General features: G+C 36.7%; 1 protein-coding gene and 2 long non-coding RNA genes across 3 annotated transcripts in view; all 3 read left to right on the top strand.

The window, feature by feature from the left end:
* LOC140169642 (tyrosine-protein kinase receptor Tie-1-like) overlaps positions 1-2223 on the top strand; it is a 4759-nt gene extending 2536 nt beyond the window's left edge. The window contains exons 4-5 of the mRNA XM_072192921.1: positions 934-1033; positions 2067-2223. Of these exons, the coding sequence (XP_072049022.1) occupies positions 934-1033; positions 2067-2219 (253 nt within the window). The 3' untranslated portion in view covers positions 2220-2223. The remainder of the gene's footprint in view (positions 1-933; positions 1034-2066) is intronic.
* Positions 2224-15422: 13199 nt separating this feature from the next.
* Positions 15423-48550, top strand: LOC140168910 (uncharacterized). The gene is made up of 3 exons (XR_011861282.1): positions 15423-15584; positions 48099-48131; positions 48457-48550. It is a non-coding gene; the product is annotated as an uncharacterized lncRNA (long non-coding RNA).
* On the top strand, positions 17635-25587 carry LOC140168909 (uncharacterized). Its single transcript, XR_011861281.1, has 3 exons — positions 17635-17796; positions 20879-21049; positions 25087-25587. It is a non-coding gene; the product is annotated as an uncharacterized lncRNA (long non-coding RNA).
* Positions 48551-72089: the final 23539 nt, after the last annotated feature.

Below are 72089 nucleotides of genomic sequence, written 5' to 3' on the forward strand. Positions count from 1 at the left end.
ATTTGATTGATATGCGCAAGTTGTTTTCACCGGCACTTAGTTGTTTTCACCGGCATAACGTAGCTTCGTCCCGGCCTATGGCAATTTGGCAAAAATATCAAGGTATCATTTACAAAATTATCCATATCTTGAAAAGTATCGATGCTATTTATATAATTTTGGTATCATTTTAAAGGTTATTGTCTGATGCTTACATTGTTTTCAAATCATGAAAAGGCCAAAATGCCACTTGTTTCTGGTGTTGTCAGAGCGGGTCACATACTCACATTACGTTGTGATTTGTACATAATGCCGAATAACAATTGACTATAAACTCGATCAACACTTGACATTACCAAACAGACCCGGTAACGTCCCCCTCTGTTGATACAATAACATAATACAGATGGCTTATACCTGGATTATATTCGACATTATGTCGTCATCACAACGATACACTGTTAGACATTCTATTGCCAACCTTTTTCCGTAAAAACGATGATTTAACAAGTATTTTATCGTAATTAGCATATTTACAATATATTGCCGTAAAAAATACGGTATGTACGGCAAAATGCCTGTAATGCGGCATTAAAAATACGGTAGAAAGCCCGTAATTTTTTCGGTAAAATACCTGGTAATTCTATTGCCAACGTTTTCCCGTTAAAATTACAGTAGCGCCGTAAATATACACGATAAATTTTATGAAGTAGTCTTTAAACACAATCTGTCAAGACAAATATGGCTATTTCGTATTTGAAAAATGTGGACGATGCAACACATTACAAAATATTCAAATCTAACGGTACTAACATGTCTATTTGTAGAGAATTCAGTTTTCCGGTAAATTACCGTAAAATTCTCGGTGGTTTCTAAGAGTGTACGCATGATATGAATTTCTAACAATATAACTATGAATGTTTTTGTTTTTAATACCTTTCATTTCTTTTGAAGGTACAACTTCATGTTGAAATGCTGGGATGATAATCCAAACAAGAGGCCAGATTTCCACGATATACACACGCAGCTTGATATCATGATGAGGGATGCTATGGTGAGATACAGGACAATTTTTAATACCCCTTGATTAGCGGTTATTTTTAAAGGAAGTGTACGGCAATCATGTTATAAAAATAAGTATCAATCACGAATCACATGGTTTTATTCTAAATTGTCTAGAGCAATGGCTTCCAAATAATACAAGGCTGACGACACATGAGCACAAATAACCATAACGTCATTCCTCTAGACAATTTCGGGCGGGAATTTTGAATACAGCGCGTTGAGAGACATCTGTTTTTATTCGTTTTTATGTCAATATGAGTTTGTTTAAAATAAAACCATGTGATTCGAGCTTGATAATAATTATTATAACTTTTCTAAAAATATTATAAGACATTATGTTGTGATTGCCGTACACTTCCTTTAATATCTCTCATGGAGTAAAAACAAGTTTTAATACTCCCGGGATGATATTTTTTCCACACCTCGGCGACCTCCAAAATAATTCAACTAAGCCGACGAAAAAAAGAAACCCTGTTCTACGGGCAGACAGATCTTTCAAGTAGGGTCGGCCGGTCGGCCTTTTTTTTCTTTTTTCTTTTTTTTTTTTGAAAATGACCCAAAAATCACTAAAATCGGTAAATAATTTGCAATTTTAGAAAATACAAAAAACAATTTTGTTCCTGAATTTTCCGAAATTTGGGTCGGCATTCATTTGTACAATTTGTTTAAAGTCTGCGTCGGTCGGGCCCGTAGAAGAGGGTTTTCTTTCTTCGTCGCCTAATGCATACATTTTGCTAGCATATCAACTAAGCATTATTATTGTCTCACGCTTTGTGCGCAATTTGATATATACATGTAAAGTAATTCTGTGAACAGGTCAGCTTGGAAGACATGTACACGTTCCAAAATGCCCATTGGCAAACCAAATTATGAATTGATTTTGGTCGTTTACTTGCAGTATACTATTCAGAAACAAATAAACGAGGAAATTTTGAAGAAATCAGTTATTATGATAACCCATACATTTATGTTTAAACTTCGTGTTATATATCTTTTATCTGTGTGTCCTTGTTTCTTTTTAGCAATATGTGAATATGGGTGATTTCAGACGGCTCAGCTACGTATACTTAGAGGAGCAAAAGTGGGATCAATGTACCAAAGAAATATTAGAAATCAGTACCGCACGGAAACCAGGACCAAAGCCTCTACCAAAGCCAAAAAAACAAATTCATTAAGAAACGAATACAAAGAAATTAGGAAATGTATCAGAACTGCCATTTTTCAACATATGTGCGCTGCCTGCTCTGGGTAAAGATAAACATTTGTCATGTTTGTTCGTCCAATCAACCCATAAGTACATGTATAATAATTTCATCCCTATGTAACTTTGTTGTGTCGGCGTCATACAGTTCTGATACTTTCCGCTAGGAATGTGACGAACATCATGCGAACCTAATACCTATAGCTGTTTATCTTTTCGAGGGTTGAGAGCCAGAAAGCCTCAACTCACAATCACCTGCTCCCACAATATGAGCATAAAGCCACCAGGGCACTATAGAAGATGCAGTCCATTAATCATGACAAAATTCAATAGAAAACAAAAGACATTGTGGAGGAAATATAGATTTTTGAAAACCAAAGCAAGGAGCTGACTTTATTCTCATTTTGTTTTGCTCTTTCCCCCTTTTGCTCAAACCAGATGCACAGTTTTTTTCCCAACGTTTATGTGCGTCGGCTGCTCTGAGTAAAGATTCAAATTTGTTCATCCTATCAACCCAGAGAACTAAGTACCGGTATATTAATTTTATGAATGGAAGAACTTACGGTAAAATGATGTTCAGATTCAGACTACTAACGATTCCAGCGTATTGTGAAACCTTTTTTTATTCCACTCACGTGAGATAAGAAACATGCACGTGTAAATTCTTTACCAATAGTCTAGTCAATGTAGGACTAACAATGAGTACACATATAGATTAAATGCAGTAGAAAGATTTGGGTTGCAAGTATACCTAAAACCCATCCTGAACATCACATCAAAAAAGGAGCAACCCAGCAAACACAAAACGTTTTAGAACGTTTTTAAGGATGTACTACACCCCTTATTAAATTTGTGACTATTTTTGCATTTTCCTCAAAAAACAATAATACACTGGTAACAAAAGTTATGTATATTATAGGGGCATATAATCCAGTCACTACACTGGAATTTAATTAACTAAAGACAAGCGGTACGTTATTTATGATAAGAAAAGAGGAACCGCTTGAATGTACCACATTTCTGAACATACATGTATGAACCACTTGTCTTGAATCACTGAAATTTCAGTGAAGTAATTGGATTCCTTGCCCTATAATATACATAACTTGTTATCATTGTGTAGTTATTTTTTCGGAAAAATGCAAAATTAGTCACAAAATTTATCAGGGGGTGTAGTACCAACTTAACATGTTATATTATGGACTTTTGGTTTTGGTACAATCATTTTAATAACATTAAATGTCAGGTTATATAAAAGTCATGTGAACGTTATGCTACAAAAATATTTGTAAAATATGTTTCGCAAACATGTTTTTGCCCCGGGTTTTTGCCATATATTTTGTCAACACTCAAAAAACGTTTTTAAATGTTATGGAAACGTTTTATAGCCTTTATATACCCTTTATATAACCCGAGATTTGAACGTTTTCTGGCAACCTTTTCTAACATTTTTGCAAATGTTCTCGTAAATATTTTGTGTTTGCTGGGAATAAGGATTTTCGGCCGTGGATGCTGCTTGAGTTGTTGTTAATGAACTATCAACTTTAAATTCTTCAGAATCTTTGGTCTTTTTTATTTTATCTTTACATGGAAAATTTCACATGTAGTCAAAAGTAATTGTAATTTCATTAAATATTTATAGTCGATCACAGTTGATCACATTAATTTTTGTGATGTATCCCAGGTTACAGGGAAATTTACCCTATTTACAGATTTATCAAGAAAATAATATAACATAATATTGTTTAAAGTATAAGATAAGCATGTTTTTCTGACCTAACATAAAAGTATGCATGAATCTAGATAAGCTAATACTTATATTCACAGATATATCATTCCATTACACAGAATTAATATATTCTTTGGATTAACATACAAAGTAACGTACGAAGTAAGTAATAATAAAAAGTATATGAATTTTAAAGAACATTGTGTGATGTAACATTCTCTTTTGAGCTCTTTTGACTGACACCGTCTGGTATCAATGGCTCAGAATAGCCCAATAGGGCCCCGGGATAGGGCCCCACGTGTCAGATATTGGGGTTGACGACGTCCAATAGTAAACTGGATGAAAGCTTCCTCTCTTGGGTTTGAACCGGAGACATCTGCTTTGCGAGACCAGCGTTCTACTATCTGAGCTATCCATTGACGGTGATCCCAATTAGCAACCCAGCAAACACAAAAACGTTTGTAAAACGTTTTGAATAGGTTATATTTGGGGTTTTAGTTTAGGTAAAAACGTTTTAATAACATTAAAATGTCGGGTTATATAAAGGTCATGAAATCGTTTCAAAACGTTTTGTATGAAAACACACTACAACAATATTTTTAAAATGTTTTCGAAATGTCATTGTAAACTATTTTTGCAAACATTTTTTGCCAAATATTTTGTCAACACTTTTATGCTAAAATAGTTGCACCCAGCAAACACAGATATGTTCTTAAAATGTTTTTTACAAAACGTTTTAATAACATTTAAATGTCGGGTTATATAAAGGTCGTGAAAACATTTTTAAAACGTTATTGTAAATATTTTCGGCAAACATTTTTTGCAAAATATTTTGTCAACCCCAAAATAACATTCTGTTTAGAATGATTTGTACCAAGTTTTCAAAATGTTTTTGGAATGTTATTAAAACGTTTTTATACCCTTTATACGACGTATAACCCAACATTTAAATGTTTTCTGTAAAATATTTGTGTTTGCTGTACAGTAAATTACCAACAAATGTTATTTAATGTTATGAAAACGTTTTATACCATTAATTTACCCTTTATATAACCCGACATTTAAACGTGTCATGTTCGTATCCAAAACTAACGATTGGTTTCCCTGCAATCGATCAGGAATTACCGAAATGGCCAATTTAGAATTTGACCATTGAAACTAGGAGTAACAAATTGCCCACAATAGAACATGGTATCCATGCCCGTACGCAGTACAGTGGGTTGGGTTGCTGATTTTGAAAAAGTGGATTTTTTCCAAGGGGGGGGGGGCGATTTTGTGAAAAGTGGACTTTCTTTCGAAAATTTTTGACCAAAACCCATAAAAACCTGATTTTCTATGTCAATACCGCACCCACCGGTATTCAGCTACTCGCTCGACATACATATCTCAAGATTTTCTACCAAACATGTACATTGCATTTAAGTGCAGACTAAGTATTGTTGGTCGAAGCAGCCACAAAAAAAATCGATATTCATTATCTAAATCAATATATTATTGAAAAACAACACTTTGATGCTTTGGTAAAGTTCATTCTACAAATCATATACTTTGAAAACTTCCGTGATTGATTGTTGTTAATGAGTTATATACGTTTTGCAAAAGTGTTGTTGTTTCAGCCCTCTTTACAACATAAATCAGGACCTACAAAAAGATGCTGTGAACTACCAAATCGCAACTGTTTCAAATAGTTGCTAACCTTAAAGCAAACAATTTAAAATACCCTATTGGTACTTTCTAAATGTGCAGATAAATGGTGATGGTTGAGATTAGGACTGCACGATTCCACATATTTACAGACGGCTGGGATTTTAGGGTAATTTTGTGCAATATACAGGTGGGTACCTGGGTACCAGAATCACCAGGGATCAAATTAAAGAGGAGTGCGAAATTGTACTTTTTAAAAGTGTTGCAGCCTAGGATAAACAGTTGTAATCAAGTAGCAATGATATTTGGAGCAAAAGTAAATACCAGCTTTTAGAGATATGGTTTGACATTGTTTTATCTTTGGTCTTTCTTTTTATGATTTATTTTCAAGATTGGAACTCTGGTCTGGCCCATTCCATGTCAACTCAGGGATGTGCACCGCAACCTCTTCAATTTTTGTTTTTCCAGAGTTGTACACATTTTGATTTTATGTATAATGATTTAATGTACAACTCTATGGAGAAGGCAAACCTAACTGATGTGTTGAAGCCATCGAGACCCAAAGCCAATATCTCTCAGAAATGTTGTCCAAGAATATATCTTCAACATATCTGAAGTTGATGGTTGGGGGTCAAATTGTCTGACATTGGTTTTCAGGGGGTCAAAATGTAAAAAAGTGGCTTTGTTGGTGTAATATCTCAGCTAAATGTATTCTAAAACTATGCTCAATATTGATAAGAGTAATGTCCTACTCAAAGGGCTCTGACTCGCCAAAAAATGGACAGTAAAATTATTTTTACTTTTGGAGTTCTGACTCCAAAGTTGGTCCTGGTTGGACGAAGTTGCATTTTGAGGGCCCTATATCTTTTAAAGTAAAGGAGTTACAAGTTTTCTGATAGCAGATGTGAATTCTACACCAAAAAGTACCCCAGGATACATACTTTTCAAAGTTTTAAAGGGTTCCCTTTATACATTTATGGACCTCCAAACATCGTCTTCGCGTTGCGACACATTTTTTGCTGACCCCTCAATTTCAAATTGATGCCACGGGAAAACGAAATGGAGTACTACGCTCAAATTTTCAGGATTTTACTTTCTCATCAATATCTACCACCACACAGAAAAAAAAAAATTGAAGAGGTGCTGCGGTGCACATCCCTGAGTTGACATGGAATGGGCCGTCTCCAGTGGTGCCGCCACGGGGTGGGGAAAAATGCCCCCTATCAGGTCTCCCCAATTTTCCCTATGTTTCCCCCAAATTCCTCCCATTTTTTGCAGCGATTTTGTTGATTTTGCCCCCATTCAATTTCCCCCAATGCCTCCCACACCCCGAAAAAAGCTGGTGTCTTGTATTTGTTTGGATTTTGTGGCTAGGGAGCAAGCTTGTTGAACAAATAGTTCCTGCCATGTCTGATTTAAGATTATTAAAAGTGGTGTATGTTCAGTGAACATTGTTCACGTTTAGTGAAATTGTTATGTGTGACATGGCCATATCTGATTATATACATGAGACATGACACATGCATTACATCCTCATTAAACATTTGCAGCAAAACATGTCATTCTTAATTTTATACATCAAGGTTTCAAAAATGATTAAGCACCCAGTGTCGGCACCAGACGTTTTTTTTCGAGGGGGGGGGGGGGTGAATTTCAAAGGTGGCAAAATTGACCAATTTTGCGCAAAATTGCCGCAAAAAGTGGAAATTTACGCAATTGTGGAGGTTTTGCTTCAAAAGTGTGGGAGGGGGCAAACGTCCCCCCTTGGCCCCCAGGCGCCGCCACTGTTAGCACCAAAGTAAACAAAATAGTTAATAAAAACCTGGTAGATATACGTTCCTGAGCCGTCTGATACGTTCCTGAGCGCGCTCTGAGTTTCACGGAAGATTAAGCGCCTTAAAAGAACCATTCATTATTATTTATTATTATCTGTCTCTCATATATATTACCCTGGTTGGCTTTAAGTCCAGAGGCTTCTTTATAACTTTATAATAATCTTTATAAAAGAACAAATAAAGTAAATCACCAAGTTTGTGGTCATGTAATTTTGTAGATTGGATGCATTTATGACCGCTAATATGACTTCCTATCGTAAAATGTCCCTAAAATTGACCCCATCATCCAAAATGTCAGCCTTTCATTATTTAAATCAATATGTATTATTATTAAAAATTAACACTTTGATGTTTTGCAGAAGTTCATTCTAGAAATCATATTCTTTGAAAACTTGCTTGATCTATTGTTGTTAATGAGTTATGCAAGTTTTACAAAAGTGTTGTTGTTTCAGCCCTCTTTACAACATAACTCAAGAACCACAGGACCTACAAAAGTATATCTGTGATATTTGAATTCTTCTACAAATGATCACTGCAATGTTTGCCAAAGCTCACTACCATTCGCAAGATGTTGTGAGCTACGAAATAGTTTAAAATAGCTGCTATCATATACAAACACAATTTGAAAACTAAAATAAATGTGACTATTTTATAATATCAATAGGAAGGGTTATTATATAATGTGGGAATTATTTGAGTGTAAATTTCAGAACGCTTGATACTGATGTGATATGTACCGATCAGCAAAGTTAGAGGTCTACTGCCCTCTAACCAATGCCGAAATAAAAGGAATGGATCTAGCCGAAGTTTGCTGACCTCTTCCTCATGACAGTAGAGAAACTGCATGAACAGAATTGACACCATATAAAAATTAAGGTTACTGCAGATAATGCAAGTTTGTGGTTTTGGTAAACCAGTGGCATATATTTATCACGTTTCCTGATGAACCAACCTTAACACCGTAGAATTAGTCTCTCTAGCCACAATTTCAGTTCCAATGACAACAGTTTGAAATTCAATTTTTGAAAAAAAAAAAAAAGACACACCTGCAGTGATTTTGTTTTCAATTTAAAAAGCATAATTTTTAGACACATTTTGAAAAATGGTCAAATCAAAAATTTAAAAGTCACCAAAAGAAAAAAACAAAAAGCAAAAATAAATAAATAAATAAATAAATAAATAAATAAATAAATAAATAAATAAATAAATAAATAAATAAATAAACAAAAAAAAAGGTAAACTGAAGAAGAGTTGTGTTTACTTATATAGTTATGTGCCGATAGACTCTAAACACGCCTGGGAAAATGTCTACTGCCCTCTAACCAATGCTGAAATAAGGAACAGAATTATACCCAACGTACGCTTAACATTGATCTCAAGTATGACACAATAGAGCAACTGCATAGTGTGGAGTCAATGAGCCCTTTAATCTATATAATAATACGCATCGTCTATCTGTGTGTCTGTGTGTCTGTCTGTCTGTCCGCCTATTTTCTCGGAGACTAGGGGTCGCACGTTCCTCAAACTTGGTGGGTGGGTGCAGCTTGACCCTAGACAGAACCAGTTTGTATTGGTTAGTGAGTCAAGGTCACTCAAGGTCATCTAGGGGGTCAACTGAGGTCAAATTAGTAAAAACTGTCGTATGGGCATGAAACTTGGTGGGTACAGTAAACATTTAGAGCCAAAATTTTGAAGGTCATTTTGGGGTCATCTGAGGTCAAATGACTAAAAAATGTCATATGGGCATGAAACTTGGTGGGTACAGTCAACATTTAGAATTAAATTTGTTGAAGGTCATTTTGGGGTCATCCCGGGTCACCCAGGGGTCATCTGAGGTCAAATGGCTAAAAACTGTCGTATGGGCATCATACTTGGTGGGTACAGTCAACATTTAGAGTCAAATTTTTGGAAGGTCATTTTGGGGTCATCCAAGGTCATCCAGGGGTCAGCTGAGGTCAAATGTGTAAATACTGTCGTATGGGCATGAAACTTGGTGGGTACAGTCAACATTTAGAGCCAAATTTTTGGAAGGTCATTTCAAGGTCACCAGGGGTCATCTGAGGTCAATTTAGTAAAAAGTGTCGAGCAGGCATGAAACTTGGTAGGTACAGTCACCATTTCGAGCCAAAAATTTGGGAAGGTCATTTAGGGGTCACCAGGGGTCATATGAGGTCAAATAAGTAAAAATAATCGCGCCCAGCCGAGAACCGCCAAATACGGGTAACCGCCTAGTTGATAATAATACAATAATAAAGATTTATTAAACTAATTGTCCACTAAAGTGTTGTCAGTGTTTGCAAATCTGCATTTTGGTAGCCCAATTAGGCCACTTTGAACTTAACATCCCGCGACTTAATAATGGCTCTCGCAATATAGTGACTTTTGGGCTACTTTTAAGCTTGAATGGGAAAACATTAATTATAGTCTATTTTCAGTAAATTTTGCTACAAAACTACAAATCATGATGCTTTTGAAGATGATGTTTGGAGGGAAACCACAAAAATAATACTACAATTTTGGCCGAAAGTTTGTCTCAAAATGCTCTCAAAATTAATTTCTGATTATTTATATTTTGGGCGCATTTTGTCAATTCCGGCAACATTTCAAGTGTCGCACCTGCGAAATTGGCTGTAATTTGTTGGCAACACTGTGAAAGTTGTATTGAAAGAAGTTTCCAGGTGTTTAAAAATAATTCTATTAATAGAATGGCACTGTGTTGTAATCAAGAGCCAGAGTTATCATAATTTGGGAGTGTAAATTGCAACAGTTGAGTGTGTGCAGCTAATGTACTAAAACTATTATTATATAACACAATTATAAGGTCATTGCACTTTACAGAAAGTCACTGACCACTTTGGCCCAAGACACGTCCCCGTGTAAATCAGTTAGCATCATTCAGGTTGAAGCTCTATTACAGACGCGAACCCTAATCACCCTACATATAAAATAACCATCATAGCCAGGATCAGCTTCTCTTGTTTCGTATAGAATTTTTCAGTAAATTCCTTGTCCAATATTGTATTTCAAGCTAGCTCATTTTTTCTACAAAAACAGAAAACTAAACACTATCATCAAACACTCATGCACCAGAGTATACCCCGGGAGTTCAGGGAATGTCATCGAATACAATAGACTCTGAAGTAGAAATTGGTAAAATGTTAGAGGGCAGTATATACCTCAACCAATACAAAATAAGGAGCAGAATTTGCCAAAGTTTGTTGATCCCGTGTTAATGTCACAATAGAATAGAGCAAATGCATCTAGTGTGGAGTTAATAAGCCCCTCGATAATATCACATGATTTCTCCAAATGAATTGAAAACAACTTTATAGACCTTTTTCCAATGACCAAATACTATACGGTCGTGTGTCATGAGCTCGCCACCAAAAAAGGTGGCGACGTTACATTTTGCCAAAGTCGACTCAAAACCAATCTTTATATCTCTGTCAAGCAAGAAGTTATTGTCATGCTTGTGGTATTATTTTATTGCTAAATAAAATGCACTTTCAACCCTGCAAAAAGAAATACTTGAACTTTTTTAATATTAACACTGTGCTTCATAGAATTCAGAATGGGCAGGGTGGCGGTGGTGGGGGATGTGGTGGTGGAGGATGTGGTACACACAAACTCTATGGGATTGGTATTTTTAGTGCGTAATCTGCTTCTGTAAAGGCTGTAAATTGGATTTGGACTCTATTTAGCATCTAAAAGACTCGTGGCCTTACAGCTAAACAATTCTACTAATTGTTTTTAATCAGTTATGATTGGTTTAGTCTAGAAAATACAAACTTTTCCATACAAAACTACCCGTTGTCATATTTTAAAAACACTGTAGTAAGTAATGCAGATGTCTTCAAAATCTGAAAGTTATTGTAAAATTTTAATTACTTATCCTATCATAGTCAAAGTATAGATTTTCTGAAGAGAAATTTGACGAGGAATCTAAATATGGACATATTTTTTCTGTATGGGTTAGAGGGAGAATGTTTAGGTTCAAAATATGTTGAATTGTAAAAAAATCTAACATACTTTGGGACACCCTATATTCCGAGATTACCAAACAGCTGTGATTTCGGTTTCTTCCAAAGTCAGTTGGCTCTCCATATCCTCTAACCAAATGAATGTTGTTTACTTCCAGTTTATTACTTTAAGTTGGTAATAAGCAATGCATTGAGTGACCCATTTGTTATCAAAATCTTTTTTATTCCACCCTGTATAACTTGCAGGTCGCCCTGTATAATGAGTTGAAATGTATATATTTGAATTGCTTATGCCTTCAGCTTTCCAAAAATGTATTCTTTTACTTGTTTAGGGTTGATGATTGTCGAGATAATCTAATTAGAAATCCGGTTGGTGTAAAAATTCATAATATTTGTCATGTAACGCTAAGGGTGGCGAGTTCAGGACACACGGCCACGTGCAGATTTTTACATTCATGCACTTTGCAGGTTGTCATGCAATGGTGATCGTTTATTGTACGTGTATAATTTTGTAGAGGACCGGGATACTGATACCAAATTATGTCTGAGGAAAAATGTCTATGCTCCATTTAGACTGCCCATTTATGGCACCGAATGTTTTATGTAGGCCCATATGTGTGTAGCAAACAGAAAAAAAATCTTGAGCTTGAATTAAAATATATTTTATGACCACAATATTTTCTTAGATCTGATCTGGTTCCCATTTAGGCAAAGAAAAAATGCTAATTATTGTAATGTTGCCCTCAAGTGAAACAAAAATCAGTAGGGTCAGCTTGACAACTTTAATTTTTGTAATTTTTATATGGTCAAAATTATATTATATTATTTCGATTAATGTTATCTTCCTTCAATTTTCAACTTTTGAATTATGGAAATGTGCATTTTTAAGTACATGTAGTTCATAACACCAACAATTCAGGAAGTAAATTAAATCACACATATTGGGATCAGTATTCTCTACTACAGTAAACAATCAATATTTGGGTTGGTTACAGAGGGGAACACGATATTGTTAAGCTGTATCAATGATATAACTTTTACAGGGTTCTCGCTATTTATTTCCATGAAAGTAATCACAAAATGTTAGACCAACAAGAGACAAAACACGGTATACCGAAAGAGAGCTTTTTCTATTCCTCCTGAAACATAATGTGATGACCTTTCCATGACTTTTAAAAATTGATAAATAATAACATTTAATTCTGAATATTAAATGACCATATTTTAAAACTTATCTGGAATTTCATGATCAAAATAAAAATGTCATGACTTCTCCATGTTTGTTTGTGACTTACAGAACTCTGTGGAAAGCTACAGGAATACCCTCCTTTACCTTATGCTGGTTTGGATTACTGGTTTATACCCTAATCCTAACCATAATTCTAATTCCTAGCCTACCCCTTACATGCATAACCCTAATCCTAACTCTGTTCCCATCCCACCCTATTCATTATTCTAACCCTAAGCATATAGCTTAACCTTAAGGGGGAACTGGCATATTCTGCATGGACAATGATTTCGAAATTCAAAACTATCTTTGCAACACTCTGTGTATTTTCTTTAACATTTTCTAGAAAGGTGGGCTTAATTTTGTCCAGAATGAAAGTACACAATATTTAGAGGCGGTGTAGAAGATGAAGGAAATGAAGATGAAGATAAATATGATGATGATTAGTTTGGGGATTGGGGCTATAAAGATGAGCTTCATTTAACTAATCGATTACAGGCCGCTATGTTGCAGATTCGTTACGCTGAAGGTTCGCTATGTCGAAGGTTTTCTATGTGTGGAAAAAGATTCGCTATCCCTAATAGTAGGCCTAACCCTAACCCTTACCGTAAAGCAAAAAAAAGTTGTTTGCTTGTCCTCGTCCGACCGACCGTCTCAGCAGTCCCGTTGTTGCAATTTTCCCAAAATGTCATGAACTTTTCGTCCGAAAACTGAAGAATAATATAAAACAAATGTTGTAAAATACATTTTCCTGCATGTTTCCCCTGTCCAGTCATACCTGGCTGACGGTTCCGATATTTCGTATTATCACCATCAGTGTCAACACACTAAAACATTGTTGAACTTTAAAAGGCAGTAATGCATTTTAAGTTTACCAGACATGCACATATCAAATAAAGTAGGGTTTACCTTGAATTTGTCATTGGTTGGAAGATCTGTGGTCAGTGAGTGTTTTACGTAAAAAAGTACTTCACATTATACTTTTGGTACTTGAAAAAAATAAGATATGAGAAAAAAAAGTTTTCCCGACCGACCCAACTTCTGAAAGTGATCTATGGACAAGCAAACAATATTTTAGCCTAATCTTAACCATAGCCCTAACCCTAACCCTAAACCAAGGCTTAACTCTAGCTAACTCTATTTCATATTATATTATATAATATGTGACTTTAAGGGCTGGGGTATGAGGGACCTTGAAGTACCGGTATCTGGAGAGGGGAAGCAATGAGTTACCCCAAATCACAGCGGCAGGTAGTGACTGGGCCGCCGAGTGCTAATATATATTTATTTTGGAAGGTTCGTGTTTGTTTTAAATTTTGGGGCGTTTTTCCAAAATTTGATATTTTGGTGATATTTTAAAAAAGCGACATGCCAAAGACAACTCTTTGGGCACATAGTTTGTTATTGTTATTGCAGTTCTTTTCCACATACCTACGTTAACATTCGATTGGATGATTTACTAATATTATATATTTTATGACTGCAATTGGCGTTTTCAATGCGTTTTACACGTATCATGAAATTAACGCAAATATCTAGTCACGCTGCTTTTAGAATTTTTACCTGATCGTCGGCTTTTGCAGGCAACAGAATGCAGATTGGCTCACAATAGATGTCGTATTCCTCTATGTGGTTCACGTATTGATAAAATGAGTTTGTATTCCTTGTAACAACACACACATTGCCGTCTGGAAACCGGGTCTGGTACTGATTTTGGGACAGCCATTATACTAGCCATAGACTTCAGCGCCGTATCAAATCTCATAAAACCCACACGACTGACGACTATGTGTTTATGTTTCCCGCACGAAAGCTTGTGTCTACATCTATTACTATACTTCTTTGGAAACGTTGACCTTTGACCATTCTTTGTATAACGCCCTGATATGACCTTGATATGTTCGCTTGATTGGGTACGTTATAGCAACATTGAGTTGTTAGGATTTGGTCAGTAGATAATACTGCAGGGATACAATAGTTTAACATGGTGTGTGAGCATGGTGAAAGACTCATTATTGATTAGGCGCGGACATATTAAAGGCACAGGTCCTTTGCGTGTATAGCAGAAAATTATAATAGAATGTGTGAATAGAATGTTTGGAATTTTGCAACTAAAATACTAACTGCATTCTGCATTATGTATTTGTTTAGGCCTATGCCTATTTATTTATTTACTGACTTATTTATTTATTTTATTTATTTGCTATATTAGTTAGTAGGCCTAGTTAGTAATATTCCATGATAGGCCTACGTCGGTTTATTATTGATTGTTGATAACTTGACAACTTGATTGATTGATCGATTGACAGTCATTTCACATTATATTCCTAGTTTATAGGCCAATTTGAATAGCATTGTACATTAGATAAATAGACCTATCAGTATTGATTTATTCTATTCAGCAATATCAAGGATTACTATCAAACTTCTCATAGCTAATTGATTCCCACCTCTGCCTATTTTTTGCAAGGCTGAGAAAAAATGAAATTTCTGGACTGTAAACTTATTTGGCGCGCGATCTGAGCTGGTCCTTTTCTGGTGGCTGTGTCTGTTACAGGCACACTCCCTCTGCATCCAAACCAGGTTCACGCTCATTACACCTCCCTTAATAGCGACCCTTATTTATATTGACATAGCGCACTCTCTGCTATAGGAAATACCAGTTCGACATATAGCGGGTGTAAACCGATTCACGAATCAGTGGGACAAAACAACATTCATATATATTAATATAGTGTATTGAACCGAAACGACAGTTGTGCACATTTATTTTTTTGTGCCTGATATTGTGCAAAGTAACAGATTAAAATAATTTCCATCAAGCTGTGCATGGACTAAGTTGGTCTGCCGAGAGACATTGTCGTATACTATACTAGTGCCTAAAAAGTCAAATTATTCGTAAATCACAGTCATTTCATATTAGGTAAGTTTTATATAACTTTTTTGTTCAGTTGCTATTTGAGATTGCTTGTTTTTTTTCTTCAAAATGTAGGCCTTATACCAAATGGTTAATAAAAAAATGCATACTCACCTTGGTAAGCCTAAATCGAAAGCGAATAGTCAAATGCATTGCCGTAGATATAGTGGATAGATTAATATGCAGTGGTGGTATTGCGACAGTGGGAAATTGTCACCCACGTTTCACCGTAACATTTATTTTATAATTTGTAAATTAATTGCAACCTGTTATAAAATGATTCAAATGGGATACGTTGTAAATAGATGAATGCAAGGGCGGCGCCAGGGTATTTTGATAGGGGCGATGGAATTTTAAATTTGTGAATAACTAACATGCGACGCAACAGCGATGCCAGTCGCGTCGCGCGACGCAAGGGGTGTCTGTACAGTGCAAGGGGTCATGTGCCGTGCTCAGGATTAAAAAAAGAAAGAAAAGAAAAAGAAAATGGAAACCCAAATGAAGCTATTTGATGCACATTTTTCTTTTTATTATTTGTAGTTATTTCCCGACCATTTAATATTATTAGTAAAATCACTGCTGTCCGTCCGTGTGTGTGTGAGAGATTATAGGCCTATTCTCAATCTTTTTTTTGTTGACCCTACGAGTGCCACATCAATCCAGTCTGCCCTCTCCACACTTATTCAGTGTATTAGTGAAATACGATCTTGGATGACGGGCAATAGGCTAAAACTGAACAATGACAAACTTAAGTTTTTGTAGTCATTTCTCCTCATAATAAACGCTGTATGCCTCCAGTCACACTCCTAGTTGTTCTGGACTTTATTCAACCTTCTGAGTCCATTCGCAATCTTGACATCATTGTCGACACACATATGTCCATGTCAGCTCATATCTCATCTCCCTGTGCTAGTGTAATTTGTAACTTATCATCTAAGAAACAACTCACGTATCCGCCGTAATCTGGACTGTTATCATGCCGTCCGCTCATTAGACTACGGAAACGCCCTTCTCATGGGAACAAATGTCACTGACATTGCCAGACTTCAACGTCTTCAGAATTGGTCAGCCAAGTTGATATTCGGCGCCAACAAGTATGATCACGCAACTCCCTTCATGAACGAACTTCACTGGTTGCCGGTTAAGGAGCGTATCACATTCAAGATCTTCCTTTACGTGTTCAACATATCTTTCATCTTTCATCTTGCCTAGCCTTATACTGCCCAGTCCGGAGGGACTGCTGGCTCACACTATGACGAATAGGAGGGAGGGGGGGAGGGGGGGGGGGGGGTACTGCAAGCGACGTCAGCTGCAAATTGCAATTTTGAATTTCCCGCCAATCATCGTGTGTTGCCGTCAATTGTCGCTGATGAATCCGCTAGCGACCGCAGACGGCCGAAATTATCAGTCGCGTCCGTCGGCAATTTTCAGCATGTTGAAAATTTTGTGGCGGCAGAAAAATTAGTTGTGATTCCGTTCATATTTCGTTAGAGACCACAACCCTCATTTCTTTGTCGTTTTGAGGTGGTCACAATTTCGTTGGTAGTCGTTGTCAACGACCATTGACGAAAAAACAACGGCAAGTGACGTCACATCTCGAACCCTGTAACGAAATTCCAACGATCTTGGTGCGATAATGGCTTGCGAATTGTGTCCGGAGGGTGACGGATGTTGACTGTTGATAGCGGGTCGTTTGCGAGTACCTGCGGCAATGCAACGGTGGTCTGCGATGGGTTACGATTTTGAAACAATGGTCCAATGATCAGTGGTCCAATGATCCTGTTCGTCATAATGTGAGCCCGCCTTAAGGGAGGTGGAATGGGCGTGGTCCAAGACCCTCAAAAAAATTTTCCCAAAATTTTTTTGCCATATTTTGTTTAAGAAAATCATAAGCTATCAGGTCAGCCAGATAAAGTTAAAATTTCCTTTTCAAAATGCGAATTTGAGGGAATTTCATCTCTTTCAATTTAAAACGATTTATGGCAGCGTTGTCTTGCTATACATGCCGTAACCAGTTTTGGTTTACGACTGGTGGGAGACTAATCAACGAATCAGCTGATCAGCTGGATTGGTATATATATGTACACACATGCGAAGAAGAATTCCAGTCATCTTATTCTTTCTAGTGAATAATTCATCCACTAATATTACTTTTACTGATATCCTGGCATGCCTGGAGAAAGAAAGAGGCGTCGTTAGCAGCTATCACCTATATTAAGTAAGTACTTCAGTCTAAAAATATGTGTGACGTGTGTTTAGTAACTTAGCCCGGGTAACAACATGGGTAAGCTTAAAGTAAACATGATAAAGATATTTAGCATTCTCTCGGTAGGGGCTGTTCCCGGGCATGCCGGGGACTGTTCTATCTATTGCACTATACCTACTTCTGACGTAGGGGCCGTGCAATAATTATGAGCCCGGGGGGTTGGGGGGCGGGCGTGGGTGCGATGTAAAATTGCCACCCCCACCTGGAAAAAAGCCCACTTGTACAAAATAAGCACCCCCTAATGCCCTATAAAAATTCCTGGCGGTAAAATGGGGGTGCCAAGAAATTTTATCGAGCCGAAAGGGGTGGGGCAAGCAATTTTGGGCAAGCCGAGCCGGGGGGGGGGGGAGCAAGTGATTTTTGGCACACATGGGTGCCTTGCTCCAAGTTGCTCGAGAAGAGATAGCCAAGAATTTGTTCACCGATAGCTTCACATTCTATAGGTATGCCAGGCAAACACATTTGCTAGTCAGCCAAATTCGCCGACAATGTCAATGCATTTTTACATAGAAATTTAAAACTTGTGCCCGAAGAAAGAAACCTACATAAATATGTTTTCTATACTTCACTTGACCCAAATATATGATTTTTATGGTGATAAGTCACTCGCACATGGAATTTTAGAGGATTTTGATAGCAGTTCCATTAAAAAAGCTGCTATCATAATGAGACTAAGATCTAGAAACACCCTGAAATGCCGTTTTGGGGAATTTTGCTAGCTGAATCTTTTGACATTGTTTGATGAAAGTCAATCTTTGATAAGATGTAACTTTGCTACGGAAAGTGCTATGAAAAAAAAGGTTTTCAGTTTTGGCTTTGTTTACTCAAGGGCTTTAATTTGATATATAAAATGATGCAGTTTGATGGCAAATTTGAATTCACCTAGCATACCTACATTCTAGAGACCATTGCATTCAAAATCTAGTCGGATTCGCTGAAGCATGACACGTACCGTGTAAAGCAATGGAAGTTCAGAAGTAAAATAGTAAATTACACAGCTGATCACGACAGACAATCGCATCAAAAATGTTGCTAAAATTAAACTTTAGCAAAATTTTAGACTGTTCAAAATAGGCAAATCTTTGATTTGATTTGTTCGGGTTTTGACAACCCTGGATAACCCAAGAAAGCCTCTATTGAAGCTTATTTCCATTGGGGTCCATTTGAACACTGGGACGGGTTAGGAACAGTCAGGGGTTAACACCCTACTCTTTTCGAAACTGGCTGCGAGATACATGTACAGGTATGGCTCTCTGTACACGGGACCGACGGCTTAACGTCCCCTCCGAAGGACGGAGTACTTTCATGATTCATTTACCCAATTCTAAATGAACCATGGGGAGAGCGGAAGTCTGAATTTAATCTACAGAAGTTGCCAATTAATTTCAGACTTTCTTTTTTCCAAGTCAATATCCCAGCAAATCGCCACCGCCGGGAATCGAACCCGGACCTCATGCACTGAAGGCAAGTACCCTAACCATTGCGCCACGCTCTCCCTTGCTCAAAAGATACCGTACTGTAGTTGACTCATCAAAATAACTTTCATCCAAATTTCAACATTTAAACAGAATAAATATAACAAAAGATTGCACCGCTGTCCCACCGAAAAATATTTTAGCAATGCACTCTAGCATCGAATGCGTAACTATCGTGTGCAAAAAAAATTTGAAATTCGAAGCTAGAGTTATCAAGTAAGGGGCGCCTTTTAAATAAAACACTCTAAAATGGCTTTATAAAGGAAAACAGTTACGGAAACACTTTGCCAATTTCCTGCTCGCTGCGTTCACAACAAGTATCATGTAGATTAGGCTTCCTCAAATATGTTGAAGTGCCACATGAAATAAAAGAAAACAGCAAAGTGCCACTCAATGGCTGCTTTAGCACCTGGGGTGGGCGAGCCAGAGGGGTGTCCCCCCTGTGAAGCTATCGATTTAAAAAAATTTGAGGTGCAAATGACGCCATTTGGTGCAATATTTTGTACTATTTTAGCCGTTGGTAGAGGACATAAAAAAGGGCAGAATGGCAGTCAGGAAGGGCATATTTTACCTGTATCAAATTTTGTGTCAATAAAATACATCATATAAAAAATTCGATATATACATCATGCATTATCTATTGTATATTCCTTTGCTAAATTGTAAATAAAAAATTGAAATGTAGAATATTGGAGATATTCCTGCTGGATGAAGTTTGATCAAGGCATTTTATTTTATTTTTATTTTATCCATTCTGAGGGATAAATCACAAATAGTACCACAAATAGTCTTGGAAGCTACAATCAAGGAATTTAATAGTTGGTACACCTTGACAATATGTTGGAACTCTTCATTGCTGCTCTGAGAGTTAAGTGAAATTAGTATAACTATGTTTGATGAGAAGTACATACCTTCTCCTTTCCTCTTCCCTCCCCCATTCCCCCTCAATCAATGTTGGGGAGACTGGAGAGCCCAATGGAAAAAGTGCTTTCATCAACATTGAACTGGGGGAGAGGGGTGGCGATTTACATTTAGTATGCCCGAGTGTACCAACATTAATTTCTTTGATTGTAGGGCTTAGGCAGCCAGCAAATGTTACACACCCAAATTTGTACACGTCCAGTTTTTTGCCCACATGGCCTATACTTTGTACACAAATGTTTAAATTTACACACCCAGTTTTTTCAATTTACACACCCAAACCTTCAAATCTTGCCTAAGACCCTGCAAAGTGATCCATGGATGTTCTTTAATAAAATTATTTTTTATGTGCAAATGCCCCCTGCCCCCTAGTAGTGCCACCACTGTTTAGAACTGAGGTATACTTTTATTTAGACATTTGATGAATTTAGTTGTACATGTACAGCTGTCTTTCAAAAGTTTCTTTAAGGGTGGTTATTAGGAGAAGGGAACTAATTATGGTGAATATAGTACCTGTAGGCTACTTGTGTGACGTTGACAGCTAAATAAATTTGAGCCAATTTTTTAACTTTCATTCAATCTCCATGAACTTTGCCAGTAAGTGTTATAATTATACTGAACTGTTTTACTACTTCCAGATGGTGGAGCTTACTCCAGGCATGGCAGTGTTTGTGTTTCCAAGTACACTGGATATGGAGAAGACATTTGCAAAACTATGTAGAAGATTGATGGATGATTTTTACAGTGGGGCAGAACAGGATTAGATGTGATCAAACAAGACCATGAATGACACACACCAGCCATTGTTGGTAAGAACAGCTATTCCCGTATATATGTTTCTTTTCATGTTGCCTGGTGTAGCTAGGGGGTTGTGCGCCAAGGGCAAGGATACAAAATGGATGTGCCCCAAAGCTGTGAAAGTACCAACTTGTCAAAAGTATCACTTGGTCATTTTGTGAAATGCAGTTACACAAATATCTAGAAACAAAATCAGTGGCTCCAGAATAGGGTACATCTCGTGCCCCCCATCACCTCATGTCACACAAATTTCTTGTCCCCATTGCAAATTTAAAATTATTCCAAAGTCGTTTTGGGGGTCAGTAGCCATACCATATGCATAAGGCAGCTATTTTATTCATGCATTGTGTACATTACAAATGACTGCTGTACTAGTAACTTAGTCCTTACTACTATCAATGAATAAAAGATGATCAAAATAACAGTCTTACTCAAAAAATAACAAGGCCAAGTTTATGTAAACAAAATTGGCTGCCATTTGCTGTCTTTACTGTGTAATTGTGAATACATAACGTTACTGTTTTTGTGCCAACTTTGACCTGTTAGGCTGATACTACTACAGAAGAGTGATCGCACATTTGCACATTTATAGACCTTGCTCAATTTGATGAGACAGCAGTCACAGCACCCAATATGTTAAAAGAATGGAGGCTGAGGTTCTTCAAATCTTCAGATGGGAGTTCTCAGCAGAGGTGGTTTATATCGTGAAGTTGTGGATAGGTAGTGGTGAGCAAACTCAGAAGTTTAAAATTCTAGAGCATTGTAGATGCTAGGCCAGATGAAAGGCAAAGTATGAAGCAGAATGACGTAAATAATCATGACACATATATGCCTTATTGGAACTGGATTTGGGAAACCCTCATCAGTGTCTACAGAAATGACTCCATCTGCAGCCCTTGCTGATCTAGCTGTGCAATGTGCATGATCCTTGGATCACACTTCATATCCAGAGATAAACAATATGGTCCTGATTTCCTTTCCCCCAGAATGTTGAGACTCTGAAGCATACATGTACCAAAGCATCACTCAATGACATTAATGCCCTCAATATCAATGAGCGTTGAGCATGGAGTAAAACCCAGCTCTGATTTCCTGCGAGTGCCAATCGAAGATATCCAATCTCAAGATTTGAAGAACCTCAGCCCTCTGGCTAGCCCTCTAAGTTTCCTCCCTCATGACCAGCACTTGAATCCTATCACAACTTTTGGGCTTGGCAAGTCCATGATCAGGGATGTAGCTACAGTGGGCGGTGGTGGGCGGTAGAGCCCACCAATCGGTTTTGGAGCCTATCACTCGGCTCCAATTTGAGCATTGGAGCCCACCACTCAGAGGCCAAAATTGCAGCATTTTATTGAATTAGTTAAGAATTTGGTCTATTTTGGCAAACAATTTCCACCTGGGAACCAAGGGAGAACAATGCCAGTGCATTGATTGGTCACCCCAGGTAAATAAATAAATAAATAAATAAATAAATAAATAAATAAATAAATAGTAAGAAATTATAGTGAAACCATCACTAGATAAAGTGCTCAACTATAAAATATAGGAGGGAAATATATTATTATTAGTGAAATTACCACATCGTAATACAAATTTGTTTCGTATGGATGGTTTCACCCATCCACACTCGTCAGTTGCAATGTGTAAAATGACAAAGAATATGTCTTGAGTTTTGATGCGCGCGCAAGAGGAATTAACGCAACCGCGTATCTTAAAGTTGCGCAACACAATACGCGTCTTTTAGGCCCAGAACATGGATACGCACTTAAAGTGCGTATCCATATCTGAACCTACTATTGCTAAACATGCTAAAAGAGCGACTTATTTATAGTTACACAGTAAATGTTTTTTCTATGCCTGCAGCCACTTGCTAGTTCGTTTCTGTGGTTCAAGGTTGACATTTGTGGTTTAGTTATAATAAAGTATTTCTCAGTAATGCATAGATTGCATTTTTGCTGCTGGTAGAGTACGATTTACTTCGAGCAATAATTCTCCATTTGATGGAATATGATACTTTCTTATCATTAAGGTTCCAGATGTAGTTGCTCAGAGCGGTGGCGTATCTTTGATTTACATTTTTGAAGGTACTGTTATGGACATTGAATCTTGTTTTAAATGGGCCTTCTGTAAGTGCCAACATATGTCTCTTCCTTGCGGTTGTCTGCCCTTGTAACCGTCGCTTGATATATTACTCCCGATATCAGGCAATTTCCATCAAGAGGGCACAATTTGTTTTGCAGTTGCAATTAGTGGTGTTTTGTGTCGAAGCCAAAGATGTTTTCGCAGATTGCATCACATATTTGTTGTGTCCTGATATAAGTTGCTGCATGTTGGGCATGCAACTATAACTTATCTTTACGGTGTTTCTATTTAGAATCTTGTTGAGCTGGTGATCTGGAGGAAACATTTATCTAGTAGGCTGAAAACTTCTTTCCAACATTGGTAGAAACGGTATCGCTGTACGGCGGATTGAACCATGTAATGTTCCGTTTACGTCTGCGTTTATTTGTTTGCTGATTGCTATTTTGGCCAGCAGGGTTGTATTTCAGTTCGTAATTGTATCCACTCTTCTTTAAGGCTTCCTGGTATGGTGGAGTTGCGGCGTTAAAGATATCTTCGGTGGACGATATATTTGACAATCTTTTGCTGATGCTTTCGGTGATATTCCTTATTACAGAAGGTGGATGATTACTTTCTTTGTGGACGTATAAGATGGTGTTGTTAGGTTTCATATAAGGTTTGTAGGTACTTGTTCTTAGGTCCATTGTGATATCTAAAAAGTCAACGGATTTCTTGTTGGCTTCGATGGTGATTTTAAGGCCATTGTTTGCAAAGATTTTGCATATCTCTTTCTTGATAAGTTCAACCTGATCATGGACTTGCCAAGCCCAAAATATCTCTTTCTTGATAAGTTCAACCTGATCAAAATATCTCTTTCTTGATAAGTTCAACCTGATCATGGACTTGCCAAGCCCAAAATAAATAAATAAATAAATAAATAAATAAATAAATAAATAAATAAATAAATAAATAAATAAATAAATAAATAAATAAATAAATAAATAAATAAATAAATAAATCTTCCATCACAGACTGTGGCTGCTTATAATCATGTGTTTTAAGTTGAACAATCAAACTCAGGTTGTGCCTGCGAGCTCGTATGGCGAGACAAGGCTGTTTGGCAGTTCGTAGACTGAGCCCAAGTTCAATTTTTCAGCATACGCACGGTCATTAATAGCTGTAATCTGTGGCCCTCACTGACTTCATGAGCCCAAAAATAGTTCAAGCAGGGAGGAAATCTTAGAAGGCCTTGAACAAGGCTACCCTCGAGCTCATCAGGCCTGTGTGTGTTGTCTCATCAAATTGAGCAAGGTCTAGATGCAAGTGTGTGATCTCAAGTCTTTAGTATTATCTGCCTAACAGGTCAAAGTTTATAGCACAAATAGGAAAGTTATGAATATTTTAGCAATTTCACAATTACACAGTAAAGACAGCACAAGGCAGCCATTTGTGTTTACATAAACTTGGTCTTTGTAGATAGCTCCCTTATGTTTAATTTTGAGACAAGTATGCTTTTTAACATCTTTATTCATTAATAGTCCTAACTGCATGAACTAAAATGCATAAGGCAGCAATACTTTCTAACATTAACATTAGGGTATGGTCATTGACCAACAATTTCAGCATCACGGAGGCCCCTATTATGATTTTGGAATAATTTTAAATTTGGTATGCAGTAATATATTGACCAATGGCATGTTTTGAGACTAGGGACAAGAAATTTGCTTGACAAGATGGGCATGAGATGCACCTTACTCCAGAACCAGGGTAAGGTGGGGAGTGGGGGGGGCACCCAGCATACAAAATATGGCTGGTCAGTCGGCCATTGGCATGTAACTTTTTGGCCTGGCCGGAAATTTTCTGACTGGCATCTAGTTGGCTGGCCGGTAATATATACAATGATTTGGTACATTGTAATAGTGTTTTAGGAATGAGAACATTTCAACAGAGATATGTCAATAATAATCGTATTTTTTTCTATCCACAGCATACACACTTGCTTCACAACTTGATGTGGATACTGTTACAGAAGCCAAGCGAGCATCTTAAAATAAGGAATACATTTACCATGTTTACAGGGGTTGCTATCCCACAATAAGAAGATCCAGAAGACATTAATGTGGGCATCATTGTGAATCTTGGAACTCAGTACCCTCCTCAAGCCACGTCAAGCTTCACTATTTTCTTCTTCTTCTTGGATACCGCTTTACGATGATTAAGTTTAGACTTATCAAAATGAACTTCTGGGTGAAGCTTGAACTAATAAAAGCATTCATATGATTAAGGTTAAACTTGGCTTTCGCTTTCAGGCATTATTATCGTGAACCGATGCATGGTGACAAATTGAACGCATAAATGGTGAGACAATGAAAATCCTTTTGGATGCATGGTGAAGCTTGGCCCAACAGAACACTTTATATAGTGAAAGTTGACTTCAAATTTGTGAGCAAAAAGTAAGCTGATCGAGGTGAAGCTTGACCTCCAATATCAGTTATAGTTGAATCATTTTCTTACGATCCGTGACCATTCATAGCATACCTTTGTTTCTCTGTGGATTTGACTAGATGGACATATTCTAAGAAAAAATAGCTCCTATGTCCCTCCCAAAAATGGCGGGAAAATCTATTTATAGCTCATTTTTCAAAATGGCCGCCGGTGACATTTTGAAAAACATGAATATATATATACCATGTTCTGGATGGGATATAATGACAAATAATATGCCGTTTTCCACTATCTTTGGCATGCCCAACCTTTTAAGATAACATTCAAAGTGTTGAGAGGTCATCTTGACCCCTAAATCCAAGATGGCCGCCAGTTTCATATTGAAAAACATGAAAATCGATATATCATGAAGTGGATAGGCTATAATAACAAACAATGTGTCGCTTTCAACTATATTTGGCATGCAAAACCGTTTAAGATCATATTCAAAGAGTTTGGGGTCACGTTGACCCCTAAATCCAAGATGGCCGCCAGCGTCATATTGACAAAAACATGAAAATCTATATACTATGAAGTGGATAGGCTATACTGACAAACAATGTGTCGTTTTCCACTATTTTTGGCATGCCAAATCTTTTTTTGTCAAATTCAAAGTGTTTGGGGTCATCTTGAACCCTAAATCCAAGATGGCCGCCAGCGCCATATTGAAGAACATGAAAATCGATCTATCATGAAGTGGATTGTTTATAATAACCAACAATGTGTCGTTTTCAACTATTTGCGGCATGCAAAACCATTTAAGATCATATTCAAAGAGTTTGGGGTCACCTTGACCCCTAAATCCAAGATGGACGCCAGCACCATATTGACAAAAACATGAAGTGGATAGGCTTTACTGACAAATATTCCACTATATTTGGCTTGCCAAACCTTTTCATGTCGTATTCAAAGTGTTTGGGGCATCTTGACCCTAAATCAAGATGACTGTCTAAGCCATGTCGAAAAACATGAACATCGATATTTAAGATGTGAACACATGTGGCCAATACTTATTTTTACTCAATTACTTATACTATAGATTTTGAAAGTGTTACCTTTGTTTTTTCAGAAAAGTTGCACGTTAAGAGCATGTGATGGAGAACAGAACAGACACCGAAGAGCTACAGAGCAACCAAGAGACTGATAAACTAGAATGCATGTTGAAAGATCATTGCCCTGTAAAAGACAGTTTAGAAAAAGTAGAGAAATGGGAGAACATAAAGGACACATTTTTACAATGGAAGGGCCTTGATAAATTTCAACATGTCAATACAACAGTGGAATGGGATAAAGGACCTAAGGGTTTTCATATGCATGCTACTTGTTGTACCACGATGTCTAACACACACGCTCACTGCCAAGCCTTTGTTCTTTCAACATATCCAACAAGTAATATTTTAAAGATCGTGAAATACGCACCCTTGAAGGACTGCTCTAAGATTACATTCGTATTACTTCAAACCACGGGCACTTTTCCCAAGTAAGGTCCAGCTACCTCAAGGAACTTCGGATCAAAGAATTTGGAAAAGACATAGGATTTCACGTACGTATTCAGAAGAAAGTTAGTGACCTTGTGTATGATACAAGCACTTCCGATACATACATCGAGGCCGCGCTGTTATCACTGGGAGTAACGGATGACCAGTTGGTCAAGAACAGGTCATCAAAACAACCACTGTTCCTTGGCCCCCGTATATAGATGAGGTGGAACAAGCTGAAAACTTGAGTGAGCTCATACTAAACTTCATTACCTGGTTGAAAAAACCTAACACAGGTCTAACTGATGACAACCCAAAGGTCCGATCAATTGCGTCAATCGTAGGGAGAGATCGTTATTTACGACAGGGGGAATGGGCATTTTGATCAATTTTTTTATTTGATCTTAAGGTGGAAAACGCAAAATTGTTTGTTGAACCAGGAGGGGGATTGTTAAGTTTAAAAAGGGTGAATCTGACAATTCTGAGTAGATGCGAGGGGGAAAGCAAATTTTCAAATTCCGCCCTTGTTTAAACTAATTACTAAATTTAAAACTTAACAATCCCCCTCCTGGTTCAACAAAATATTTCGACCCCCCCCCCCCCGATAAAACAAATCAGGTTCCCCCTTCAAAATGCCAACCCCTGTCGTAAATAACGATTGCTCTCTAAGATTGACGAAATTGATCAGACCTTTGGGTTGTCATGAGTTGAACATGTGTTAGTTTTTTTCAACCAGGTAATGAGCTTTAGTAGGAGCTCACTAAAGTTTTCATCTTGCTCCAACTCATGTATTGTACGGGGCCCAAGGAACAGTGGTTCTTTTGATGACCTGTACTCTAAGTCGTGTTGCGACATTGTTGACCAACTGGTTATCCGTTACTCCTAGTGATAACAGCGCGGCCTCGATGTATGTACCGCAGCTCTTGTATCAACCTGAACAAGCTAACATTCTTCTGAATGATACGTTCGTGAAATCTATGACTTTCCAAATTCTTTGATCAGAAGTTCCTTGACTTAGCTGGACCTTACTTGGGAAAAGTGCCCGTAGTTTGAAGTAATGCGAATGTAATCTTGGAGCAGTCCTTCAAGAGTGCGTATTTCACGATCTTTAAATAGGACTTGTTATGTTAAAAGAACAAAGCTTGAGCCTCCCGAAGGTTAACATGCTGTAGATGCTCTGCATTTTCACTGAGATTATCTCTCGCTTGATTGCTGATATTTTGACGCCAGCAATGACGGTGGTATCTGATTTCCAAGCCAAAGGCTGTTTGCCTGTCTGGGATTGACATTATAAACGTATCTAACCGCTCTCTGATGATCTCCAATGTAGATAGTGTGTGCCTTGAATCTTCTCCATGCATCTTGTGTCAAAAGTAACAAAAGTGTTTTTGTCCCGGTTACCAGACTTTTGTGGACGCACAATGCCTTATCATGCAGAACACCTATACTTGAACGTGAGAAAGATAATTGCTGACCGGACATCCCAGCCTTTTTTTTTTTGATTTCTCAGATTTGTGCTTGCGTTTTGTGGCTTGGCATTGAGCGTGTGTGTTAGACATCGTGGTACAACAAGTAGCATGCTTATGAAAACTCTTAGGTCCTTTATCCCATTCCACTGTTGTATTGACATGTTGAAATTTATCAAGGCCCTTCCATTGTAAAAAAATGTGTTCTCCCATTTCTCTACTTTTTCTAACCTGTCTTTTACAGGGCAATGATCTTTCAACATGCATTCTAGTTTATCAGTCTCTTGGTTGCTCTGTAGCTCTTCAGTGTCTGTTCTCTTCTCCATCACATGCTCTTAACGTGCAACTTTCCTGAAAGAACAAAGGTAACACTTTCAAAATCTATAGTATCTAAAGTAATTGCGTAAAAATAAGTATTGGCCACATGTGTGTCACATCTTAAATATCGATGTTCATGGTTTTCGACATGGCTTAGACAGTCATCATGGATTTAGGGGTCAAGATGCCCCCAAACACTTTGAAAAGGTTTGGCATGCCAAAAATAGTGGAATATGTGTCAGTATAACCTATCCACTACATGTTTTTGTCAATATGGTGCTGGCAGCCATCTTGGATTTAGGGGTCAAGGTGACCCCCAAACTCTTTGAATATGATCTTAAATGATTTTGCATGCCAAAAACGACACATTGTTGGTTATTATAGTCAATCCATGATATATCGATTTTCATGTTTTTGTCATATGGCCTGGCGGCTCATCTTGGATTTAGGGACCCCAAACATTTGAAATATGGTATAGTAATCAGTATAGCATATCCACTTCATGTTTATATAGATTTTCATGTTTTGTCAATATCACTGGCATTTTTGAAAAATGAGCTATAAATAGATTTTCCCGACATTTTGGGAGGGACATTGGAGCTATTTTTCTTAGAATATGTCCATCCATCTTGGATTTAGTCAAATCCACAGAAATGACAAAGGTTTGCGCATGCCAAATATAAGAAAACGACAAATGGTCATCGGATCGTTGCGCAAAAGATAGAAATGATTCAACTAAGGGACATAGGAGCTATTTTTTCTTAAATATGTCCATCTAGTCAAATGAACAAGGATGAATGCTTCAGGTTGGCTCAAAAGTGCTGAATGACCTTTGCATAAAAGACAATTTTTGTGCATTTAGGGGCTGTCATTTTCTTCAGAATGGGGTCATGAATATACTAGGGGTCATACAAATTGTATACCAAAAATAGTGAGGGTCATAATTTTTTTACACCAAAAAAAGGAGGTTATAATATTACTACAGTTTCCTTCAAAGAAGAATGGCACTTGTTTACATTTTGAGAGTGGGCACAGTGTAAACACGGTAGTAGGGTTCTGATCAGTGGCGTAACTAGGTTTGGTAGCGCCTGGGGCAAGAAAAAAAATTTGCGCCCCTACACCCCCAGAATATCTTAGACGTGGGAAATTTTTAAACATTTGCGCGCGGGACGCTAAAATTTTGGACAAATAAGGCCTACCACTAATTAATTTTGGTTACTAGAAGTTGAATATCGGTCTTAAAATGTTCTTTCAATAGATTTTGTGCTGAAAAATTTTGACTTTCATCGCTTGGAGGGGCGCGGAATCGATGCTGAATTGGTCAATTTGGTGCCCCTTAAGGGTAGCGCCCAGGGCACGTTGCCCCCCTCTGCCCCCGGTAGTTACGGCACTGGTTCTGATTGGCTGATTCAATCGTCTGACAAACATAACTACAGACGTGATAATTTGATTGGCCGATTACGCGCCTTAGACATTGGTCTGCACAAACAAAGCTCCTTGTATATGTCGCTCATTAACAGAATAACAGGGCATTCGCGTCAATCTGAGCAAGGGCTGCCGTTCTTCTCTGAAAACGAGTGAAAGGGCGTGTGACTTAAAAAGAATGTGGGTGCCCTACGAGCACATTTACACTTTCCATCACAAATTTTACAATCTTTAGTTACAATGACAAAATAATGTTTCTGTACTGTGCACACCTTTCCATCAGACACACATTTCTTAACTTTTTTGGAAATTTGTCTCTGGTATGCGTACAAAAGGGCGGTCATCAAAATATTCCGCCAAAGATAGGGGTCACAAAATTTTCAGCCCACGATGGAAGGGGTTCATAAAAATCGACTCTGCTCACTGACATATTCATGACCCCTCACCTTTGTTTCATAACCACTAAGGCCAAATAAAAAAATAAACATGTTTCACGTCCCCTCCCGCTTCCTTTTTTGAGGTTTCTTCAATTATATTTTATTTTTTGAAATTCAGTTACAACTTTTCAAAAAATATGTCTAGGAAGTAGAGATGCTTTCTATAGTCTAAAGGTTTTGTGATAGTTAGAGGGGCCTATCTCTCAGAACAACAAATAAAAAGAGGCCTCCTCCTTTTTCCAGGCATTATTGTATACGCTAAAACAGCTCTAATTATGGGTATTTACACTGATTTTGCGATAAAAAATACAAAATAAAAAGGCCGGACGTGAAATATGTTTATTTTTTGACTTGGCCTAAGGTGTAGGACATTTTTTTGTTTTAGCTATAGCCCCCACTCCAGACGTATTTTTAATTGGACTTGCTCAAGTGGCATTTTCTATTTTATTACACAATTTGTTGCCATTTTTTATGAACTTGTAAGTTCTTAAAATAGCCTAAAATGAGGCTATAGCATCCATAATTAACAGCCTTCTCTAATATTAATCTCCATAGACTTTACATGTAAAATGAAAAGGTCCAAAAAAAAAGAACGGTAACAAATTGTGTACTAAAATTTGCACAAAATGATAATTGAGCAAGCACAAATGCAATGCACTATTTTTCGTGAGGGTGCTATACGAAATATTTTTTATGTATTGTATATATATGGTCTTTTTAAAAATAAAATGTCCATCTGAAACATAGGTGCCCTCCTGCCCGAAGAAAATAACAGCCCCTTAGCAGCCACATATCCTGGCTATATGCACCTGGTCAACTTTACAAGCAAAAGTTGATGGTAAACTTTTTTGTTACACCCTGTATATCCCTTTTCTGTATCTTTTGTGTAGTTATGTCAATGCTATTGTTGATAGTAAAGTAATTGTGTATTTTTGTATCACACAGAGCATACTGCATATATAGTGTAGCACACTGAGCAAAGTGCATGCTGCTCTCTGCATGTATCATATTAAAAGGGCATTTTGTTTGTATTGCATGGTTTGCATTAACCAATTTTTAGGAGCTTCAAAACATGCATTCATAATGATAGTCAGAAATGAGTGAACTATTTTGCATCTGACGATCATGTCAATCCTCACCACGGCCTGTGATATGTTTAACTTTAAAAGCACACAATCAGAGACAATGGCCAATGATGTCTGAACTTTAGGAAGGAAAAGGGCAACTTTTCTAGGAATTGTTTTCTAGCATTAGTTTCCTATTACTAAGACCTAACTTTTAGAGAGTTTGTATGTTTAAAGGTAAAAAACTAACCATAGGGCATGCTGTTTCCCGATGGGTTAGAAATTTCAATCATCAAGAAAAAATGTATACAAACAAACTGTTGCTGAGTTTGATTGACAGGTGAACTAGGCCTACATTGTAGTATCTTTAAAGGAAGTCTCTGGCAATCATAACATTATGACTTATATGTAAAAAAAAATAACTATCAAGCACGAATCACATGGTTTTATTTAAAACAAACTCATCGTGACTATAAAAGCGATTAAAAACACCCGTCTCTCAACAGGCGACATTCAAAATTCCTGGGCGCTGAAATTGTCGAGTGTAATGACAATTGAGTACTGGTACAAATAACCATTATGTCATTGCACTTAGACAGATTCAGTGCAGGAATTTTGAATATCGAGTGTTGAGGGACGAATGTTTTTATTCGTTTTTATAGTCAATATGAGTTTGTTTTAAATAAACCATGCGATTCATGCTTCATAATTATTTTTCTAACATAAAAGGCACAATGCTATGATTGCCGGAGACTCTGATTTTATGCATCATTTTGTGCATATTGGCATATGTGACGTGTCATGTCAAAAGGAGACACTTTTGGGCAGGATCGTAAATGGAGAAATAGCCAAAAATCTGCCGGTGGGTGATTTTTCACAATTTGGGTTTGTTGCGAATTTGTGATGTTATTAATGTTAAAAATATTGTCTGATAGTTTCAGACCGGAATATAACTGGCATCTTGTATTTTTGAGACATTTTTCAAGTTAATTCCTGCTCTCAACATTGTCAATAATATTTTTAAAGGCCGATATCTCAATTTCCAATTTTATAATACCATAACTTCCGAACTAAATATCTTTGCTTACGAATGTCCGATTTCATTGGGGAAAACGGCGTTGTGGAGCAAATTATCTCTATATTTAAGATATGTAAAAACCTCAAAATTGATAACCTGCCCAAAAGTGTCTCCTTTTGACATGACACGTCACATATGTGAAATTTATTAAGTTATTTTTTTTTGTTAATGAGGCCGATATCAAAAAAATTAAAAAAAACTGTTTCTAGAATGTCGTCTCAAGATAAAAAAAAGTATTTTTGTGTTATGATGTAGCAACAAAGGAATATTCTGTCCCAAGAGGTATAGGCAGTAGTATTAACTTCAAGATCATTCATCCATGGTAGAAATATCATGCGATGAAATTTGACCAGCATCCTTTAATGTTACTTACACCTAAACCTTGATGTACATTATAAATTGAAGGCTTTAAGGTGGTATGGTACTACGCCCCTTGATAAATTTTGTGACTAATTTTGCATTTTTCTTAAAAAATTACTACACTCTGGTAACAAAAGTTATGTATAATACTTCACTGACATTTCAGTGATTGAAGACAAGTGGTTCATTATAGAAATGAGGTACATTCTAGCGGTACCTCTTTTCTTATCATCAATAACATACCGCTTGTCTTGAGTCACTTAAATTACAGTGTAGTAACTGGATTCCTTGCCCTATAATATACATAACTTTTAATTGTTACCAATGTGTTATTACTTATAGAGAAAAATGCAAAAATAATCGCAAATTTATCAAGGGTGTAATAGTACCTAGGTTTTGCCCGTAATGGGCATTTTTCAGTTGTTTGTTTCTTTGTGAAAAGGCAAAACTCTAATCATTCATAATTTTTAAGTGCAAGTATTGTATTCAACCAAATAGCTCTTTGGGTGCTTACACAAGACAAGCGGTTTGATACTTGTGATAGAAAATGAGGTACATATACCGCTAGGATGTACCTCATTTCCTATCATATTTACTGAACCGCTTGTCTTGATTCACTGAAATTTCAGTATAGTAATTGGATTCCTTGCCCCAATAATATACATAACTTTTGTTACCAGTATATGTTATTAATTTTTGAGAAAAATGCAAAAATAGTCACAAATTTACCACAGAGGTGTAGTACCCCCTAAATGGGTTATGATCAAGTTTGAAAGTTCAATGACCTTTTCCCACTGAATGCAAGGTGTTGTTGAAATGGCTCCATAGCCTAGATTAATAGTGCTATTTCTCAGCCAAATATGGCAACTTGTAGTGCATATGAACTGAAATTATTGGATTTTGAAATGTTTGCAAGCTCCGAGACATAGCATTTTTTTGGAAAATGGCATCAAGGGTGTATTAAATTCATATTGTTTCGATATCTACGCCCGGCCCCCCAACTCAACACAAAAGTTGACAACCATGAGAGTTACCAAATTGCGTGGAAAAGGGGTTATTTTTTTACCAGTAGCAAGGACCTTGAAATTGGCAAAATTTCGTGAAATTTGACAGTGAAATTAGCATAATAGGGGTATTTAATTTGCACTGTCCGCGATATTTTGATAAAAAGTAATTGAGAAAATCCAGAAATTTTATGTCAATATTTAGTGTCATTGATAAGGGGTGTTTGAAATTCTAATCATTGAAAGCGGATGTTTGAAATTCTAGTCATTTAAAACCGCAAAAAAGGGGTTGATTTTGGCCATATTTCGTCCTCGATTTTGCATGAAAAAGGGGGTAAATTTGATGAAAAATCATTGCAAAAGGGGGCTTTTGAAAGATTTGGTAACTCTCATGGTTGTCAACTTTTGTGTTGAGTTGGGGCCGGGTATCTACGCTAGTCCTGTGGTGAGTCTGTTGACATGATAAAACAATATAAAAACTTGATCTCGAATTCGAAGCGATTAACTGAAACACTCCCGGGAAGCAATTCAACAAATGGGGACGCTTTATAGTTATATATTTAGTAAGTTGTTATTCGGCACTCTGTCATGTTATAACAGTATGATATACTAGTAATACAATACAAGTGGCAAATGATGTCAGTAATTTATATTCAACAAACACATTTATTACAAATGGAGATAACTTTATTTAGCAAATAAAGGATATTAATGATTAAGTACAAACTTGTGATAAAGTGTGTTTTTCATTGTTATTATTCAAACACATTGTTATACACCAAATGGGCTATTCTAGTTGAAATCCATACACCCCCTATGGAATACATGACCTTAATCTTTGACACAGGTGATGTAGATTTCAAGTGGAGTCACCCATTCAGGTAACCACAATTGAAATTCACACTCCCTGGGAGATTAAGGTCATATCTTCATATTGGGCTATTCCAGTTACAATCCTTCCACAGGGGGAGTATGTTTTTCAAATGTAATTGGTCAGGGTTAATTATTTTGAAACCCATACACCCCCTGCATTATGGCTTTACCTATAGACCACTTGACATCAATGTTTATCAACAAAGGCGAGGATTGGTCTTTCGATTTGCTCGAACGAACCGCTTCACAGTTCAATGGCTTTCTTGTACCATATGAAATGTGGTGGGAGATTTAAAATACACACGCCCTGAGCAAACTACGATGCGCACGCACAATGCAGGGCAAAGAACAATGGAAAGTGCCATAATGCGTGCGCATACTGCCGGGTAATGACGTCACATGTCAAGTGGTCTATATCTTCCACAGATGGAGTGAGTATTTCAAATGGAAGTTACCCAACTGTCTATTCTATTCGAAAACTCATACTCCATCTGTGGAAGACTTTGGCTAAATCTTCCACAGGGGTAGTGTGGATTTCAACTGGAATAGCCCAATGACCAAGTGGATGGTGGGAATATTGGCTGCTCATGATAGAAAGTGTGCAAATTATTACCCCAAGGTGATCTGGAGAGTATATGTCTACTATTTTCCAAGACTGAAGGTAGAAGGAAAATAGTAGGCCTACATTCTTGAGTCACTGAGGGGTAATGGAATTCAACATTCCCTGAATACAGATCAGTCAAGAAGACGATATCAAGGTGACGATGTTGGTAAGGGGCGCACCATTAGATTTCCAGGGGGGGCATGGGAGTTTTTTGAAAAAAAACTTCGCCCACTAGTGAGACGAAAAAAAAAAAAACTTCACCCGCTAGTGAGACGAAAAAAAAACAATTTTGCCTCACTGATGAGTAAAAAAAAAATTCCCCCAACCAACTTTGTATAAAAGTATACATTAAAATTGAAAAAAAAAATATCTAGCCTTTGGAGGCGAAAAAAAAAATGAAACTACACAAATGAAAACCCATGATTCCTTTATTATTATATTATAGGTCATACACACATGTAGCTGGTTTTAATAGCAAAACAAAAATCTACCAGAACTTTTCTTTCTGAAAAAAGGCTTCTTTTGGGAGGCCTATCCATGTATGTGAACCACAGACATTGGTTCTAGAGATCAGTGGGGTAATCTCCCGGGTAATGTACTATCCAGCGCCATAAAAATTTAAAATATCTAGGACCCATTTTTTATTTTTTGAATTCAAGTTTTAAATATTAATAATTTAAAACAAAATTTTGGCCCAAGAATTTTTGTTACGATGTACGAAAAAAGTGGGCCAAAAACTGTTATTTTGGGATTTTGGGCGAAAAATGGCATTTTGGCCCACATTTGACCTCACAGATGAACTTATCAAGTCTTTGCCATTCTAAATATGTATACTTTTATATACTTTAGACCAACAATTTTGAGGCCCGAAAGTTTCCATAATTCCAGGTTTCAGACCAACCTGCCCAATTTTGTGCCTATTTTTGCATTTTTTTCTTACAAATTATAGTGCATTGGTGACAAGTAAGATATGTATATTATAGGGGCAAGGACTACAACTACTGCACTGAAAATTCAGCAACTCAAGGAAAATAGTTATTGATTTATTGATCAAATATTGGTTTTCCCTCATTTTTTTTTTTTTTTCTACAACTGTTGTCGGTGCTGAAATAAAATTTCCAGTGCATTAGTTGTAGTCTTTTTCCCTATTATATATATATCTTACTTGTCCCCAATACTGCTATAATTTTTTGCGAAAAATGCAAAATAAACACAAAATAACGAGGGGTGAAGTACTCCCTTAAAGTTGGACGTTTGAAATTGTAAGTAGAAAGTGTAATGTGTACAAAATCTTGAAAACGTACATGTTCATTTAAAAATGATTTGATATACCTGAGAATTATTTTCATCTTGTAGCGATAGACAACAAAAATATACCCTTCAAATATGAGAATGAAGTTCAATGAACCATGTTATTATATAGCCATAGCTAGTGGGGGGGGGCCCAGGTGGGGGCACGAGTCAGTGGTAATAAGAAGTATTTACTAGGGAAAAAAATGGAGGAGAAAATATTTGGTCCACCCCTCTCACTTTGGTCAACAATTAAGTGAAATTGAGACACATCTTTAAAAAAAACCTCTGGGCAATGTGTTCCCAGCAAACACAAAAATGTTCTTAAAACGTTTATTCAATACGTTTTAACTAAGGTAACACTATTATATAGATTTTTTTTTCTAATTTAAAAGTCCATGCTCTCCTGATTACAAAATTACAAATTTTGATTTTAATCGGACATTCGGTTCTCAAGATATGGTCTGTCAAAATGGTACAAAACCAACAAATTGGCAACAACTTTCTTTTTATAATTTTCTTTATTTTTGGCATGAAGTGTTGTCAGGTAATTTTTTCATTATATATGCATGAATTATGCAAAGTAAAGTTTTCAGATACAATTATAAGAGCAGCCCTCGAATTAACCCACGGCACCCATGGCATTTTGCCGTGGGTGCCCATCCCCACTGCCGTAATGCCCTCAAAATATGTCCTTTACCCAAGGCAGTCACTTGCCGTGCCCTCTAATGACGTTGCCGTCGGTGCCCCAGCCCTGCCCCTTCATTATAAAATCATCTATCAATGTTTGTGTGTGTTTTCATCACTTTTGAGAAATTGCCTTGGTGCCCTTCTCAAATTTTCAACAGTTGCCATGATGCCCTCTTGAAATATTACAAACTGCCGTGCTGCCTTGCCTTTTCTGTTAAAATCCAAGGCAATTTTCAACTTGCCCTAAAAAAGTTGCCGTGCCCCTTCAGATCCTTAATTCGAGGGCTGTATAAGAGGTATGGTAGTACTGAAACTTGGTACATGGGCTATACACATAAAATGCAACAAACCTATGGATGTATTTGGCAATTTTCCATAATTTGCATAAAAATAATTAGGACCCTAATCAACTTTTCTAATTAGTGGCCCTAATTGATTATGCAAATTGAAATTTATCAAATGCAACCGTAATTTTGTAGCACCTTGTGCGTACTACCCATGTAACATGCCTCAGTACCTGCGGAATACTACCCTTTTTACATGTTTTTATTATTGCGGATGGTGTACATGCCCCTGCAGGCCACAATGGGGTATATGTAGGCTCTTTATTATTATTATAAGTGATCACTATTGCCCAGGCGAGGACAAATTACTGACCAACTGTCCTGTTTTAAGCATTCCCTGGTTTTCCTACAAAATCATTATTTTTGTTGATGGGGATGGGTAAAAGCCACAGACTGCTACATGTATAAAATGATATAAACCCATTATAATTCTTTCCTAAATGACACTTGATAATTTGCATACCCTGTAGAGCGGTCACTGCCAGCCAATCCAATTACATAGCCCATCTCCATAACATAATAATTCATTTTATTTTAATCTTCCTTGAAACTAGCTTTTTTTTCTTTGAAAAAACCAAATTCTTCCTCAAAGGGGTAAAATTATTTCCTCCCCTGGTGTGTGTGTGTGTGGGGGGGGGTGAATAATAGAAGAATAGACAGCCCTGACATTTATTTGATGTCTGTAATCATACACTTCCAAGTATCAAAATTGAAATGTGTTCATGGTTATCCAAAGCAGTGTGTCAAATGTCAATAAACTTCCTATAAATATAATACATAATTAATGTCTCCGAGTCTGTTTACATCACTTGAAGAACACTGAATTGTCTCACTTAGAATCTGCAATTCCTTAACTATTGACACTCATCATAAAGCCAGTCATCAACAAAGTGTCATATACACCATTTCACTTCAGTTGTGCTGATGTGGTTTTACACGGCATAGCTGTGAACTGAAAATGTCTGCTGCAGCCTTTATTGTTGTTTTATAAGAAGAAATATCTTCTCTGTCTGTCTCTTTTACCTGCTCTACTAACAGTTTATTCAACTTTTTGAGTCTTTGAGGCTCTTATGACTTTCTCTTGAACACATGAATTCACAAACATAAACAGCTGGATTGCTGTATCTACAAAGTATACTCTACATGTACATTATTCCTGGGAGTTGAAGTTGAGTTGGTAATTAATATGGGATAAAATCCCTGTAGCATGTTGCATGATACTTCAAACCACTAGCACAACACAGTTTGTCCGGTCCTGTAAGCTGCTGCATGCACCTTCAGTCTTTGCTATGATTTGTCATCTACGGCTTTCGTCAATTTCTGTCTTATGAAAGTACAAGATGTCAGAGCCCCTTGGCATCTCAATCTGCTTCCTTTGTGGCAGGGTATTTCACTTTGTTGCAGACAATGCAAATATGTGACAGCACATCTTTGGAGTGCTGCTGTGGCTGTTCAGTTGAACAAATACTTAACCGTTATATGCAAGTAGATGTTTTTTCTTGGGAGTACATCCTCATCACTGCTTGTGTCCATGTCAGCAACTGCATTTGAGATACAAAACAAATGCGATTCAGTGTATGTGTAAAATATTGCCAGCATTATCAAAATGAAACTCAAAATTTTAATTCCCGACCAAACTGCTTATATTGCCAAACAAAGGGTTTCCATGTGTTAGCCTAAATGCAATGTTTGTGATGCGAGAAATTAACATATAGGTGAGTTTGTCTAAGGGTACTACACCCTGCCCAATTTTGTGCCTATTTTTGTATTTTCTCAAAAATTAGAGCGCATTGATTGGTGACAAGTAATATGTATATTATAGGGGCAAGGACTGCAACTCTTGCACTGGAAATTTTATTTCAGCACAGGCAACAGTTGTGGAGTTCCAGTCAAAAACGAGGGGAAACCATTATTTGATCAATAAATCAATAACTACTTGCCTTGAGTCGCTGAATTTTCAGTGCAGTAGTTGTAGTCCTTGTATGCCCCTAACATATACATATCTTACTTGTATCAAATGCGCTATAATTTTTGAGAAAAATGCAAAAATAAGCACTAAATTGGCCAGGGTGCAGTACCCCTAACCTGACCGACTGACGACTGTAAAAAAACTCTGCTGAGTGTGATTTTTGTTTCAATCAATGTGCACAAAGGGGTATATGACTCAATTTGCCACTAAGTTTGCTCAATCTGTGGGAAATGTTGATTACAGCGAGAAAAGTGAACCAAAATATTTTGAATTTCTCGAAATAGGCAACATTTGCTCGAAAAGATCAAGTAAAATAATTGTCACAATATTTTGCTAAATTTCTGACATAAACACAAAAGTTCTCCTGTGTTGAAACCATGAAACGCAGAGTAAAAATGACTGCACTTACCACCTACCGTTTTGATATTTTAGTGTTCTCTATCGTAAACTAATGAAGCTCTCAGAGCCCAATTTTATGCTAGACTGGAGTGCGGGTGGGGCAGCCCCCCCCCCCAATTTGCAAAAGTATACAAAAAGCCCCAAAATGTAATAATTTGCAAGCGATTTTTAAAGCTTTTTTGGTCAAAATTTGTGGAAGAAAGTCTACTTCCACAAAATTGCCCCCCCAATCAGCACCCCCACAAAGAATCATGGTTACGGTCTTGACAAAATAAACATCTTCCCCATAAATCCATTATCATATTATTATTAGCCTGGGAATGCATAAGTTTCACTTAGAGGCTTTGCAATAATTATGAGCCCTAGGGGAGGGTACCGTATATATATTTTTTTTTGTGGGTTTTTTTAACGAGCCAAAAGGTGAGAGGGCAAGCAATTTTTGGCTGGCTGGGAATGGGGGAGGTACAATTTTGGCATACATTTACAGAGCACCCTTTAAATTACACATGCTAAAATAGCAACACACTACAGAAACGTTTAAAATGTACAATTTCCTGCTCGCTAATCATGTAATTATAAATCTGAGAAAGTTTGCAAATTGGGAACCCAAAAATGTGGCATGTGCAAAGGGGAAGGGCAAAGATTTGTTGGCAGGCCGAGGGGGGGGCAATTTTGCTGAGCCAAGAAGGGAAGGATTTTTGGCCAGCTGAGAGGGAGGGGCAAGCGATTTTTGGCACATATTCATGCCGGGCCGCCTTTAAAATAAAACGCTCTAAAAAGGCTTAGGAAAAAAAGTACCGAAACGCTTTTAATATGCAAATTTTCTAGCATGCGGCACTCGCAACATGATCTAGGCCATTTAAGGTTTGCAAATTGGGATCCCAAAATTTGACATGTGTAAAGTTGGGGAGCAAAGATATTTTGGCGGGCCGGGGGAGGGAGGGCAAGCAAATTTTGGCGGGCCGAGAGGGGGGGCAAGCGATTTTTGGCAACCGTTTGGAAATCAGGGCTCACAATTTATTGCACCGCCCGGCCATCTTTTAGAATACCCTGGTACCATCTTTTTAAATTCACAGTGTATGTGTATCGGTCGTTCATAAAAGATGACATTGAAAATCTGCAGTGGTAGGTAGGGTATTCCAAAAGAAATCCCACCGCCCCATATTGCACACAGCACAGCCCCAATGAATAGTACACATATTCATAGCTGGCTTCATTTTCATGCTTTATATTAAAATCAAACATTACCTGGTTCAGGTTGAAGTTTTTGTTTCTTCTGCATCCTTTTGACCTTGTCTTTGTGCGCCGGGTTACGAACGATGTGTCTTAATGGTTATAACATCTTCTCTGGTGTGGTTATACATGTTATAATAACTATGATAAAGACTGCCGAATTTTGATCGCAACGTTTGTGATTCTTGTTTGAACATTATGCTATAGCTAGGCAAAATAATTCCATTGAATGATTATAGGGACTAACATTCACGGATAACTGGACAACAAATTTGAGCAGCAAACAGTCAGAAAAGTAGGAAAGAATTGCCATAATAGTGCATGATCATGATGTGAGCTGAGTGATCTAACTTTTCTTCGCATGTTTGACCTCTGTGGGAAATTCCCACTATGTAGTCTCATTCATATTACTTGTGCACGCTAAGCGCAATAGGACGTTAATAGGACGTGACCTGAGATCGTACGTAATGATACTGATAAATATTTATATTTTTGGGCTTTAAAATGGCTGAAAAATGTCTTTTTTTCTAAATTCTTGCAAATATTGCAAAAAGCAACAATAAAAATTAGGTTTACTATGCACAGTTGAAGTAGAATTGTCATAAGGAATTACTTTCTGCCTCAAAATAGATCACGTGTCATCATGGGTCAAGGACGAATAAATAAAATGGCGTGCCATTTAAAACCATATTAATTATACGAGCTAGCTCGACTTTCTACCAGAATTGGACTCAAAATAGACTATAAAATAGTCTATTTCAGAAGAAAATGGAATATCTAAACTGCAGGCACTCTGAGGAAAAACAATGTGAGTATAAATATCAGAATTACCCCAGAAACCGACGTTTTTCACGAAACATCTAGACTGCCAATTTACGAGAAACAATTTTCTCGCTTTTTTACATGTGTCTCACTGTGTTTATATCACTTGCAAACTTCGGTAGCAACCAAAATATACACATAGAGTGACTTGAATAAAATTCGGTTGTAATGCGTATAATGTTTGCAAGAAATGCCGACGGTCAGACCAAAATTTTGAGCATGTCATTGTGAAAAACGATTCTTAATGCGAAAACATACATAAAACCGACAGAAAACAGCAAAATGGGAAGACAAATTCGAGTGTAATATTTAAATGGAAAACTCGCAGGTGCTAAAACCATACTGAAATTTTGTGTGTATGTATGTATAATAACTGTCCAACAGCGATTGTTTCTGACATTTCTCTTTAATGAAAAATGTGCAAAAAACCGATTTTTCACTAATTTGCCCCAAAAATCTGACCAGATATAAAAGTTAGTAAAAAAAGAGTATACATGACATGTACTGACCCATGGCAGTTATCACACATGATAATGAGTGTAGGGCATCTTTACTTTTCGACAGGGGCTACCCTGACCAACGTCGCTACCCCAGCCCTTAAAGGAAACGAAATTGTAATGATCTTGGTGCGACAATGGCTTGCGAATTTTGTCTGGAGGGTGACGGATGTTGACTGTTGATTGCGGGTCGTCACAATTTCGTTGGTAGTCGTTGTCAACGACCATTGACGAAAAAACAACGGCAAGTGACGTCACATCTCGAACCCTGACGACACGTTGCGGCAAGTAACGAAATTCGTCGGCTGTATTCCATAGTGGCGTATAGTGATTTTTGGTCATTTTTTTGAAAATTGGCACATATGTTTTTAATGATGTTCTCTTTCATTTTTTCTAAGTCTCATCAGTCATAATTAGCTAATTAATTAGTAATTAATTAATTAAATGTGGCGTATAGTTACAAAGTGACATTTTTGTATTCCATAGTGGCGTATCGACCATACGCCACTTTTTATACACATTAATGAAATATCGGCAAAAATGAAAAACATCGTATGTCATAGTGGCGTACGCGTATCGGACCTATACGCCACTATGGAATACGGACGACGAAAAGTAACGCCATAGGGAATACACGGCGACCGAGGTGGCGTACGGTTAACGTTAGGTTAAGGTATTGCGTTTTGTTTGTTTTCCATAGTGACGTATAGTTTTATTTTCAGTTTGCCAGCAATCGTATGTATTTATTTCTTTTGAAAAATATATAACAATAAAATCTATTTAGTTTACTACAGAAATTTCACATCATTTACAAAATATAATGAATGTCTGATTTACACAACTCGATTTTAAATTTCTTCAAACCCGATTTTCTCGAAAAGTTGTTTATTCGCGGCGCCCCACTATACGCCACTATGGAATTTGGACGACGAATTGTAACGATATTGGTGCGACAGTGACTTGCGAATTTTGTCCGGAGAGTGACGGATATTGACTGTTGATGGCGGGTCGTTTGCGAGTACCTGCGGCATTGAAACGGTGGTCTGCGATGGGTTACGATTTTTAAACGATGGTCCACGATTTTAACATTTTTTGACGTCAGTTCAATTTCAATAGACTGTCCGGCACGATGCAATTTTGAAGTTCATATAAAAAAATATCAATAATAATCAAAAATATAAATATTTCTGATTATTATTGATATTGATATTGATGTTAATATTTTTGATCATTATTGATAAATTATATTGATATTAATATTTTTGATTATTATTGATATTGATATAATAGTTTGGATTATTATTGATATTGATTTTAATATTTTGATTATTATTGATATTGATATTTTTTTATTATTATTATTGATATGTGTAATATTTTTTATTATTATTGATATACATATTAATAGTTTACATTATTATTGACATTGATTTTACTATTTTTGATTATTATTGATATTTATATTATTTTTTTAATATTATTATTGATATGTGTAATATTTTTTATTATTATTGATATTGATTGTGGGATAGGCTTTTACGACGCGAATTCATAACAATTAGTGGGTTTTTAGCGGGTTGCCGTCGGACAAGTTTAGAACTGTCAAGCTTTCGTCAGGAGTAGCTCTGACTTCTTCAGGACAAAGTACCTAAGAATGAGACATGTAGACCACCCTTACCTACTGATGACTCTGAAAAGAGCCGTTCACTGAAGACCGCCCCTTGTCAAAAGAGAACAAGGAGATCTCGACTATCTGCTAATATACAGGTTTTGGTGGCTCTGAAAAGAGCCGTTCACTGAAGACTGTTTGTTTCTGTAGACAAGGGACAGTCTTCAGTGAACGGCTCTTTTCAGAGCCATCAAACCTTTAAAATCAGCAGATAGGCGAGGTCTGCTTGTTTCTGTAGACATGGGGCAGTATTCGGTGAACGGCTCTTTTCAGAACCATAAAAACATGTATATTCGCAGATAGGCGAGATCTGCTTGTTCTCTGTTGACAAGGGGCAGTCTTCAGTGAACGGCTCTTTTCAGAGTCATCAGTAGGCAAGGAGCGGTCTACATGTCTCATTCTTAGGTACTTTGGCCTGAGGAAGTCAGAGCTACACTAATTGTAATTGATATTGATGTTACTATTTTTTATTATTATTGATATGTGTAATATTTTTGATTATTATTGATATTGATGTTAATATTTTTGATTATTATTGATATAGATATTAATAGTTTGGATTATTATTTATATTGATTTTAATATGTTTGATTATTGTTCATATTGATGTTAATATTTTTGATTAGCATTGATATTGGTATTTTTGAGTGGATGATCAGAACGTTGTGAAGAGTGGAAACGCCAAAGTGGACTATACGACCCGCACACACAGGCTTTGATGTCGGCCGCTGAGTCACGTCATCATCGCCGCAATCCACCGTCAGCTGCCGTTCCTTGCCGCAAGCAAATCCGCTGCCAGCCGTCCGACCTCGTTGCTTGTTGTCGGGCTCCGTCGAGACATCGTCACTCGCCGCCCAGACAACGTCCGGTTTTGGTCGCAAGTCGCCGTTTCCTAGCGACCAAAACTGGACGTTGTCTGGGCGGCGAGTGACGATGTCTCGACGGAGCCCGACAACAAGCAACGAGGTCAGGCGGCTGGCAGCGGATTTGCTTGCGGCAAGGAACGGCAGCTGACAGCGGCCAACATCAAAGCCTGTGTGTGTGCGGGTCGTATAGTGCATTTAAGCGTCCCCACTCTTCACAGCGTTCTGGTTATCCACTCAAAAATATCAATAATAATCAAAAATATTAACCTCAATATCAATAATAACCAAAAGTTATTATTGATAATTATTTGTATTAATATTTTTTGATTAATATTGATATGTGTAATATTTCTGATTATTTTTGATATTGATGTAAAATGGTCAATTCCAGCGAAAGCGGCACAACATTCTCTCTATGTTAACTTTCCACTTTAAAACGTCATTAATAAAGGAAATCACGTTATTGATGGAGCATATCATGTCACGTCCAATGTGCTCTCTTTGAGCATATAGGCCTTTACTAGCAAGTCATACCAAGTTATGATGGCTTAAATGAATTGGCGTTACCCACGAATTCAAAGATAAAGCACCATATATGTCATTGAATGTCCTTCAATCAAAATGAAATTATTATCGTTAGACAGAAGTTTGCATGATCTCTCATCATATGTAAACGATTGAATTCTACCAAAGTTTGTGGAATCTAGATGCCATTAAGTCAATTTGGCAAATTTTGTTACCCGCCTTTCAAAAATAAAATGATCGTTCTGAAAAATATTAAGTGAATATGCCATAAATGAATATATCATGAAATAAAGTTTCGTACTATAATTCTTATTATTTTATTACAAATACATTTTACCCATAAAATTCCACAAAATCAAATTTGACGTTACCCACGTATCAAATGTTATCCACGAGTCCAGCAAATATAATTGCCATAACTTAAATTAACATTTAATGACATTGGACACTGAATTTAGTTTGACAAGCGCTTAAAATTGTAAATCGTATAAATACGCTCACCGCTTTAAAACAAATCTACGACGGTTTAAACTTTTGATACCCACGAATCCCGAATAGATGCTAACATTGAAAAACAAGGCGAACATTCATTTTAAATCTAAATCAGCACATATTGAAGCCATGGGTATGCTATAATTTTACAGTACTTACAGTTTATGCACCTAAGAAACGCAAACCCCAAACGGTACTATAGTACTAATAACTTTACCCACGAATTCGGCTTTACCCACAAATCCAAGGATTTACTCGTAAATTACATGTTTCTTATTCATCTTAACATTTTGAAAACATGCGAAATAGGTTCCAAAACAGTCCTGTTTAATAGCGTCCTCGTGAAGGTATACTGAAGCTCTATCGTGAGGTTTTGATTGATTATCCTAAATTACCATTTTTTGGGTGAATGCAATTGGTTAGAGAAACGGGAATCATTGAAACACAATGGAGGAATAAACCACATGATGATTTCCAACCTTCTGTAATATTTTCTATTCTGCCGCTTACCAATACATACCTTCAAATATGTGTTACCCACGAACATTTTGGTTACCCATGAATCCCTACTTAAATTATAGTTAACAATGTCTTGATAGTGTTTTAGTTCATATGAACCATCAAACACGATTTAATAGAATATTGCTGCATGAAAATAGGGAATGATTTTACTTAAAATAATAATATAAAACTGTTTGCTATGTCTTTTTGAATTTGGCAACTTCATTATTCTCAAAATTGTTATACCCAAAATGCCATAATGATCAATTCTAAATATTCCATGTAGTTTGTATTTTGATTAAAATTCATTTTAGTGCCATTGTAGCCTGAATTATTGATATACGGAAAAGTAATTTTTATTTTTATTAAAAAATTAATAGGAATTTGCTATTTTTCAGACGCTGTTACCCCACGAATCCATCGGAGGTCCTCATCCTGCGACGAGATCCAAAATCTAACTTTATATTTCTATAAAGTACTTATTCTAATCTTTTGAACTAATGCAGCAATGTGAAATGACAGCCACTTTGGAAAGAGCTCGAAGAATTGACACAATATTACCTGTGCCTTTGTAGATATATGTAATAAAATTCTATTTTACGTTCAAAGTCTTCACCGATTTCTAATGTATATGGGTCACACGTAAAATATTGAAAGATATTAAAGAAAGTGAAATTTTATGGCGTACAACAGGTAAAAAAGGCTTGAATTCGTGGGTAACATGCATATGCGCATTTAACACTTTATTTGGTCTTGCAAGGAACGTTATTTTTCAATCCGATGGCACTTCCACCTGATGATTCACTAGATATGATCTTCTCATTTGATAAGTCTAGAATTGAAAAGGAAAACATTTTTAAAATGGCCCCAGAGAGAATTTTGTCCCGTTTTGTCTGGAATTGACCAAATACTTTATAGTTTGGATTATTCTTGATATTGACTTTAATATTTTTGATTATTATTGAGATTTATATTAATATTTTTGATTATTATTGATATGAGTGATATTTCTATTTATTATTGATATTAATATTTTTGATTATTATTGATATTGAAGTTAATATCACAAATACTAAAGATACTGTCATATCATATTAATTTACATTTACAGATATGGCTTCATCAAAGCAGTTTTCATCAAAACGTAAGTTAAAATTAATTTTACCTTTTAAGTTTCACAAAAATAACTTTACTTCTTGTGTAATATAACAATACATTTACTGTTATGTTGTGTCATCAAGTTAATCAGTCCTTATTCTGAGGTTTAGCAATTCAAATTGATTATAAAAAATACACACACAAAAATACCTTAAATAGTAAAGTACATATACATAAGACATTTCTATAGCGCTTTTCCGCAGTACAACTTGTTCCAGTGCGATGAGATATTTTAGATGCATGGATTGCCATGCTTGTCACCTCTTTTTTTCATGCGTGACTATAGTGTTTCCACATTACACTTCAAACAGGTAACGTTATGATTAGTTACAACTGGGAGGCTAAAGACCGCATGATGAAACTCCGAGATAAACTCAAGGCGGTGGGGATCTCAGCTTGGATAAACGAAGATATTGCTGAACAGCGTATGTTGCACAATTTTTACCATGCACTATTCTTTATACTTTGATAAGTGTGATAAGCTACAACCATGGCCAAAATGTGTTGGGACACTTTTGGAAAACATACACTATATTATGGCCTTATTTCCGTTATTATTAACTTGATAAAGTGGAGGTTTCTTTGGTGCCACGCGTAAACCCTTTCCTAACACCCCAACCCTCCCCTTTCCCCACCAGTCAATGTTGGGTGCCACTAGGCGCGTGTGACCAAAAAGTAGTATTCAACATTCATCGGGGGGAAGTGGGTGCTTATTTACATTACCCTATCAAACCGTCCTTACACTTATGGCCAGCATTGTCTCTAAGGTACAAAAAAAAAATCAAATTTTAAAATGTGTGTTTTGGCCCATATCTCCTCAACCATAGCTTGGATTTTCATCAAATTTTACATGAAAATGGAGAAACTATTTATCTTTTCACTTATATAAAAAAATTGGATTTTCCTCGCGTGATATAAGGATACAGTCACTTTTTATACGCAATATCATGTATTTTACAGTGCGTGCTGAACATTATTAACATATGAGAACTACGTATTTTGCTTAAAAGGACGTTTTATTTCGAAAGAGTAGTGATTTAGTCGCCAGAAATACATGATATTTGTTGACAGGAATTGATTGAAGTCTTTTAAAAGAGTGACTTTGGAAAAAATACTTAAAATTAAAAAAAGCTAATTTTGAGACAAAATAATAAACTTTAATAATTTTCATCGTTTGCATCAAAAACGTATGTGGTATTTGCAACGAGTAAATCGTGTAAATATAATTAAAGTCGGCAGGAGTGGGCTTAAATTACATTTTATGACTGAAATATATTAAAGCGCTTTCAAAGAAACTTACGTTTAAAAAATAACATAGCACATAAAAAAAAAGTAATTATCATAATATTATACATAATTCCTAAATCAGAATTTCATCATCTTCAGAAGATAGCAAACATCATTGACTATTCACCTTCATATCCTATTAGACTAGTCGACTTTCTGTTGAGAAATAGAAGTCTTAGGTGCGTTTTTTTAAAGTTAAAAACGGTATCTATGTTTTTTAAAGTCAATTTGGGTAGGCTGAATCCAACAAACATGGATACCATCAATAATTGTAATGTTTTGACATTTTAATTTGCATAAAAACAAAATATCCACCAAAATCATTAAATTAGTATGAAAAACTCAAATGACTTTGGTAGTCATTTTGCTTGATGCAAATTAGCAGGTCAAAGCATATAAATTATTTTTGGTAACCGTGATTCATGAACTCGGCATACCCAAATTGACTTAAAAGTCATAGATACCACTTTAAACAAAAAATGCACCTTGATGGCTTATGCCCCTTTCCAAGAAATTCGACTAGTCTATTACAGGCATAGGCACACCTTTTGGATCCAATGATGATGATTATGATGATGATGATGATGATGATGATGATGATGATGATGATGATGATGCAAGACATTCTCTAGCTAAATTGTATATATGTTACAAATCGTGAACACCTAATTTTGTTTATATGATACATTTTAAGGCATGCGCAATAGAAAGATTAAAATGTAAATATATTACATTTTAAGAAAAATCCGACTTCTGCGCATTTCACTGAAGTGATGATGATGCTTATTTTGTATATTTAGCACGGCAGTAATTAGCGCCCTCTGTGTTACATTAATGGTGCTGTTGGCCAATTTTATACATTAAGGTTACTGTTGGTCAATGTTACATTAAGGTTAGGGTTAGGGATAGTGGATTAGGGTTAGGATTAGTGGGTTAGGGTTAGGGTTAGGGTTAGGGGGTTAGGGTTAGGGTTAGGGTTAGGGGTTAGTGTTAGGGTTAGGGTTAGGGTTAGGGTTAGGGGATTAGGGTTAGGGTTAGGGTTAGGGTTAGGGTTAGGGTTAGGGTTAGGGTTAGGGTTAGGGTTAGGGTTAGGTTAGGGTTAGGGTTAGGGTTAGGGTTAGGGTTAGGGTTAGGGTTAGGGTTAGGTGGTTAGGGATAGGGTTAGTGGGTCAGGGTTAGGGTTAGGATTAGGGTTAGGTTAGGGTTAGGATTAGGGATAGGGTAAGGGGATTAGGATTAGGGTTAGGATAACCTTAAGGGTGACGGGCTGTCTCTACTAGGTGACGGGCTGTCGATAGCGAAAATGAGATTCTGTTATCGACAGCCCGTCACCCATATCCATACTTAGAGACCGTCCGTCACCCATTTCACACTTTCTACTTATTTTACATTTTTACCCCGTAATTTCCCTCATTCTTCAGGCCCTGCCCTCTATCGGTGGCTAATTTACAGTTTAAGCTTGTTTGCTATTGTATTGGGAGCAACATTGTTTCTTTATAGGCCTGCGGCGCAACCTTGAACAATATTGTCCTTGAGCTAACGCCCCGTAGCCACCCCCAGCCAGCCCCATACCTCATTTCAGTTTTTAAATTAACAATATTAACTCAAATATTAATTAACTCTCTTAAAAAGTACTTACTAAAGTGAATTTTGATCAACAGAGGGCGCTATTTACTGCCGTATAGTTTGATGATGATGATGATGATGATCCTTGACTACTGCGCATCCATTCTTGCGCATGGTCTAATTTGTATCATATATACATTTTAACTGCTTTGACGACCATTTGTATCATATGTACAAAATAAGATTGAGAATGGGTTGGATGATGATAATGATAATGATAATGATAATGATGATGATGATGATGATGATGATGATGATGATGATGATGATGATATGATGATATCATCATCATCATCAAGACCTAATATATATTCATTTCCTTATTAAACATATTTATAACTCGCGGATACCATTATGCGCAAAGCTGAAAGCACAATGCACGACATAGGTCATTTAGATAATACTGTGTCTCAGTGAACCGTTCAATAATTCAATTTATCATTGACATTTGTATACGGAAGGTGATTTCGTGTCACGGTATGCACTATAATAAAAGAGAATCACTACTATCTCTTTATTTAGTTTACGAGTGCATACCGTGGGTTTCAGACTTTCTTACACTTTTAGAATATATTTTCTTCAAAAAGGCCTTGAATACCGTTCTTCTATAGCCAATAAGACAATTTTCATGTCCTAAAAGCAGCGGGTTAGTTTAAACACTTTTATCAACTTAGCAATAGCTTTTATACCCAAAAATACCTCGTAATGTTACTTGAACCTATTAGCTCAGTTGCTTAGTCGTCTGTCTTATTCGCAAAAAGTCCGAGTTCGAGTCCTAACGATTAAATTTTTTTATTTTTTTTTTGGTTTCTTATTAAAATGACCAATTTCTCACTTTTCTGTTTAAATGAAAATGTGTAGGATTTTTATTTTTATAAATAACATCACAAATAAAAGCAGAGTATCAACTGAGCTAACACACTGTACTTGTTCATCCATCATTGTATGTAGTCTAAATTAATGCTAACAAGTTGATTTACTCCGTTGCTTCATTTGTGGTAGATTGCGTTAAATTGGGAAAACATGAGTACATGGGTTCGATTCCTTTATTTGTTTTTTGATCACGAGATGTTTTGATAACTTTTATTTTCTTCTATAGTTTTAATGTAAGATTTTAATTGGTGGAAACAATAATTTGCCATTTTAAAACCTAAGTTTTGACAGTTAAAGTGAGGAATAGTGAACTTAGACAGGGCCAAAATATCGCTTTAAAACTTTTTTAGTGACCAGTCCCGAAAATTAAAATGCAGCCATCTATAAATTTTATGGTAAAGCCATATGATAAGATCTCTAACAGCTCCAAATTTGGTGTCAATATCATATTTACTTTTTGAGTTATAAGCAAAGAACTGAAATTAGATGATTTTTTTTTTTTTTTTTCAAATACAACCATGGCCAAAATGTGTTGGGACACTTATGGAAAACGTACACTATGTTATGGCCTTATTTCCGTTATTATTAACTTGATAAAGTGGAGGTTTCGTTGGTGTCAAGCCTAAACCATTTTCTAACACCCCAACCTTCCCCTTTCCCCACCAGTCAATGTTGGGTGCCACTAGGCGCGTGTGACCAAAAAAGTAGGATTCAACATTCATCGGGGGAGTGAGGGGGGGGGGGGTGGCTTATTTACATTACCCTATCAAACCTGTTTTTACCAGCCCCAATGCAAGTTTCATACGTTGGACCAGAGAAGATGATAACACGTTCTAGAAGAGGAAATTCAGCTAAAATCTTCAACGCGTCCAAGGTGTTTTCGAAATTGAAAATTGGCTTTTCTAATCTGGATTGTGTTGTTCATAGGGGGCCCTTAGGAATAGGGAGCTATTAATAGTTGGTCTATGGGTATATATCTTCTAAAGTTGCAGCAGTAAAATTGAATGAATCGTTGATATACTTTCTATGTTCCTATTTTCTTGACTGTGTTTCTAAAATTAATTGTATAATACAGCTGGTGAAGGTCTGGGTGACAGAATGGCAAAAGCTATTGAAGAGTCAGATGTGATCTTAATATGCTATTCCAGGAAGTACCAAGAGAGTAGCAACTGTAGAAGTGGTAAGCCCCTGGTACATGTTGTAGAAACACTGGAAAACTGCTTTTCAAAAATCAAACATCAAAACACATGGCCGTCGAAAAGGCAAATGTGATAATAAAATGATAATTGAGCGCTCGGTCACCCATCTTTGCACAGTATTTTTTGTGGGACCTGAGAGCATATCAGACACATCAAATTACATTCTCAATACGAGGAATGTATTTATGATATCACATAATTTTGATTTTATTTTGATTTTATTTATTAGAATACAAATTTTATGGCGAAATGATTTTTTTAAAATCTGTTGACATTGCATGTCAGGCAAAAGCCTTTATTCACTTTAATTCACTATAAATATTACAAACTTATTGCACAGCACATATAGTTATTACAAACAATTTACACATATAATAAGAAAATCAAACAAATAATTTAAGCAAAATGACAGAGACAAGAACAGACACGGAAGTCATCTAAACTGTGGATCTGCGATCAACTATCTAATCTCATCGCAGAACAAACCCCTCATACCGAGTTCACGCCTAAAGAGGAACAGAGGACAACGACGACCACCGTATCTGAATTTGCCAATTCACATTTTGCCAACACATATATTTGATATATTTTGAACGAGCATTGGTAATGTCATTATGATAATTAAATAAAACATTTTCAACAGAAAGCCTAAAGTTCTTAGCTAGCCTTTATAATTATGATAACCCTGTTAGCAAATTCCCAAATAGGAATCGTACAATGAAAAAAGAAGTGCTCTGTATGATCATTACAAGAATTTTCCAAATTTGTATCTTCTTTCGTGAATAAATTTTATGAATAATTTTCCAATTAAGTGAAATAAGCCAAAACATGGGATTGAACCCCATATATTTTCCCAATTAAAATTGTAATTGGGGAATCTTCTACACCAGTAGTTCATACAGATAGGTGGAATATATTATCTTATTATTAACCATGGCGTGTATAAACATCTTCGAAGACCAGGCTTCTATAAGGACTGCATCAAAAAGTATTGATTCATCCCTAATTGGATCTAGAATTGGTGCATTCTTCCAAACATTCGGCCGAGCATTGCAAAGAGCGAAATACTGAAATAGGATATTGCCAGTGCACTTAATGCGGCGCCTAGAATACTCAAATGAGCAGATCAAACCATCATCATCAAAAAGATCAATAATAAAAATAAAGCTAGCATCAATTCAGTCTCTATAGAAAAGTGTATTTTGTTAGTAATTACAGCATCATTGTTTCAAATGATTTTATTGCAGTAGCATGGAAATAAGAGAATAAGATGGTAGTAGTCAGACAAAATATTAAAAATTGATATATTTTATTTTTAGATATTTAACAGTCCTCGAAGTAAACTTTATAAATCTAATGATATATACTTAAAGGTCCGTAACCCGATCGACAGCATCATCCCCGATTTTTTTCATTGTTGATGAGGTTTTGGTATCACATAATAGATACTATTTTTCTCATTACTATCCTGAAATTTGACGCTCCAAGTCGATGTATTTCCGGAGAAATCATGAATCACAGCGGTTTTTACAGGTATACCAGTTTGTAAACAATAAAAATTACTTCGGATCATGGGAAGAGAAAAAAGCGAACTACGCTAAGTGTAGTCTCCTACACAGCCAGTTTGCGTCGGTCTGACACTCGTCGATCCTCGTCGATAGCCACATACAGTCTGGCTCGAGACTACGCTAAGTGCTGAGGAGACGGTCCGCCGTATATAATTAAAACAATTCCTTGTTTATTTCAGTTGGTGTAATAGCTCAATTGGCTAGCGCGCCGTTCTTTTACCCTAGAGGTACCCGGTTCAAAACCCGGTATCGGAAGGTTTTTCCTCTCCATTTTAACCCAAACTTTTTATATTCATTTGAAATGTACATATTGCAGGGAAATATATTTTGTTTCCTTTTTTTTTGTTATTGTACGAAAAAGAGTTAAAAAAAAATATTTTCCGTTCATTAATACGGGCCGGGCATTGCAGCATGTCAGCATTCGTCATACGAACGGGAATTGTTGTTGTTGCATGCCTACCCAGAATGCAATTCACGTATACAAGGTATTGGATTGCAAATTTGGCTATTTATTCACATTTACGCTGAAAATGCTCTCGTTTTTTCACAAAGCAGCATAAAGGGGGAGATATTTGATATTATTATGTAATTTTAAAGACAATCCATATCCAAAACCAATAGGGTTACCCCCTTTAACACGGTTGTTTGATGGGATCATTTATTATATAGTTTTTCAAACAAAACCTCGTGTACAACCAAATTTTAGGCTTAAACAGCTAAATGTGATATCATGCTAATGTATACAGATGCTTTTGAGTCATTCTCAACTTTGATTTCCCCTCTTTTACAAAATTATTCACTTTTAAAGCATTTTTATAGCCTTTTCGGATATAAAATGTATCTATTAATGACAAAATTGGTGGCGCTATTTAGTTACTGGAAATTACTCTTTCAAGCTTTTAATACAAATAATTCATGTTATTGTTTGATGAAATATGGCAATATTAATCACCTACCGCTTGCAAATAAAGAAATATGATTCAGGATAAATAGCGCCATCTATAGTTTGCATTTAGTTAATAATGAAGCCAATTCTATATGCATCAAACAACCGTGTTAAACTGTATAAACAAGTATTATTTTTCAGGTGACTAACTTTGGAATTAAAAGTGCTCAAACCCATTACAGGTGAGCGTAGAAACAAATTCAAAGTATAGACCTCTGGAAAAGGCAACCGTTACTACTAGTTTCACAACATACCCTCACTTACGATCATTGGGTATACCGTTCATCAGACGGATATACTTAAACTGTATATATCTGGGAGGAGAAGTCGTCCATAATATGGCAATTTTGACCTTTCGTATTTAAGATATACAATTTTTCCTAAAAACACATAAATGAGGGGATATAACACATACAGTAATAAGCCAAAAAAAACCCCGCAATATAGGCAGAATAAACATTAGATTTAAAGTCCCATTCGGTATAAAATACAAGTTTTGGGGGATACACTGTTTCAAAACTCCATCAGGAATTGCGGCGCTACAGTCATGTGGTAAACTACTCTAAATATTCATATTTTACCCCAACTGGCTACATGTAAGAGCAATTAAATTTGGTCGAGCATTTCTCGTTTTCGTTTTTTTAAGTTATCAATGGTTTATTTTAACTCCTATAATAGGACACCGATTGCAGTTTCTTGATAAAACGTAATCAGGCAGATCTTTAATCACCAGCCTCTTTTGTTATGCATAGTCGCGGAAAGGTAGATCGATACATGTCGAAATCAGCACAATTCAGAGATACACCTTTTTGCTATGAAAATTATTTTCTCGGTCAAATATAAAGCAATATTTTTCCTTAAGAAATGTCAGTTAAAAATACAGTGCTTGGATATACATTTTTTTAAATCCTGGTTTTAAATTAGGCATGAAATTGTGTCTTTTAGTGTACGATTTTTTTATTTTTATAAGCCTTAACTTCGCCTGCGAGCTTTTTTGGGAATTTATTTTGTAGCGTTTCAAACTAATATAGAAAGATATTTTTGTAAGGCACATTGTGTGGGTCTATATATTATAGTTTTGTCAGAATATCCTTTTTGATTTACCTTTTTCACTTGCGACTGCCAAAATGTCCAACTCAGTACTTCATTTATAATAATTACAAACAGCAGAACTAATCGATATTTCTATTGTGGCTTGCAAAATCATCCATCCGTGGGTATATTCGCGAGTTACCCAGGGGGCCACACAGGTCTACCTGACATGGGATGCTGTAAAATGTTGTTTGGTACCAACGTCTCCGGGGGACCTCCCTTAACACATTCTAGGTGAACAACCCTGAAAATATGCTACTGAAAAAAATATGGCGGCCATTTTTCATAATGACCGCCATTTGAAACTAGTTTTGACCATATCTCAACTCACAGTGTACATAAAGTTGTGATTTTGGTGGCTATACCCATGTTTTGGGGGTCACAGAATCCACTCACAATCATTTATATGTTATAAACAAAATATGGCGGCCATTTTTCAAAATGGTCGCCATTCAAAACTATTTTTGACCATATCGCAGCCCACAATGCACATAAAGTTTTAATTTTGGTGGCTATACCCAGGTTTCTGGGGTCAAATAATCCATTGGAGCAATCGGTTACAACATAGCATAGTTACATCTACAATCCAAAATGGCCACCAATATGGCTGCCATAACTACCACAATGGCGCTAAAATGGTGACAATAAGTAGTGAAATTGTTATATATATAATTGGTTTTAAGGCCTATACCAAACTTTGAAGAGCTTTTGGTGTACTATTATGCATAATTAGTTCTACACATACATAATGTGTTAGAATATTATAGTTCATGGCTGTGCTGCCCAACTTTGGCAAACATAGTTTTCATGATTAGTGCTCGCCATCACTACTGTCACTCTCATCACTACTCAGTTCATCAAGCTGTGCCAAAAGTCGTGCGTGATTACACATGTCTTGTGATCCGGCGCATCTGCAGCTGATATAGCATGGTACATCTTTCTTGACACAGGAACATCTGATACCACATCCTTTGGTGCAGGTAAAGGCAATAGATCGCGCCATTTCTTGAGGGCATACTGGGTCATCGAAGTTGTTGCAGGAACAAAAGCGTTTTCTTTGACAGTCCAGCCAAGTTCTTGAAATGCTGGTAAACTTGGCTTGGGAATAATATGAGCCGACTAGTATACCGGCGTGGTGGCCTAGTGGTTAGAGCGTCCGCCTCACGATCGGGAGGTCGCGTGTTCGAATCCCGGCCGGGCCATACCAAAGGCTTTAAAAATGGTACCTACTGCCTTCTTGCCAGGCGTTCGGCACTGAAAGAATGGAGTAGGGAAAGTTAAACACATGGCTACCAGTGGACTAACCCCCTACTGTAGCTTTTCTGCTTGCAGACATGTGGCCTAGGGTTATGAAACGGAGATAGGCGCCGCCCAATGGGCCGAAAGGCTTGGGAAGGATTTTAATTTTTTACTTTTTTAGTATATCATGGTTGCCAATGCTGCGCATTTCAGATGGAGCTTGAATGCACCTTCTGTTGGTGGAAGAAGTTTCAAGAGAGTGGATCGGTTATTCAGAAACTTGTGAGCTCTTAAAACATCAAGTGCTTTCTGCGTAATATTAGCTGCAATATCAAAAGAGTCAGCAGTTTCAGCAAAATCGTGTAGGGCTGATAGATTAAGAGACATGCTGGTGCATAACCATACCTTCTTACTGGTGAAATAAAAGAAATTAATTGTGTCCCTTCCACTAAAGATGTGGAGGAAAGGTAGATATCGACATCGGGGTGGCCCTAGCGCAGCATAGCACCTATATCATGTATAATAGGTATGTATGTATCTCTGTCTGTTCTTATCATATTTCTGACACATCTTGTAACAGCGAGGAAGCATAATAGATGAAGAGGACGACTACGTCTGTGTCATTGGAATGGACAACCAAACGCTCAGCATTATCTTTCTGTACACTATAGACAGCATGCAGGATGAGTCTAGTATCTGCCTCTTCCTGAGTGGATTCTAGTTCAGGTATCAGAGTGACAGATTCTTCATTGATCATTACAGTCTTGGTTTTTCCTTAAAGCCTCCTCCTAGACACAGATTGGTTTTTCCCAGAGATGTCTTTTCTGCTTTCTCTGCAGACCACAAGTCACAAAGAAACTTACAATCCAGCTTTGTTTAATAGACACCCAAAGAACTCAAGTGGCTCTGGTGCACGGATCTGTTCCTGAATGTCATAAACTTCGGGTTCTGAAGATTTAGTCTTGATTCGCTTTTGACGTTCGGTTCCGTTCAAGCTTGCTGCCCTATATCTGTCACAGCAAAAGTGATTAGATTCTGTTTCACTTGGTACATCTGAGAGTAATAGGCTTAGGTGCTTGAATCGCTGGGCATCCTTATGGAAAGGCCAATGACGAATGGCAAACATGGCCCCTACTATGACAGCTGTTTTCAACTAGCTTTCTGGCAACTAGGGAACCGAATTCACCTCTGTTTCCGCTTTTATGGCCTTGACGAGGTTTGCTTATTTCCAGATCTCATTTGACTATCTTCAATGAACAGCGATGGTGGAAATTTCGTGCATTCGTGGTTTCCGATATACTGAACAATGTCAACTTTTCCACCGCTTGCAGCAAGCTGAATCATGCGAAGAAGGGCAACAGATTCATCGCTCTTAAAACTTGCTGAGGTTTCTTTACCAGATTTTGCTGCCTTATTCTGAGTAGCAAATGTCAGCAGCTTCACCGTTTTTTTTCTGTTTCATCTGTATTGAATCAGATATGGCTTCGGTACCAATTTGATTCACTTGAAGTAGCTGTTGTTGTTGTACCACATTAGCTGCCTTCTGACCAGTAGATATGTTGATGAGATTTGCATTCTTGGCAAATGGGCTTTTTTCGATTGCAGCATTTACCTTCAAAATTTTATCAGAATCTCTTTCAACGAGAGAATGACCTCCTTCATGATCTAGATGCAGCACACTATTCAACCTTGAAGACACAGCTGCAGTCATGAACTTGGTGTATACCTATTAGTTCGAGCAGCAGCATTTGTCCTTCCAACAAAGGCTCCTCGCATGAATGCCTGATGAGCTTCCGGTTCCGTCTATTGAAGTTATTTTATCTCATGCAGGTAAAACGGCAATGACTGCTGGCCATATTTGTAATGGCCTGCTGCAGTTCAGTAGGGAAGCATCTTTGCTGCTTCTGACAAATAACCAAACCAGTTTCCCTCACTTTCATGCAAAATGAATGTACAGAGAATGTCGGACGTATCTAGAAAGTTCGTCGAGAATAGTGCTGTTGATCTGTCTTGAAGAGATTTACGAAAGACTACGAGTTGCTCATGAAGTACATTGAGCTTTGCGTGATTTGCTTCAATTAGTTTCAACTGCTCTTCTCTAGATCGTGATTGATCACCCAAGATCTGGAGCATTATGTGTGATTAGGAATCATACATACTTACACCTAGGCGACTTAGTTTCGTCTTTAATATCTGTGTTTTTGATTAATACTAGTCCTTGGAAGGTCACTTATACAATGTACTTTATTCATGTTAGCTGTAATGAATTTTTAAAAAAAATGTTTCCATAACCTGGGTATAGCCACCAAAATCACAACTATATACACATTGTGGACTGAGATACAGTCAAAATAGTTTTAAATAGCGGCCATTTAAAAAAAAATGGCCGCCATATTTTTAATAGCATATTTTTAGGGTTGTCTACCTAGAGGTTGTTCAGAGAGGTCCCCTGAACACATTGATACCACTAAACCTTTTACAGCATCCCATGTCAGGTTGACCCAAAAAGTTGAGTTTGGCCCCCTAGGTAAGTTGATTTTGACAAAATTGGTCGTCGGAATTGAAAAATGGTGCAATCAAAACCAAATTCTGACAAAACTATGATATATAGCTCACGGTGATGTACGTAGTTAGAAAGTTGGGAAAAATCCTTCATTAGCGAACTATATTACTTTGGAAAGCTAAAAGGTTGATCCAAAAAAAAAAATCCCACGTGCCAAGTTGACGCCTATTAAAATCGAAAATCTTACACTAAATGACTGAATTTCACGCCAAAGTTTAAGGCTAGGATTTGGAAAAAATATAGTATAAAGCATGATAGTTTTTCATGACATTTACTGAAAAAATTAAAATTATTGCTTTTTATTCGGCCGAGAAAATTAATTTTACGTTGAAAAGGTGCAACTCAAAATTTTGCTCATTTCAACACCAAATTCGATAGTTTGTATTGCCTCAATGACTGAGTGAGCCTTGTACAACAATAGAAATTGGTTGACTAGTGTTCTGCCTGTAATTGTCATTTCCATACTGTGTTTTATGTCTACAGAAGCTTTCTATGCTGAAGACAGTGATAAACGAATTATCCCATTAAAGTATGAAAACTATAATCCGCATGGACGGCTGCGTATGCTGCTTCGAGACCGTCTTTACTATGATGTAACGTCGGATCAAAAACTGGACGACATCTTTGACAATTTGGTTGAAGAAATAAGGAAGACTGGAGTGACTGGTAAGCTCTTGTATGTGTAAAATCATTAAAAATGCAGTGATATTGTCCTATCTCAGGCCTATACCGTGACAACTCGATAGTTAGCACATGTGCTTATTATCGAGCGCTTTTAAAACATGCAAACATGAAGAGCTCCTTCCACAAAAGTGTAAAGGGTTTTGACAGGAGGATGTGAGTTCATAAGGGCAATGTCGGGGACTAATGGTCATGACGTCACAGTCGATGCGAAGAGATGAGGTCCGACCAACAGCCATTTTTTTTCATTATAACGAATGGTTCATGTTTTAACTAATTCCAGCGGACGGTCTGTGGCTAGTAAGGATTCGTCTTTGACCATGCGCAGATCTGGCTGGTCAGGACGATATTTAATATCCCGAATTTATAATATGCCTACCAGTTCGGTCGTATAACCGATTTGCCAGAGAATATTTGTTACCATGTTTAATAAATTCGTATTTATCGTACAATAAAATGTGGCCAAATGTATATGTGTACATAGTGTGTGGATCACAAGAATAATAATCTTCTACGGACTTGGCTACTTTGCATGTCGGGAAGGATATTGACCTATGTCAGTAATTATGTTAGAGGTGAGGTCTGACCAATGCTTGTTTCATACATTTGTCGCTGAGCGGCGTGACGCAAGCACATTGCAGACAAACGGACACAATCGAAGCTTGTCACTGTTAATACGTCTTGCCGCTTGCCGTAGCGTCAAGCGGCATGGAAGTATGACGGGGCATTGTGACCCAAGCCACTGTGTGCGCTCATGCGTGACAGGCAATTCCCGATATCATGTTAAGTTCCCTGGTTTTGAGCAAACCATCTATACACGTAGTTATATACGAACAGGTTAAGCTGCAAATGTGTGTCCCAACCCCATTAGCTCAGTTGGTAAAGTGCCGGACTTTGGTAGCCTACAATTTCATGTTTTCGAAAGCGCTCGATAGTAAGCACATGTGCTAACGATCGAGTTTTTACGGTATAACACTTTCTTGCCCCGGGTGACAACTGCCCACCACCCGTCTCATTCACATTTTAAAAGGAATTTTGCGTTCTGGCGTAATTCGTAAAGTCACTTTGATATTATTATGTGAATAAAAATGGTGATCTGCTAAAATCATATTGGTCAGATTGGTTGTAAAATATTTTAGGACACCAATTGCAGCTTCTTGCTAAAACGTAATTGTCACACAGGAATTGACATACAAATAACACCATCAAAATGATACAAAAACTGTGCCGTTGGTTGTTGCAATTAAGCACTGCATTCACGGATAATTAAAGCAACGTCTGAATCAGAATTTGTTTTTGTTATTTCAAAATGTTTTCAAAATATGTCAAAAGCGTTTTACAGAAAATTAAAAGGACTATGGATAAGGCCCATATCATGCATTATCTGGACTTCATTGCAATCCCCTTTGATAAATAATAATGTGCATTGTTGACAGTGAATGATTGTAGGTGATATGTATAGGCGTACATCGGTAATTCTTTTTCCAAATGTTACCATGAGATACTTGGGTATAAAACGAATAATAATGATCGAGTGACCCGTGTGAAATATTACTTTTGTAGCTATAAATTATGTTCATTACAGGTAGACATTGAATGAATTGTGTTACGATGAAGAACGGAATTTCCTGCTACCAATATTGTAGCAGTTTCAAAATTCATAACCAGAGATTTTGAGCTAGGGATATAATAATAGATCTGCGCTATAAAACAAAAACATTACACTGTCGTTCCAAACTTTACAAAGTTTATGCAGACAAATCGATAGAAAAATCATTTATTTTTACTTCAAGATCGTCTGGGAATAGCTTAATGCGCTTCGCAAATATAAATAAAAAAGTACTTCATTTGTTATATCTAGTTCGGTGAGTTAAAAAGGTTGAGAACCCCTGTGTTAATTGAAAAGGTAAACAGTACAGGTAAGATAGCATGAAAGTTCATCTATGTTGGTGTTGGTAGACTTCATAATTTATGATTTAAACCTACGATCTCAACACGCGTAGGCCTACCTCAAATTTTCGGTCACAACTTTGACTAACATTAAGAGACTGGCAACCCAAGTTCGGGATCAGTGACCTTTTGGAAATTTAACTCTAAAATTTAGTCGTACACTCTGGGTAACTTACATCTGCCTCCGTCGCGGTTGAGTGATGGTTGGTTGACTCTGATGTAAATTGACTCCTTCACACCCCTTTCAAAGTATCTTGCCTCCCGGTCAAGGATTTTGACCTTATCCAAACTAACTTGGTGGCCGGGGGATTCAATGTGGATGTGCTGAGAGACTTCCGACGAGATTGTACTTGGACAACGGTGTTATAGGAATATGTTTTTTAACGATCTTTCCGTCTCACCAATATATGACTCCGATCACTGACCCCTGGGATATGAATTTCAAAAAGGTGCTATAATTGACGTATGCACACGGAACACTACATATGCGACGTACTACTGTATTTGGGAACAGCCCATTTAGTACGAAGGGTAATTAGTCATAAAAGGGTTAAAGCTAGGGTTTAGAGCATTTTAGGTTACAGGGTAGGATTAAGATTAGAAATAAAGCTAGTGTTGTAGTTAGGGTTAGCAGTAAGGTGAGTGTTAGGGAGGTAGTTTAAGGTTAGGATACGTGTTAGGATTAACACGGGCTTAATGGGTTATCCCGGCTTGTCATTTTTTTTGTCCGTGTGTCCTGATCCTAAATCCTAAATGGCTTTACGGCTGGATTTAATTATAACTTAAATTAATTTAATTAAACATATTGCGATGGATGTGACATCGCAACTTTGGTGAACATCATAAAAAACACAGTTTTCCTCCATTTTTTGCAACACACCATCTAGAAAAGGAAAAATCTAGAGACTACATTCGCGATAAATCATCGTTCTTTATTTTTTGGATATTGGCCTGAAGTTTTGACTTAGGCGAAGCGTTCAAACAAATCCCCTTTGTGAAAGGGAAATCCCTTTTGAAATCCCTTTGGAGAAATCCCTTATACCCCTTGAATAGGTTCATCAGGATTGTTAGATATCAATTATTGGTAAATTATGCTTTACAAATCCACTTGATTACTCACGTTTTTAGACGTTTCATCTTCCTACGGAAGACTTCATCAGTAATGTGATGAACCAGCAACGCTCCAAAGTTCTTTGTAATAGCTGGTCATATACATGATTGAGTGAGTATGTCCCTTCATCGCCGTTGATAACGTTGGCCCCCCGTTTTCTGATCCACATTGCTTCTCTAATCCATCTGGTTTGCTTACATGAGTCTTTGTCGATTACTTTGGCTCCATCCAAATCAATGACATGGTTTTCTTGTGAAACATGCTTTGTGATGGCGGACTTGTTAATTTCATCGACCGACTCCTTTCGAACAGCGCGCGCGTGAGGGAGGGGGGGGGGGCAACGTTATCAACCGCGATGAAGGGACATAATCACTCAATCATATATATATTACTTACTTACTCTTACTCCGTCGACTCTTGCTGTCGGGCATCAATGATGGCTCGCCGTAACCGCCTGTCCTGCATGCTGGTCTCAATTTCTGCCACTGTGTATCCTGTGTCTTGTTGAAGCAGGCCCACAAAGGCCTTCTTGGGACGTCCTTTGGTTCGCTTTCCTTGGGTGGGCTTCCATGTAACCAGTTACATGGAAGCCCACCCAAGGTTACATCATATATATGACCAGCTATTACAAAGAACTACACCCTCTGGAGATGAGAGTAGGAGTGTTGCTGGTTCATCACATTACTGATGAAGTCTTCCGTAGGAAGATGAAACGTCTAAAAACGTGAGTAATCAAATGGATTTGTAAAGCATAATTTACCAATAATTGAAATCCCTTATATTTTTCGAGAATTCCTCAAAATGTGTGTTTGTTGATATGGGTATAGGTAGTGGCTGGAAGGCCTCGAATCCCTTAGCTTGATATTGAGTTCCAGTTATACGACATAATAGCCACTTGAGATGGTCAGATACCCCAATTAGGGTCGGTTCATAGTGAATATTCGAAGGCGAATATTCGGCTTCGAATACTTTTTGTGACGTCAAAATATATACGGCAACGAATAAAATATGAGTTGAATCGGATTAAATATCGCGCAACTGATAGCGAGATACTATTGATATATGAAAGGCTCGAGGTCACCTGAATATCGTTCGACGAACGATGATTTCAAAAATCCCCAAATGAAAATTAACCTGCCCAGTTGTCAAATACGCCTGGATAGTTCCAAAATGGCTGATAACGAACTGAAAGAAAATGTTATGGGCCCACACCACTAAGGGAACAACCCAAAAGTTCGATGAAGCCCTATAAACGAAAGTCCTTTCGTTAGGGGGGAGGGGGTCAGAGAGTCCGATTACGTTTGTAAAAAATAGTTAAAACATCGGTCAAAATTGATCTTTTTTTTAAGGATTTAATATATCATTTTCAAATTTGAGTAATTTCCGAAGTACGATATTTTACAGTGGTTTCTTCAAAATGATTTCAAAGCAATATGGAGTGCAGTAATGTACTCGCAACCTGCAACGTCATGTAAGTTCATTTTTAAAGCAGCTAGCCTAGCAAACACAAAACGTTTTTAAAACATTTAAACATCTTATATTTTGGGGTTTTGGTTTTGGTAAAAATGTTTCTAACATTAACATGTCGGGTTATATCAAGGAACTTCGATATCTGGGAATTGAAAAGGGTAACGATTCACACAAGTGGTATATCATCTCTACGAACTGAATTAACATAGGTCAGTTTATTTCCCGGCATTTGGTCACATTTTATCAATATGATAGAATATTTTAAATATATTTGATGGTATAAGAACTATTCTATAGTAAACCAGTTATACCAAGTAAGTAAGTATCTTCCTATCACAAGGCGTGGCTTTTTACTTCCGCAAATGACCGTAGTGGTATATCATCTCTTCTCAAATATTGTGACCTAGGCTCCGACATTTAAACCTGAGCAGTCTCATCCCCCTGGTTATATAAAGGTCATGAAAACGTTTTAAAACGTTATGTATGAAACCACACTACAAAACTATTTCTAAAATGTTATTGTAAAATATTTTTTTAATGTTAGAATGGTGGTTATCAAAAAATGTTTTGAAATGTTTAATATGAAAACGTTTTTTACCCTTTATATACCCTTTATATAACACGACGTTTAAACGTTTTCTGGCAACCTTTTCTAACCTTTGGCGAATGATGTCGAAAACGTTTTGTGTTTGATACCACATTCTTTTTCATTTGAAAATCCAGCAAGTCCTATTTTTTTCCGTGCCAAAAAAAGAAAAATATTTTAAAATAGAATGCAATATTCGTTTCTTCCATAAACGTGATCAATATCCTAGCATTCCCCTCCACAACCCCATGCACCATAGCGACGGCCCGCCTGTATCCTATATGAATATGAGTTGGAATTTTCGATATTTGTCACTTACGTAAAGAGGGGAGGGGGGAGGGGGTTAGCCTTCTAACGAAAGGACTTTCGTTTATAGGGCTTCATCGAACTTTTGGGTTGTTCCCTAAATAATCTTCCCATTGAAATACGTGTAAAAACACCGGTTTTCTTTGCTCATTTTGAGGCCTTTTGGGCACGTTTAAAATTTTTTATGATGACCAGTCGATTGTAAATCGATGAAAGTTTAACATATGTTTCAATGTATGGGGGTCCTTCCACCTCGTTTTCCCGCTACGAGGCTGCGAACAGCGCCCTCACTGTTTTGAGGGCTTTCCACTTTTATTTAAGCTATAATTCGTCACTCGTTCTGATTAATAAGTCTAAATACCAGCCCAAAATACCTCAAATAGTTTCTGTATTTTACCAAAACTCACTAGGGTTACACAAATGGCGCATTGATTTTGTGGTGTGCCCCCTTACTAGTGCGGTACAAGCGTACCCATTTTTATATGATATGAAAGTAAGGGACTATTAAGACGTCCAGGAAAAGGAAAATGCCTGGCAGGCAATAGCATTCCAGTGCTGTAGTGATGGTATAAAGTAATGTGTTATGCAAATAATATGATATTTAGGCTTACAAACATAACCTAAATGTACAAGTGAATGTTTCCATATTAAAGTAGCTCTATTTAAATCGACTGATGCAGAAAAAAAGTCTAACTCCAAATTCAGATTTATGCCTCCACCCCGGTTTTACATAAATAATGTTTGGCCCCAGTGTGAGGGTCTGGGGTGGTAAATCATTGGTTATTGATATAAAATGCGTTTGCCATGGAGGTTCACCCATTTTTGTCATCTTTTCCGCACTAGCGGAATTCTTGACGTTTTTGGCACCTATAAACGATGTTATTTTGGGCGGAATAAAGATGTAATGCGTTGTTATCAGTCAAATTCATAATTATAATGAATAATTAAGAGGGCAAAATAAGTAACATGTAAGAATGGATATATAGCGCTTTGCAATGAATATCTTCATAAACTATGCAGAACAACCAAAACCACGAGCGTTGGTACCCTACCATTGCGTGTTCTTTAAAAAAAAATTCTAGTTTATTTCTATAATTTGTGAATGAGGCATTAAAACACACTTAGGCCCTAGCAATGTAGGCCTACACAAGTTCGGAACGAGACTTTTTTTATCTTTTGACGCGTATTTCGGTCGAATGCCAAAATTGATTGCTCAATGAATCATGAAATGAGAGCAATACTACTTTGATGATACCGATCTCAAGTGGATATCAGCCAATGAAAAAAGTATTCACCGGAAATATATTTGTGGGAGTTGAATTTTGTTGAACTCGACAGATGTAGCGACGGCCCGCCTGTATCCTATATGAATATGAGTTGGAATTTTCGATATTTGTCACTTACGTAAAGAGGGGAGGGGGGAGGGGGTTAGCCTTCTAACGAAAGGACTTTCGTTTATAGGGCTTCATCGAACTTTTGGGTTGTTCCCTAAATAATCTTCCCATTGAAATACGTGTAAAAACACCGGTTTTCTTTGCTCATTTTGAGGCCTTTTGGGCACGTTTAAAATTTTTTATGATGACCAGTCGATTGTAAATCGATGAAAGTTTAACATATGTTTCAATGTATGGGGGTCCTTCCACCTCGTTTTCCCGCTACGAGGCTGCGAACAGCGCCCTCACTGTTTTTGAGGGCTTTCCACTTTTATTTAAGCTATAATTCGTCACTCGTTCTGATTAATAAGTCTAAATACCAGCCCAAAATACCTCAAATAGTTTCTGTATTTTACCAAAACTCACTAGGGTTACACAAATGGCGCATTGATTTTGTGGTGTGCCCCTTACTAGTGCGGTACAAGCGTACCCATTTTTATATGATATGAAAGTAAGGGACTATTAAGACGTCCAGGAAAAGGAAAATGCCTGGCAGGCAATAGCATTCCAGTGCTGTAGTGATGGTATAAAGTAATGTGTTATGCAAATAATATGATATTTAGGCTTACAAACATAACCTAAATGTACAAGTGAATGTTTCCATATTAAAGTAGCTCTATTTAAATCGACTGATGCAGAAAAAAAGTCTAACTCCAAATTCAGATTTATGCCTCCACCCCGGTTTTACATAAATAATGTTTGGCCCCAGTGTGAGGGTCTGGGGTGGTAAATCATTGGTTATTGATATAAAAATGCGTTTGCCATGGAGGTTCACCCATTTTTGTCATCTTTTCCGCACTAGCGGAATTCTTGACGTTTTTGGCACCTATAAACGATGTTATTTTGGGCGGAATAAAGATGTAATGCGTTGTTATCAGTCAAATTCATAATTATAATGAATAATTAAGAGGGCAAAATAAGTAACATGTAAGAATGGATATATAGCGCTTTGCAATGAATATCTTCATAAACTATGCAGAACAACCAAAACCACGAGCGTTGGTACCCTACCATTGCGTGTTCTTTAAAAAAAAAAAAAATTCTAGTTTATTTCTATAATTTGTGAATGAGGCATTAAAACACACTTAGGCCCTAGCAATGTAGGCCTACACAAGTTCGGAACGAGACTTTTTTATCTTTTGACGCGTATTTCGGTCGAATGCCAAAATTGATTGCTCAATGAATCATGAAATGAGAGCAATACTACTTTGATGATACCGATCTCAAGTGGATATCAGCCAATGAAAAAAGTATTCACCGGAAATATATTTGTGGGAGTTGAATTTTGTTGAACTCGACAGATGTAAGAGCCCAATACGTAACAAAAGCCCAGTATGTAACAATTTGATACGTATTGGGCTCAACCACTTCTACCTAGAACAAAAAGTGGCAAAAAATAAATCATCCCGCCCAATACGTAACAAAACTAAAATTTGATTAAAATTACTTTATTCATACTCTCTCCCTCTGTAGTGGTTTTTGTTACGTATTGGGCTCTGTACATTTTTTTTTTGTTACGTATTGGGCTCCGGTTGTTTTTCAAGCAAATTATTGATATTATGTGCATGTGTTTTTATAGAAGTACTTTATATTGACCCAGTAACTCATTTTGAGTCTTTCTAGAACAAAATATTTGACAGTGTTTTATCTCTAGACTTGGAATTTATTTGTTACCTATTGGCCTCTGGTTATTTTAAAAGGAAATTATCATGATTAGGTGCATGTTTCTGTTATAGAATTACTTTATATTGACTCAGTAAATCCTTTTGAGTAATTTTGAGTCTTTCTAGAAAAAAAATTTGACAGTGTTTTTTTCTCTAGACTTAGAATTTTTTGTTACGTATTGGGCTCTGGTTATTTTTAAAGCAAATTATGGGTTTTAGGTGCATGTTTTTGTTATAGAATTACTTTATATTGACTCAGTAAATCCATTTGAGTCATTTTGAGTCTTTCTAGAAAAAAAAAAATTGACAGTGTTTTTTCTCTAGACTTAGAATTTTTTGTTACGTATTGGGCTCTGATTATTTTTAAAGCAAATTATGGGTTTTAGGTGTGCATGTTTTTGTTATAGAATTACTTTATATTGACTCAGTAAATTCTTTTGAGTCATTTTGAGTCTTTCTAGAAAAAAAAATGTTGACAGTGTTTTTTCTCTAGACTTTTTTTTACGTATTGGGCTCTGGTTATTTTTAAAGCAAATTGTGGTGATTAGTTGCATTTTTTGTTTGCTATAAACTTACTTTATATTGACCCGGTAACTCATTTTGAGTCATTTTGAATCATTCTAGAACAAAGCTGATTATGGTTATTAGGTGCATGTTTTTGTTATAGCATTACTTTACATTGACTCAGTAACTCATTTTGAGTCATTTTGAGTCTTTCTAGAAACATTTTGACAGTGTTTTTTCTTTAGACATAGAATTTTTCTTTTTACGTATTGGGCTCTGGTTATTTTTAAAGCAAATTATGGTTATTAGTGCGTGTTTTTGTTATAGAATTACTTTATATTGACCCAGTAACTCATTTTGAGTCATTCGTGACTCTTTCTAGAGTCATTTTGAGTATTTTTAGAACAAAATATTTGTCAGTGTTTTTCCTCTGGATTTTTTTTTGTTACGTATTGGGCTCTATACATTTTTTATGCGTTTTGGAGGTTACACTTTCTGGAAAGCTCTTCTATCCTAATTTTTTCGCATATATGGACATGACTTGACCTCCGGTTAATATTTATTGAAGAAAGAAAAAAATCGAGTGGTTCTAATTTTTTGTTACGTATTGGGCTGTATACATTTTTTATGCGTTTTAGAGGTTACACTGTCGGAAAAGCTCTTTTATCGGGATTTTTTCGCATATGTGGACATGACCTGACCTCCAGTTAATATTTATCGAAGAAAGAAAAAAAAAATCGATCGAGTGGGTCTAATTTTTTGTTACGTATTGGGATGTATACATTTTGTATGCGTTTTGGATGTTTACTGTCGGAAAAGCTCTTTTATCCGGATTTTTTCGCATATATGGACATGACCTGACCTCCAGTTAATATTTATCGAAGAAAGAAAACAATTCGAGTGGGTCTAATTTTTTGTTACGTATTGGGCTCTTTACATTTTTATGCGTTTTGGAGGTTACACTGTCGGAAAAGCTCTTTTATCCGGATTTTTTCGCATATATGGACATGACTTGACCTCCGGTTAATATTTATCGAAGAAAGAAAACAATTCGAGTGGGTCTAATTTTTTGTTACGTATTGGGCTCTATACATTTTTTATGTGTTTTGGAGGTTACACTGTCGGTAAAGCTCTTTTATCCGGATTTTTCGCATATATGGACATGACTTGACATCCAGTAAATATTTATCGAAGAAAGAAAAAATTCGAGTGGGTCTAAGTTTTGTTACGTATTGGGCTCTTTACATTTTTTATGCCTTTTGGAGGTTACACTGTCGGAAAAGCTCTTTTATCCGGATTTTTTCGCATATATGGACATGACCTGACATCCAGTTAATATTTATTGAAGAAAGAAAAAAAAATCGATTGGGTCTAATTTTTTGTTACGTATTGGGCTCTATACATTTTTAATGCGTTTTGGAGGTTACACTGTCGGTAAAGCTCTTTTATCCGGATTTTTTCGCATATATGACATGAGCTGACCTCCAGTTAATATTTATCGAAGAAAGAAAACAATTCGAGTGGGTCTAATTTTTTGTTACGTATTGGGCTCTATACATTTTTTTATGTGTTTTGGAGGTTACACTGTCGGTAAAGCTCTTTTATCTGGATTTTTTCGCATATATGGACATGACCTGACCTCCAGTTAATATTTATCGAAGAAAGAAAAAAACTTCGAGAGGGTCTAATTTTTTGTTACGTATTAGGCTCTATACATTTTTTATGTGTTTTGGAGGTTACACTGTCGGTAAAGCTCTTTTATCCGGATTTTTTCGCATATATGGACATGACCTGACATCCAGTTAATATTTATCGAAGAAAGAAAAAAAATCGAGTGGGTCTAATT

This window comes from Amphiura filiformis, chromosome 14 (assembly GCF_039555335.1).
Source record: "Amphiura filiformis chromosome 14, Afil_fr2py, whole genome shotgun sequence".
Lineage (NCBI taxonomy): Eukaryota > Metazoa > Echinodermata > Ophiuroidea > Amphilepidida > Amphiuridae > Amphiura > Amphiura filiformis.